Source organism: Quercus lobata, chromosome 4, assembly GCF_001633185.2.
Source record: "Quercus lobata isolate SW786 chromosome 4, ValleyOak3.0 Primary Assembly, whole genome shotgun sequence".
NCBI lineage: Eukaryota > Viridiplantae > Streptophyta > Magnoliopsida > Fagales > Fagaceae > Quercus > Quercus lobata.
Genome location: NC_044907.1, coordinates 40,601,390 through 40,673,478, shown reverse-complemented (window position 1 = coordinate 40,673,478; position 72,089 = coordinate 40,601,390). Strand labels below are relative to the sequence as shown.

General features: G+C 32.7%; 3 protein-coding genes, 1 long non-coding RNA gene and 1 pseudogene across 4 annotated transcripts; 1 reads left to right on the top strand and 4 right to left on the bottom strand.

The window, feature by feature from the left end:
• Nucleotides 1-12,987: 12,987 nt before the first annotated feature.
• LOC115986842 (uridylate kinase-like) lies at nt 12,988-14,470 on the bottom strand. Its single transcript, XM_031110178.1, has 3 exons — nt 13,704-14,470; nt 13,398-13,568; nt 12,988-13,311 (listed from the first exon to the last, which is right to left on the bottom strand). Exons 1-3 carry the CDS (start codon nt 13,972-13,974, stop codon nt 13,214-13,216), a joined length of 540 nt encoding a protein of 179 aa, XP_030966038.1. The 5' UTR covers nt 13,975-14,470; the 3' UTR covers nt 12,988-13,213.
• A 14,815-nt stretch (nt 14,471-29,285) lies between these two features.
• On the bottom strand, nt 29,286-29,776 carry LOC115986840. Its single transcript, XR_004090902.1, has 2 exons — nt 29,699-29,776; nt 29,286-29,436 (listed from the first exon to the last, which is right to left on the bottom strand). It is a non-coding gene; the product is annotated as an uncharacterized LOC115986840 (long non-coding RNA).
• Nucleotides 29,777-32,762: 2,986 nt separating this feature from the next.
• LOC115986839 lies at nt 32,763-35,017 on the top strand (annotated as a pseudogene).
• A 21,436-nt stretch (nt 35,018-56,453) lies between these two features.
• Nucleotides 56,454-60,938, bottom strand: LOC115986838. Its single transcript, XM_031110177.1, has 7 exons — nt 60,064-60,938; nt 58,834-58,966; nt 58,637-58,690; nt 58,430-58,521; nt 57,171-57,406; nt 56,864-57,034; nt 56,454-56,777 (listed from the first exon to the last, which is right to left on the bottom strand). The coding sequence occupies exons 1-7, from the start codon at nt 60,729-60,731 to the stop codon at nt 56,680-56,682; spliced, it is 1,452 nt and encodes a 483-aa protein (XP_030966037.1). The 5' UTR covers nt 60,732-60,938; the 3' UTR covers nt 56,454-56,679.
• A 3,853-nt stretch (nt 60,939-64,791) lies between these two features.
• Nucleotides 64,792-68,909, bottom strand: LOC115987741. Its single transcript, XM_031111333.1, has 2 exons — nt 68,440-68,909; nt 64,792-65,163 (listed from the first exon to the last, which is right to left on the bottom strand). Exons 1-2 carry the CDS (start codon nt 68,746-68,748, stop codon nt 65,032-65,034), a joined length of 441 nt encoding a protein of 146 aa, XP_030967193.1. The 5' UTR covers nt 68,749-68,909; the 3' UTR covers nt 64,792-65,031.
• Between the last annotated feature and the right edge of the window lie 3,180 nt (nt 68,910-72,089).

Below are 72,089 nucleotides of genomic sequence, written 5' to 3'. Positions count from 1 at the left end.
GTTCCTGTCTGATGTGGCACTTTTTCCACGTGGCATCTACATGAAAATCGAGTTTCTAAGACTCGATTTACATTTAAAACGAAAAAAAAAAAACCACAAGGGCAGAACCACAACAACGCGTTCATCAGAGAAGAAAGAAAGAAAAAAAAAAAAAAAACTAGAGAAGAATGGGTTCATCAGAGAAGAAAGAAAAAAAAAAAAAAAAACCCAGAAGGTGCGACCTGGTCGCGCGGTGCGACCTGGATCTGTCGCGCGCGGCCTGTGTCGCCGGCCTGGATCTGGCACGGCCTGGGTCGACTTGAGCTGATCTCCATTCCTTCTTCTTCTTGTTCTCTTTCTTTTTTTTTTTCTTTCTTTCTGCGTTTTTTTCCACTGTTTCTGCATTTTGGGTCATTAATATTTTATTTTTGGGTTGGAAATCAAGTCTTAGAGACTCGATTTCCATGTAGACCTCACCTGGACAAAGCGCCACATCAGACAAGAAAATCGAGCCTCAGAGGGTCGATTTAGGAGCCCAAAATCGAGTCTTTGAGGCTCGAGTTGCTAAAAATACATATAGTTTGTAAACCGAACCTACTAACTATATAGTTTGTTTTTAATGGGTAATTACCCATTTTCGCCCACTTATTATATAGGAAGAGGAAGTGCAAAACGAATAGGAAAAATATATCTAGAAGGAAGAAACAAAGAAAGTTCTGAGTCATAGTTAATTTAGGTCTCCTTTACATATAGTGGTTGTATAGCACCAAACAACTAATTTTTTTTTTTTTTAAAGAAATTTAATAAATTTTCTGTAATTTGGTGCTATAAAATCGAAAGAATTAAATTAAATTTAAAAATATAAATAAAAAAATGCTGATATGGAAAATTGTGGCGAGGTCAACCAAAAGTTAAAGGTTATATACATATATATATATATATATATATATATTATTATTATTTTTAAAGTAGCTAGAAGGTTCAAGGTTGTTGCTTATTATTTATTTATTTTCTATTAAGGTAAGGACAAAGTGTAGTTACAAAATTAGGCTACAATCTTACTCAATAAATTAAACATTACCATATATTTTAAAAATTTAACTGTTAAAATGACCTCCTTAATTTAAACAGCACAATTTTTTTTTCCTGCTGTGACAGAAGGTTGCTTATCATTATTTTCTACATATGATTATGAAGGCTTTTAAAAAAAAAAAAGGCCACCCCATTCGTGTGCACATTTCAATAATGCTTATTCAATAAAAAGTATAAGAAGTTCAAATCTAGGCACTAAATCTACGTATAAATTTAGCAGTTTGTTTGATATATATCTATATATATATATATATATATATTTTGCTGAATTAATACTTATTGCTCAACCTGAAAAAATGGAGAAATAAAAGAATTGAGCCAAATTCCATAAAAGCCTGCAAAATAGAAGAATGAATATTTGAGATGGAAACCGGCCTAGTCCAGTAGTATGTTTGATTAAGAAAATGCTGAAGTGAGGATTAAAATAAAAAAGTAGGAAGAATTGAAAACTGGATTAATTTATTAAAAAAAAAAAAAAAAAACTATTTTCATCATTTGAAAACAAAAAGCACAGGAGCCCATGTAAATAAGTTTGTTACCGACTTAAAAAATGGTGTGTGCAATTTGTCTTTTGGGTCCATTAGTCGATGCCAAGCCTTGGGGCGGTGCTAGATGCATTTTACTTTGAAAAAAAAATTATATAATATAATTTTTTTACCAGTTTAATTTACCAATAAAATTATTTTTATACGTCTTGACTTAAATTTTGAACACCCTAATCATAAACTAACTATACAATTTTTTTTTCTTGAATCACTAACGTTATAACAAAAGGTTATCTGAGATCACACCCCCTGCTCCAAAATAGGGTTTTGGTCATTAGCTCACACGATTTACGCTCCATTTGTTTCGATGGAAAACCTTGTGTAAAGATAGTTTTACATGTTTTCTAGTGTTTGGTAGCATAAAAAAAGATGAGTCAAAGGAAAATTATCTTTGGTCAACATAAAAAGTATGGCTTATTTTTAGAGATTGTTTTCCATTAAATTTTTTGGAAAACAACTATATCTCACAGCAAGTTAAATAAGGGAAGTTAGGAGGTTGTTTTTCAACTCATTTAAAGTTGCTACCAAACATTAGAAAATAAGATAGTTTTATAGAAAATACTTCTTGAAAAATGACTCGTTTTCTAGAAAACGTCATTGCTAAAACAAACAGAGCGTAGTGCCTCTCAAGAGATAGTGGAGGTCCTACTGATGTTATTATCCCTCCTAGGTTAAGAATTTACAATGGAATCACCACTTATTTAATTAGAAAAATAAGAAAACCAAAAATTAAAAAGTTCATCATTCTCATTGATGAATTGAAATTGTACATCTTTTTGATAATAACCGAAAATTACATCCCTTTGGTCTTAGATACAATCTGAAACAAAAATATTTTTGTTTCCTAGAAAAAGAAGATTATAAAGAAAAGCCTAATCTACTAACTATTGATTTAAGTTCAAAGGCTAGGTTACAGGATTGGGAAGGTATTTAGGCACCTAACTTGCCTGACGAAACCAATCTTCTAGAATGTGGTGGCCAACGATTGTATCACATTATTCAAGAGTTTATATCATCCAAATCACATCCTAATGAAACCAGTCTTCTAGACTGTGGTGGCCAATGATCATATCACATCATTCAAGAGCTAATATCATCCAAAACATGTGATTGCAAAGATATTGAAACAAGCAAGAGCATGATGAAAGTGGCGGCTCCACATGCATGCCAAAGTGGTCACAGGAGCACACTGACTTGCAAAAAAAATGTATATACACTTGCCAGAAAAACTTATATGCTAAACTAACCTATTGTGACCACCCTAATAAAAATGTTGAACACTTTGACTTGAAAATTACAAAAATCTGGGTTCAACAATAATAAGAATAATGCTATATTCACAATATTTTTCACAATAATTTCATAACAAATCTAATGTGGTAATATGTTAATGATTCTAATTTGGGCCCAATATTGATATTATTTTTTACCCACCAATAATAGCTTTTTGCACAAGACTTATTGTAAAACTTTTGTAGACGTATCATTATTCCAAAATTAATTCTGCCCCCCAAAGATAATTCTTGATCATTTTTTTTTTAAATCTTAAATAATAACAACAAAAATGGACCAAACAACAAGTGAACAAATTATTCAACAAAAAGCCTATTATAAAAGAAAAAGTTAAAAATTGCTGATTATTCAAATTTGTAACTTGTTCAACCTATTTAATAAAAACAATTCCTAATTTCATTTTTCCTTAAAATATGGTACTAAGAAAAATATTGTGGTTGTGAGTTCTCCTTGATGGTGACGAAAGTTATACTCCTTTTGGCTTTACAATCGCAAGAATTTTGCTCTCTATTATCATTTTAGACTCTCTCACTTAATTTATTACTCTCATCTCAGCATTATCAGTTCTTACTTTATCTATTATCAATCACTTTTTTTTTTCTTTTTCTCTTTGTTAGTAAAAAGATATTGTAATACTTCATGTATTTACGCCTTTTTTTTTGTGACGTTGATATAGTCAAGCTATTGCTCTATTAGATTTTGAATAATTTAAATTGTGTTAGTGATTACCCTAAAAAACATTCCTAGAGTCACCATTGCATGATGAAACCCTATTCTAGGCATGCATAGATTTGGTATTGAAAGACATGGTGAATATGTGTATAATGTGATAAACCCTAATCTAAAAGCATGTGAACATGTTATTGAAATTGAAAAACCCTAATTCATGCAAGGTTAAGAACAACCTAGATCTAACATGCTAACAAACAAGAAGATGTGAAAAATCTAGAAACTAACATGCTTGAATCTAAAAGCTAGGGCATAAAATAAAAGGAAGAGGTTTAGAAACTGTTAGGTTCTAAATGATTTGTTAGTTGGCAAACCGTGTACATAAACTTGTCTAGGTATAGATCTTTGTGTGTAAGAGTCATATTAGACGTTGCTCAAAGTACTGCAAGTCAAAATTCAAGAACATACAAGCTACATGTTTAGGAATTCAAAAGTTGACTGGCTCGATCAATTGAGAGAAAGCGCCGACCAATCAAGATGCAATTTTGCAGAATTTAAATAAAGCCAACGGCCCATTAAATGTTTAGGGTTTCAGTCCAAATTTACTTAGAATATAAGGAAAACCCCAAAGCACATTTTTCAAGTCTTGGAGAGCTACTCTTTTGAAATGTAAGAGGTTTTGTGTCTCTTACTCTTTCAAGCATCTACCAGAGATCATTCTTATTCCATAAGTATCGATGGAATGCAGCCCAAGTTTCAGATATCAAGTGTACTGAAGAGCAAAATCGGAACTTGAGGTTCATGTTGGAGCAAATCCATATCAAAGAAGTTTGAGGGTTTCAGAATTAGGTTTGATAATCATAGTTAAGTTTACTATGAATTAATATTCTTGACTGTAAACTTTTATTTGATAGTGGAATGTTCTTCTTTGGGATTGGTCCCTCTAGGTTTTTTACCTTGAAACTGGTTTGTTTCATTGGTTTTCTTGAGTCATCATATCTTGTGTTATTTAGATTTTCTGCTACATAATATGTTTGATTTATGTTTAACCTAACACTTGCATAATTGTCTTAATTATTAACTTGGCCATAAAATCAGGTTAAACATTGTTCGTTCAGGGGTCTAAAAATTAACAGAAACCTTACTTGCTTATACTAGCACTACTCTTGAGTACTCCAAGCTAGAAAGCTCCTCTAGGGGGGACTTGTGAGTAGGAAGTTGATAGCCTAAGACCAGGAGGTCCAAGACACCAAAGACACCTTCTTACTACTAGCTCTAGAGAGAGAGAGAGAGTGAGAGAGATATATCTTAGTTTGCCAGGAAGCTTTGAGAAATTCAGAAGTTTCTGAGATACTTTATATGTTTTTGAATTAATGGTGGAGGTAGGTATTTATAATAGATGTGGGGGAGCTAGGGATGAGTTTCTAGGCAATTTGGGACTTAGGAAAATTAGGTTTTTTAAAGAAAAAATGTGGGAATCATGGTCAAATTGTGTGGAGAGCAAGCCAAAATGAAAAGGGAAGAAAATCTAGGAGATTTGACCCAAGTACCGATTGGCACTTGGTCCTGGATCCTCTTGATCTTTTCTTTTTTAGTTTTGTCTGTTTCATTTTCAATTAGGATCTGATTTCTTCTAAATTTTGACTTCCTTTTCTGATTTCCTTGGTGGTCAAGGTTAGCAAATTGATTCCAAAAAAAGTCCAATTAATTAAGTAATTTTTTAATTAATCAATTTCTGTCTATTTTGTCGAGAATTAATAAATGTTATGACTTTGAATTAAATTAGATGTATGCAATCTTACCATATACCCTATCCTTAACCAATAGCATTGTGACATGTCATTAAATTCAATTTTGATTAAAAGTAGACCAATTAAAATTAAGAGATCACAAACACGTATGGTCGGGACCAAATTCATTTACTAATGTAAGTGCATTTTATAGTTAAAACTTGTATTCTTGATATCTTTTAATTCGATGATATGATTAATGCTCAAGAACTATCATTTTGATCATTATAACCTCAAGATTCCTTTCATGAAATGTATTTGGAGATCAAACTATAAAAGTTACAGTCCTACCTTTAGAGATATGAGATGGTGATGACATGCAATGCAATGGAAGTGAGTTTAAATGGGAGTTACAAAAGTGGGTGTTTATAGGGTTATTAAAGTTTCAACACATTATACTATACATGCACATATTCACACACATATCAAACACACGTTCACACACATATAAAATATAAATTTTAATAAAGAGAGAGAAACTCACAATTCACAAATACTCAATTTTCATTCTTAGAGTGGAGATATCAAGACAATCAGATAGAGAAGAGAGATTATACAAGATTCATGAGAGAGATTCAAGCATTTGATTTTAAGTAGATAGTTAGTGTATTATTTATGAATGGATGAGTGTGGTTGCATGAGTCAGTAATTAATACAATACAAGTGAGTTAAGTTTTGTTATTTAGTTTAAAATATTTTTATAAAAATAATGACAACTACATGAAAATAAAAATGTTATACAAATTTAACAAAGTAAAATGGTCATACCTACCCACATTGACGATAGATAATGACAACTAATAATCAACTATCATGTAATGACTTCAAAATATAAAAACTCACAGAAGAAAATTGTAAAACTTCATGTATTTGAGAGTGCTTTTATTTTTATTTTGGTGTCGATAACTCGATATGTTCAATTTTTTTTTTTTACTATTTTTTTTTTCAATTTAAGTTTCTTAATGACCCCCTAAAGAAAAACAATTCCTAGAACTACCACTGATCCTTACCCTAGTGTCGAATTGGGGTTTTTGTTATTCGAACCTTGATGGCAATGGCACCACACCAATGTCTTTTTAATCTAATCATTTTCTTATTGCAAACCAATTAGAGAAGGCTTTGGTGATATTTGGGTGGACGAGTAATCAACTGAAGAATTTGGTTTCTTTAGATGGAGCCGTTGGTGGGGAGCGGTAGCTATTAAGCTCTTCCTACGACAAAAGGTTATTGATCCACACTAATGGATCCCAATTGACCCCAAATACCTCCCAATCGTATGGAACAACAGATACAAGCTTTGACGGTGAGTGTTCAAGAACTAACGTGACTAAATTAAGAGCTCATGCAACAATTCTTACAACAATTGAAGACTCCTAATCCTTCTCTCCATGGGGAAATAGGAGAAATCATGGTCATTGTGAGCACACCACCATGTCACCCCCTTTGTCAGATGGGCCCCAGGTTTGCGCCTTCGCTCAATCATGCGCTCTTTGCACTTCTCTAGGGGGTACACCTTAGCTAGGTGGACTAAAGATAGAGAGTTTAAGAGTCGTCCCCTGGTTAGGTCTAGGAACCAATTGGGCCCCTTACAAAGAATCCTCTATATCCATATTCTAAGTTTGGAGTTAAGGAATAAGGATGAGAAAATGTTAGGCACCCAACTCTGCTTGACCCATAGGCTGGCCTCCACTTATTGTGTTCCATGTCCTAGTTTTATTAAGGAATCCTCTAATAGGTTACTCTAGTCAGGCATACACACATAGTTCTAATCTTGTTGCACCCACCATGATATCTTAACCTAGTATACATCACATCATATCATCAATTCATACATCACATCATATCCATCAGGGCAACAAGTGTATACATTTATGGCAACAAGCAAGATCATTAACATGCTCATTATCTCTTATTCACATTCATATCACATATTCAACAAGTTCATAATGTTCATCTTATTGTGCATATGCATGTTTGTGAGTTGTGTGTGTCGTACCACCTTTATGATTTGTCCCATGTAAATTCCTTCTCGAGAAAGCAAGATACTCGGCATTTAGTTTTCCTGAAAAGCGGTTTTAGACTTAAAGTCAGTGTGAGTTTGGGAGTATATAGAGCCTCTGAAAAAGAGACAGGGGAGTCGCCACTTGGTTATAGGTCTAGAACCAAAAAATGACTCTATGAAGGTTTACCTATCAAACTAGGTCTAGAGTTAGGGTACATGATAGGAAGAGGTTAGGCATCCAAAGCTTGTGTAGCCGTAGCTGGCCTTCATATATCGTTACTTAACTTGATTGGGTGAGAGCTATCTAAGAGGCTCAAGCAGGTGTGCATTCATGTCAACAGCCTAAGGAGCAGTTTGCATGTCATGTGAAGCAACCAGAAGAAAGCAAGAAGAGCATGTGAGAAGACAAGCATGTTATCATAATATCAACCTTGAATAAACAACATGTAAGCACGATGAACATCACATCATCAACATCCAAGTATGTGTATGTGTCTACCTGATCATGCATATGGATACCAACCAAGATTGAAAGCTTTGTTTCGGATGAGTGATTAAGTTTTATGAAGGAAAAACATTAATTGAAGTTGAGACTTTATTAACTCTTAAATGCATTTCCTTTATTAGACTTAGATGATCTTGATTCATCATTAATTGTCTTGCATGCTTTATAAATTGATTAAATTCAATTAATTAAAATTGGATTAACTTGACTTTCATGTTACTATCTAAGGTCAAATTAATTAACTTAATTATCTTAAGGCTTTAAAGACATTTTCATTCCTCTCTTCAATTAGGTTTTAATTGAATTTATTGGACTTTAACTCAATTACCTTTTGTTGAGGTACAATTTTTCAGGTCCTAATTTCACTAGCCCACTCACCAAAATACCCATACAAGCCCCATAAATTATTTTGGGCCCTCACAAATATCTCCCATATTACCCAATTTGGGCCCTCAGAAATATTTCCCACACATTATCCAATTTGGGCTCTCACAAATCTTCCCTATATTATTACCCAACTTGGGCCCACACAAATATTTCTCATACTATTACCAAAATTTGGCTACAAAATTATATAACCTCTATAAAAGCCCAAACTCATTTATCTTGTGGGCGAAACCCAAAAGGCCTAACAAAACTCCTTACTAAGCCTGTTGCTACACGGCATCCTAAAGCTCGTTGCTACACGACACTCTTATAAAGCCCGTTGCTACACTGCACTCTTAAAAGCCCCTTGCTACACGGCACTCTTACTAAGCCCATTGCAATACAACAATATTTTTACAAAAAGCCCAATATTATTAGGCAACTTTTACAAAAAGCCCAATATTATTTTGGCAACTTTTACAAAAAGCCCAATGCTATTTTGGCAACTTTTACAAAAAAAAAAAACCCAATGCTATTTTGGCAACTCTTACAAAAAGCCCAGTATTATTTTGACAACTTTTATCAAAAAACGTAAACCTATCGAGCAAACAATTATTCTATCAAAGCCCAAATATTATTTGGCAAAAGAATTATATTACACTCAAAGCCCAAAACTATTCTTTGGCAAAAGCATATTTTGATATACTAAATTCCCTAACTCATGGGAAACATAAATTACTTATGACATATTACCCATATTTCAAAACTATTTCTTCTACAAAATTTATGGGAACTATGCTTATTTTTTCTATAAGAAACTCTAACTACAAAAGCCCATATATATTGCAAACCCATGATAAAACTATTCATTTTGTAAGGATGAAAAAGCTCAAGAAGGCCAACAATAAGGCCCAGTCGAGACAGTTCAGCCCATATGCCAAATCCCAACAACTAAAGCTTACATGGGTAACTAAAAAGGTTAGACCAGCCACAAGTCAAGTTTCAGTACAACTAAACTAACAGTTGGAACCCACTGCAATCACCTTTAGCTTGTCAAACCAGCATAACCAGACTGACAACTAGGACCCACTACAATCACCTTCAGCTTGTCAAATCAGGTCAGAGGGACACATGTCAAGTTGAGCTTAACCCCTTCCTTGGCAAGCTGATTTTCATGATTACTGACAAGACATAAAGCTATGAAGGCTGAAGCTAGCCATGCTCTCTCTCTTCTCCAACACAATCGGCCAAGAACAAGGGGCTACCATAACTAGACCATAGAAGCTTCTAGAATCACTTATGAACAACTCACTACCTTGCCAAAAATGTATATTTTCTGGTTCATAAACCAAGCACATAAACCCAAATGGGGAAACTTATGTGGCGTTTGGTACGGGGTAATGTTTTAAGATTCCTAGGAATGTTTAAAAATTCTCATGTTTGGTTGCAAATCACACTAGGGAATCAGATGCCAGGAGAATCTGGATTCTTCCTTTAACCCCCTTTCAGTAGGAATGTGGATTTCCTTTAAAACAGGTGGGTATCCAGATTTCTAAGTTTAAAGGAAATTGTATTTTTTATAAATTGACAATTTTAACCATTTTTCCTTATCATTTAAGCAATTGAGATAAAATATAAAACAAATCATCAATATATTTTCCTTTGCCTTTATCTCTTCCCGCCAAAACAACATTGTCTCTTCCCGCCAAAACAATATAAACAGGATAGACAATTCTGTTGATATATTCACATTTTCTTCTTTTAGACTATAGTTTTAATGAATTTGTCATAATTTATAGTTTATATTTTGTTTTTCATTATTTATTTAGAGGAAGATTATTATTATTATTTTTTTAAGACTTATATTAGATTTACAAATCCAAGGATAGAATGGGAAAAATAAATGATTCAGTTAAGATTCCTAGGAATAAACCAAACATTATAATCTCACATTCCTAGGAATCTTATTAGATTCTCAATTAAACCAAACATAGGAATAGTTACATTTCTAGGCATCCAAATTGTAAGGCATCACATTCCTAGGAATCTGGATGTCAGAAGTAATGTGAATTCCCCGTACCAAATGCCACCTTAGGAAAATGTGGTTTGGAGGGCACCAAGGAGATCTCCAATAGAGTTTCCAGCAGAGAGCTCCAAGATTGACACTTGGCTTGGGTCGACACAATCTGCCCTTGGAACTCTAACACTAGCAGCAGACAACCAAGATCATTAGCCTAAACACATGCTCTAATCTCGTTGGCTAAGGACAATCAGCATTTAATGCTAAATCAAAGCCTCTAACTGCTATTACCCAAAACATCAAGAACACCTTAAAGCTGAACATACCATTCTTGGCCAAATCTTAGAAATGATTTTTTGAAGATTGAGACAAATTTTGGCTGAGATTATTTGCTAAACAGCCCCTTAAACTCAACTATAAATAGAGCCCTCCACCAATACCTCAAGGTACACTAATAGAGAAGAACAACTCTCTCATAAACTTCTCTATTTTCCTCTCCCTCTAATTTTCTTAAGCTCTTAGTGAGGTTTTGAGCTTCTGAGTTCTTAGTTTCAAAATTAGAAACTAAGCTCTCTAGCCTTTAGCCCACAAATATCACTCACACTTCTACTCATAAGTTCCCATCCATCCCCCAGCAGAAAGTCCTAGCAGCTTTGCTAAATACTCTCTCTCTCTCTCTCTCTCTCTCTCTCTCTCTCTCACTTCTCATGCTACCAAAATGACTCTCACTACTCACTATATATGCTATCTTCATGAGCATACCCTGGCATAATAATGATCTTGTTGCGCTAGCTGGAATCTCTCTCTCTCCCTTCATCTCACACTAAGCTTTCTCCATTACTTATTATAATGGACCCCGTGATGTTTGTTTATTCCTCTACTATTGAAGGCTATAATGTAATTGTTACTATAAAGTTTTTCCCTCATGATGTTATATTGGAGGATTTTCTCTCAATGGAACCTATGGATGATGATTTTGGAGATGTAGACAGTCTCCTTAATTTATGAAATAATTAACGGCTAGAGGTTTATTCTGTTTTGTCTTATTTTACTGCTAGAATATTTTACTACTGAAATATCTTACTACTGGAATATTTTACTGCTAGGCTATTTCTTCATTGCAGTGGGCTTTTTTGTTTGTGCTGACGTGTTTGCTGTAGGAAATGTTTTGGGCCATCCCATAATCCTTGCCAATCCTAACCTAGGCTAAAGCATAAAAAAATGCGAATTTTTCAAAAGTTTCACCGATAGCCTTTGGGCAATGCTTCAATCCCATTGTCAAGTTTCGGTTTAGGCCCCTAACCCAACTACAACCTCATTTGTAGGAGGGAAAACTTTTTCACTCCCAACACATTTTAAGTCTTGAAAGGATTTTATTTGATGAAGATATTTTTTTTTTTATCTGACTTTTTTTTAGTTGCCTTACAATATTAAAGTCAGAATTAAATACGGGATGAGAGAGAAAAGAGAAAGTATTTTAGGGTTTATGTTAAAAAGAGAAAGAAGAAAAAAAAGTCTTAAAGTATTTTAGGATTTATTACGTGTGTCAAACAAAAAAGGAAAAATAAAACAAGCCAGAAAATAAAAAAATAAAGACAAACAGAATTAATAAGGAAAGGAAAAAAAAATGGCATTAAAGACAAGATAAAATAGAAAATGAAAAGAAATCTGGAATCTGCTCAAGTTGGCGTCTGCCATGAGAAAGATGTATACGCATCATTCTATAGGTGTACGCACCTGGGCTTCAAACACCTAGCAGACGGAGAGGAGAGAGAGAACATTGAGAAAAAAGAGAGTGATAATGAGGAAGGACAAGAAAAATGAAGGGAAAGAAAAATACACAGAGAGGGATAAAAATAGGGGGTTTGCACTTTGCAAGCAGGGCGGCGTGGCCAATGTTCAATTGTTAAAGTAGAAGAAAACCAAAGAAAATAGACTAATTTTATTTAGAATATTTGATAATAATTTTTGGGAGGTAATTTTTTGCCAATTAATCAAGTTGGAACATATTTTATTTCAGTTAATTCCTTTAACGTGACACATAAGCATCCGACAACCACATCAACAAATCCTATGGAGCCAAATAACAGTACAGATGACATTGAAACGTCAAACGTGTTTAAAAAGAAGAATCTTTTTAAGAATTCTTGGTGAGATGTTTGAATCTTGTGTATCAGTGTATGGGACTAAATTGACACCAAATATTTGTTGAGGACCACAAAGGAACTGACCGTAAATGTTAATGAACAAAAGTAGATTTAATCATAAATTATAAAGAGGTGCTATGTTAACAACATTTTCTCAATATTTTCACAACAAATCATAGATAATTAGTTGTTATTAGTTCTAATTTAAATCTACCACTGAAATTACTTTTTTACCTCACCAATAACAATCCGTAGAACCTGCTACATAAAATTTATAAACAAAAACCTGTGCATTGCTCAGGTAACAAGCTAGAAAAATTCAATAAAGAGGAAGAATTGTGCTTTAAATTAGCATCAACAGCATTCAAGATCCAGCCTGATCCAACCTCCCCAGAATCTAAACCCACAAACTGGAGTAAAATCTGTAATAAAAACTTTACAACAATTGTTAACAAATCTTGCAGGGGTGCAGATACGAGGTTATTTCTATATTCTATACCAAATTCCCATTCATCTCGCCGCCGCGGGGGGGTGGGGGTGGGGGGGTGTTGAGAACTAATAAGTTATTATGAGAAAAACTGATGGAAAAATTTACAGGCAATGGTGTATTAGGAAAAGAGTAATACAAATGGAGGAAGTAAAAAGTATACTGTAAAACTACAAGGACAAAACTTTAGGGTATCACCATGAGGCCTAATCTGCTCCTAATTTTCTATTTAAATACTTCTAACAAGGACTAATGACACTTACAGATTAACTTATACTAGACTTTAAAAGAATCAGGTTAGATATGGCTCCAAATGCATTAACTAATACTTCCAGCCTGATCAATCAAAGTGCCAACTTGGTCTCCGCATAATGCTCTTGAGATATTCCCAGGCTCAAGCAGATTAAAAACCACAACTACAGAGAAAGTATATAAACCTTTTAGACAAAAGAGAAGGATAAAATATGGCATTGAAAATTTAGAAGAATGAAATAAGACCAACCAGGAATTCCATTCTCTTCACAGTATGTTATCGCCATCAGGTCCATAGAGGTTATGGTGCTAGAAATAGCATCACGATAGGAAATGTGATCAAGTATCACATTGCTGTTACCAGAATGAAAGTCATAGACACCATTTACACTGGTACCTTTAAGAACTGCATCTGCATTAACTGAGACCCAAAAAAAAAAAATACACAACATCACAATGTCCTCCAAGACAATGTTCCTCAATATATATATATAAAGATGGTGAACCAGAAATGTAGAGGAAAATATTGGTATGTTGGAAAAGGGTAGGGTCATACGCTCAGAAGCTCTCAGAGCTGCAGCTGTATCAGTAGTGAAGAGTGGATTTCCAGTGCCAGCACCAACACCACCAAATATGACAACTCTTCCTTTCTCAAGATGCCGGATGGCCCGTTGCCTGCTATAGGGTTCAGCGATCTCTGGCATAGCAAATGCACTTTGCACACGTGTCTGAACGCCCAGCTTCTCTAGAGCTGATTGGAGCAGTATAGAGTTCATAACTGTTGCCATCATACTGCAACAGATCAAAAATGGCCAAATGGTCAGCATGAAAGCAACAACTGAAGTTTAAGATTAGAACATAAATTACTTAATTCGTATACAGTGGAGTTTGAGAAAATTATATAGAAATAAAGAAGCAAATCAAGGAAATAGACCATCAGGAATTATAAAATTTGACATAACAAACATGTCTGTACTATGAGAGTACAATCAAGTTTTCCTTTTCAAACCTGTTTACATAGCAGCACCAAGGGCTGAGAACTGCCAAAATATCTATTTAGTACAAGAAAACCTAGTAACTTCACTACACCTAAATTTGCATCAAAGATCCTGACAAACTAGTAAAACAGCAAAAATCTGTAACAAAGGAAAAGAAACAGTATGGAAACCATGCTGACTTCTGAATCACTATGTTTCTCAGTCTCATTCTAGTTCTGCACACAGCATCAATAAAATGCAGCAAATAGAAGTGGCCGAATACATTGTAATTTAAAAGTAACAATGATACCATAGGGATAACGCCAATGTACTTCAATTTGGGCAATGAAATAAAACCAACAACATAATGACGACTGACGAGGACAGTAAAGATAAAACTTCAATTATTTTTTTCAGAAAATAAATCATTAACAAAAGAGTATGCCCAAGTACATGGGACACGTACAAGAACTGCTCTTACAAATTACAATCTAGAATTGAAAGGGTCAATCAATTCTTAAATAGAAGTGGAATATACACTGGCCAGAATAGTCATCCAATCATACAAAGATCTCAAAAACAATGATTAACTGAATTCCAAAGGAACTCAGCACCATCATATATAGAGCTTAAATCATATATATTAATGTACTGAAAATTATAATCAAGCCTCTGTTACTTTGTTCCTAATGCATAGGAATTAGTCTATAAAACCAGTTTTTGTGTTGAATCCAATAGAGCCCAAAAAAAGAAGAGAAGAGTATAGGAATAAAAATAAAAAGAGGAGAGTTGCTATTAGAGACTAGAGGGGAAAAAAAACCGACAGATGGGAGCTACGAGGGTAAGAAAAGAACAGAGAGAGTTGCTCTGCGTAAGAAAGGAGTAGAAAAAAAGAAGAAAGACAAAAACAAAAAAGAAAAGAGAGAAAAGAGGTCCGAAGAATGAGTAGTAATTGTAAAAAAGAGAGCTTTTTAAATTAAAATTACACGTAGGAAATATGAATAAAATAATGTTATAAAATTAAAAAGTTGAAATAAAACCTCAACAGGGTACTGTTGGGCAACTATGGTAGTGGCTGGAAGGTCATGTACTTATATATTATTTTATTATTTTATTTGTGGGTCTAAAAAATTGAAGTCTGATGTGCTTTTTATTAAATATTAGTGGTTGCCAACTCAAACCCCACTAATCTATATATCTATATATATTACTAAAAACTGAAGCGTGACATTTATTGCTGCTGAGTTTCTGTTACGTCACCTCATCATTACATCATTCGTCACATAATTATTATTTATTATTTATTATTTATTTCTATTTTTTTTTACAAAAAATATATATAAAAATATATTATTGACTTTATATATTCATCTTTGTCGATTTTAACATCTATATATATATATTTTTTTTTATTTCCAATTTTCCTATAACTTTTTTTACATTCATTTATTTTTTAAATATTTACACTTTTTTCTTCCCTTACCTTTTCATCTCCCCCACTACCCTCTACTTTAATATTGTTATTAATCTTTCCCTTCATCTTCTTTTATTTGTCTCTTACTATAAATTTGTCACTCTTTTCCATTTTTTGCATAGTTTTCTCTTACAAAAAGGTTCTCTCTCTCTCTCTCTCTCTCTCTCTCTCTCAATGTTTTGGTGGATTTTTATTTTTTACTGCATCTCCACTTTAGGTTGATAAATTTTTGTGTATTTAAGAACTCTAATTTAGGTTGATACAATTTAATTTTGTGTTTTACTTAAAATTTTAATATGCTGGAGAGATCTTGCAACCTCATTGTTCATATCTTGCCTCAGAGCCAACTAGATAATGCATGTATAGTTGAAAGGAGATTAAACTCACTTTTGTTTGTCCTTAAAATTGTATGAGTTCTGTTGATCTTCTCTAGAGAATTATTTGTTTGAGAATTGCCTTGAAGTGCCTATTAATTTTGAAATTCCTCTATAAGCTTTATTACAGATAATTTGATTAAGGATCTGTCTTTTTCTCTTCAATTTCCATGTGGGTATTGTCACAGGTAAATGCTACAGCAGAGGTTATTTATGACCTTGTGGACCCAACTGCCAATTTGATTTTTGGAGCAGTGATAGATCCTTCACTTAGTGGTCAAGTAAGTTATTGTTTATCCTAACATAAGCAGGGTAAACTTCTATTCGCCTGGACATATCCGCAACAGTCTACACCCGTCATCTGAATGTGCCATTAATATTAGATGCAATATTTAAGGGAAAAAAAAGACTATCATGTTTAGGTAATTTAGCATATGGTGGTATTGGTATTGCTTTGCAATGTCATTTTGTAAATCAAATCAAATGCTTTATTTTGTTTCTTTTTATTATCATCCTCTTAGTATAAATTTGTCATTCACTCTTCTATTCTTTACATAATTTTTCTCACAAAAAAATGGTTATTTCCCACTCTTTCTCCCTCAATTTTTTGGTGGATTTTTATTTTTATTTTTCTTGCATCTCTATTTTAGCTTGATAAAGTTTTGTATTCTTTAGAACTCTATTTTGGTTGATGGGATTTAGTTTTGTGTTTTAAGTTTTTTTTTTTTTTTTAATGACTTTGATTGTTAAATATTATCATATTGCATTATAAATAATTAAAATAGTATATAAGAATGTACTATTATTATATTACATAGAATTATTTGGATAAGTTAGTGTTTATTGTTATGTATTTTTTTTTCTCATATCATTTTATTTAACATTTAAATTCAGCCACATCCCCCATATATATCATTAAATTATTTATATTTCCACTCCTTTTTTATTTTAAAATTTTTAAAATATAATTTTTGCCTAAATTAAATAAATAAAATTGTCCACATTAAGTGGAGTAATGCTAGGGAAACACTCATTCTCACACCCAATGCATCAAAGGAAGAATGAAATACAAAACAAATCAAGTTAGAAACACTAAATAAAAAAAAAAAAAAAAACTAATAATGCATATTTAATGTCATAGAATCATCATCAAATTTTGGAAAACGATAGGTTGCCAATGGAGAGAGAGAGAGAGAGAGAGAGAGAGTATAGAAAAAAAACCAATATAGAAGTAATAAAGAGTAGATAAAGATATATAAAAAAAAAAAAACCAAATGTCAATTAGTAATCGTTGATTGGAAAACAAAGAGGTTGTAAGGAGAAGTAAAAAATAAAATAGAGATTACCATGTAGAGAACATTAAAAACTTTACAGTGTAGTAACATAAACCATTAAATTCACTTAAAAAATTAAATCAACAATCAACAATTAAATACAATCATAGCACTAAATTTTAATTTAAAACTAATCAAACTCTAATTTTGGAAACCATATTAATCATAACTAAAATATATATATATATATATATATTATATCATACACTATTACTTTTGAAAATCTAATGAACAATGCTACCTCTCATTTATCGTTTTTGTTATGCTAATCATCAGTTAGTAAATATATGATAATGGTAAGAAGCGTTACAAATGAGATCACTAAAAAAAAAAAAAAAAAAAATTTAATTAGCCACTATCATGGAGTAGTAGTCTATAACTTTATGCATCCAAAAAAGTGGAATATATAGAGTTTTCTTAAAGGTTTGTGTAAAGATTCACTATATGTGTGTGTGTGTGTATAAAGGTAAAAAAAGGTATATTTAAGGTTTTTATTAACTTAAAAACTAATGAAAAACCAATGGTTAATAACTAGAATTATAGTATTAATAAAAAATTTATTGAGACGATCCTAAAAAAATTCGCATGCTCAATGCGCGGGTATGCGACTAGTGTTACTAAAAGACAGAATTGAGTTATAAATTAAAAAAAAAGCCAGTCATCTTTTTAACGAAACCAAGTCCTCTACACTAGAAAGAAAACAAAACGACAGTTTGAAAACAAAGGTGACGGAGGCTCTCGCCTAACGCCTGGAAAAACTGTTCAAGGCGAGCGACTAGTTAACAGAGGCGCTCGCCTTAGTGACCTTGAGGCGCTTTTACGCCACCTTGCCTCAACTGTAGGCACTCGCCTGAAACGCCTTTGACTACATTGACTACAGCTATGCATCGGTTTTTAGCTTTTATTTCCGAGCGAAGCCTTATTGATTTGCCTTTGGTTTGGGGGAAATTCACTTGGTCTAACTCTAGAGAGGTTGTTTCAAGATCTAGATTGGACAGGTTTCTATTGTCAGCAAATTGGGAGGAGAAATTTCCATCTGTTTGTCAACGCCGACTATCTAGGCTGCTATCGAATCATTTTCCTATCTTTCTTGAGGGTGGGAATTTACATGGAGGCAAAAAACCTTTTAGGTTTGAAAACATGTGGTTAAAGGATGAGGGCTTTTTGGAAAGGGTGAGCTCATGGTGGGAGTCCTATCATTTCCAAGGAACTCCTAGTTTTTCTTTGGCTAACAAATTGAAGATGTTGAAATTGGATTTGAAGAGATGGAATGTGGAGGAGTCTGATAATATAGGTCTTAGGGTGCAGAATTTGTGGAAGGATTTTAATGTGTTGGAAGTTATCGAGGATGATCGTGTTCTCATAGTGGAGGAAAGGAGGAAAAGGAACAAATTCGTGGAGAGTTAGAAAAAACAACTTTGTTGGAAGAAATCTGTTGGAGGCAGAAATCTAAGGCTCTTTTTCTTAAAGAGGGAGATAGGAATACAAATTTTTTTTCATCGCATTGCAAATTCTCATAGAAGATGCAATGCTATCGATAGGCTTATGGTGGATGGAGAGTTATCTAAGGATCAGGGGATCATTGAAGGGTGCATTACTCATTTCTATAGGCTGTTATACTCAGAGAATGAGGTTCACAGACCTCTTTTGGATGAGGTTATTTTTTTCTAGAATTTCTGAGGAAGATGCCACTTGGTTGGACAGGCCTTTTGATGAGGAGGAAGAATTTGGAGTGGTCTATGATTTCAATGGTGATAAAACGCCAGGTCAGGATGGTTTTACAATGGCATTTTTTCAGTCATGTTGGAGCATGGTGAAAACAGATATTATGAATGTGTTTCATATTTTTCATGCCCACGCTGTCTTTGAAAAGAGCCTTAATGCTACTTTTCTTGCTCTCATTCCTAAGAAATTTGATGCTGTGGATGTTAAAGACTTTCGGCCTTTTAGTTTGGTAGGAGGGGTGTACAAGATTATCGCCAAGGTGTTAGCCAATCGAATGCGAAAGGTGGTTCACAGTATTATTTCAGAATCTCAGAATGCCTTTTTGAAAGGCCGACAAATTTTAGATTCTGTCCTTATTGCTTCTGAGTGTTTAGATAGTCGATTGAAGGTAGGGGTTCCAGGGGTGTTGTGCAAACTGGATATCGAGAAAGTGTACGACCATGTGAATTGCGAGTTTCTCATGTTTTTGTTACAGTAGTATGGTTTTTCTGAAAAGTGGAGAAGGTGGATCAGGTGTTGTATATCAACTGTTAAATCTTCCATTTTGATCAATGGTTGCCCATCTGACTTTTTTGGGAGTTCTAGAGGACTTCAGCAAGGTGGTCTTTTATCCCCAAATCTCTTTGATATTTTAATGGAAGCCTTGAGCCATATGTTGGTTGTAGCTACTACAGCAGGTCAGTTTTCGGGCTTCACAGTTAGGAATGCAATTGGTTCCTTGATGACGGTGTCTCATTTATTGTTCGCGGATGATACTCTTGTTTTTTGTGATGCTGACAGCACTCATATAACAGCTCTGCGTGGGATTCTTTCTAGATTCGAGGAGATGTTAGGGCTAAAAATTAATTTAGGAAAGTCTGAATTGGTTCTAGTTAGGGATGTGCCTAATCTACATGAGTTAGTGGAGATTTTGGGTTGTAGGGAGTCTGCTCTTTCGCTAAAATATTTAGGTCTTCTGTTGGGTGCTACTTTTAAAGATAAGTCGATTTGGAATCCTATTTTGGAGAAGATGGAGCGAAGGCTAGCTGGTTGGAAGAGATTGTATTTATCTAAGAGGGGTAAGGTTACCCTTATTAAGAGTACTCTCTCTAGCTTACCTACGTATTTCCTTTCTCTTCTTCCGATTCCAGTTAAGGTGGCTAAGAGGATGGAGAAATTACAAAAAGATTTTCTTTGGACTGGTATTGGAGACGATCATAAAATTCATCTAGTAAATTGGTCTAAGGTTTGTAAGCCAGTGAAGAATGAAGTGTTAGGCATTCGGTGTTTGAGAAGGTTTAATTCTGCCTTATTAGCCAAATGGTTGTGGCGTTATGGTTTGGAGAACGATGCCCTTTGGAGAAGGGTCATTGGGGCGAAGTATGGGAATGAGTGGGGTGGTTGGTGTACAAAATCTGTGTCTAGGGCATTTGGTGTTTGTTTGTGGAAGTTCATTAGAAGTGGCTGGTTGAAGTTTTCCAAGTTCCTTCGATATGATGTGGGTGATGGTACTAGTGTGAAGTTTTGGGATGATGCGTGGTTTAGGGATCGTCCTCTTAAGGAGGCGTTTCCAGATTTATATAATATTAGGAGGACAAGGGATGCTTCGATCTCTGAGGTTATGTGCTATGCTAATGGGAGAATTTCTTAGGATATTCAGTTTTGATGTTTAGTGAACGATCAAGAGTCACAATCTTTGGATTCGTTTATGATTTTGATCTATTCCACTAAGGTGCGGGGTGTTGGTTCTGACAAACTTTGTTGGAAGCCAGCCAGCAGTTGAGGTTTCAAGGTGAGTGGGTATTATCATTCCCTATCCCCTTCTTCTGTCTGAGGCTTGTGGATGTTTATGGTCATATTTGGCTGGTTTGCGTGCTTCAGAGGGAAGCTCTCATGTGCATTACAACTTCTTTTATGATCCGGTAAAACATGCTGATGCACTATTACCACCAGCAGCTGCCTTAGCCCCAACTCTCTGGCCCCAATTTCATCTCCGTTGGGCTTGTCCTTCAGAAGCTCAAGCTGGGGAGCTTGAAGCTCAATTTAAGAAAATGGCTGTAAAATTCTCTGAACTGCAGAAGGTAACAATAGTACTTCTGTCTCTGGCTGCTAAAAATTTCCCCAATGAGCTATTCCTTCCCCCCTTCCCCCCTCCTTTGTGTATTGGTGGCTTTCCCCTATTGATCATGAGCAATTTTGAGCATCAGCTTTACCTTCAAGAGTCTTTGTTAAAGATAGCAACAGTAGTAGTCAGGTTAGGTGTGGGTGTTTCGGGTCAGGACAAAGTATGTTTTACTCTAAGATGGGGCTATAGATGAATTGGAGTTGTCTGATAATATTCTTGTTCACCTATCATGTTTGCAGAAGCCAATCATGTATAATTGGCATGTTTTTCTTTTCTGCTTTCAAATGTTCCCTACCTCAACCCCACCCCCTCCCCCTCCCCACACGAAAAAAGAAAAAAAAAAGGATGTGGTTTTTCTACTTTTTTTAATGTTCATATTGAACTGTAATTGATGTGTTAACAGGCGAAAGAGGTGGCAGAAAGGAAAGCTAAAGAGATTACAACTGCTATGGAATCATTAAGTGCAGAGTTACGAAATGAGAAGCAGCTCAGCAGCTTGGCTATGAACCAGGCGAAGAGAGCCATCAAGGAAAATGAGGCCATAAAGAGAGCAGTACAGTCTCTGGGGTACAATGTTCACTTCTCAACCACTGGTGATTGTACTGTTGGCATTGAAAGCAACCCAACAGAAATTCCACAGAAATTCATTAATTCTTCTTCAAAAAGAGATGGTACTTTGCAGAATGATGAGAAATCAGATCTCTCTGTTTCTATTACGGTAATGGCTGACAATGATATTCCCCACAATCCAATTGATCGAGTATGTGAAACTTTATGTCCATTACGCACTCGAGATGGAGTCTGCAGGTGGCTAGATGCTGGTTGTGCGCAGCTTAGTAGCCAATTTGTTGGACTAAAGGCAAATTTTGATGCATTTGACCAGCTTTCTATTTACGATAGTTATTTTCAACCAGAAAAATAATTATGGATTTGGAGCCAAGCATGCAATCCAGCCAGCACCAAAATTTTGTTGCAGTGCTTCTCCTCTGGGGAAGGATTCGAGTAGATTTATATTTAAAGCTTTATCAGAACAGATACAAGATTCTTTCTAAGCTCACCATCAAAGGCAATGGATGTACCAAAATGGACCCTCACATTTTGGATGGGTCCCAGGACCGTTTGTACAGAGTGACTACAGACTATAGAGTTTAGCTGAGGACCGGCTTCATATAGACAATGTAGAAACCCAAAAGGCAAGCTTGAAATTATACATGCTAGAGCTAATGCATATTAGAGTGGTCCAAATCTTTGTAGGTTTTGTCAAGGTATTGTCTGGTTAGTTTAGTTTTAGTGTCATTCATTTCTTGAATAAGATTAGTTTTTGTACAGTTTTCTAGTTATTTACTGTAACATTTTTTTATTTTATGGGTAATTTATATGCCAGAAGTGTAATCTAATAAATTTTGTTACTAGTGGAAGAATTTCCCTTTCATGAATCCATATCTTGTCATTCTGTGTGCTTTTTGGTGACACTCCTGTACTATAGTTACAACATTAGGTGTGGGGAATTTGAACCCTAATTCTCTCATACTAAAAGAGAGAATGTTATGCTATTAAGTTACAAGACTCTTAGTGGTTTTCTAGAACAATCTAACCATAGCAAGACCATTTTTGGCATGAACTGTAGTGTGCAAATGAGACGGATTTAAGTCTTTATTCCCCGAACTCTTTCAGGTTGGTGCTGATATGAATTGGCTCGTATCCTTATGGAGTTGGCAGCTTCTGAGAGCAACTTTTCTTCAAGGGCTTCCAGGTCGAAGTGATTCAAAGCCATGCTCCTCACGGACTTGTGGATGTGAGAAACGTTATAATAGTATCCTCTTGTTTATAGAGCTTGGCAAATGTGTCCAAATAAAATGATTCAAACAATTTACCATGTTTTTAAAATATGAATGCTTCATATATTGTTTGCCTTGCTTCTAAGATGTTTCTTCTTGCATACAGCGCCTTATAACACTCAGCTTAGCCTTTATAGGGAAAAATATTTTTGACCTTTGGTACTAGGAATAGTAAAGGGTGGTTGTGCATTATTCTCGATCTTTGTTTTGCTAGAAAACCGAGGTTAAACACTTGCAAGCCTCAAAAGCCGTGTCTTGATGGACCTCTCTCATGTGATATGAGTAATCTTTTCACAAATGCTTGAATTCGGCCCCAAATGGGTACGACCTGACTTAAGCAGACCATATCATACTACTTTGTTTAAGGAGTTAGTTTATCGATTTAATTCATATCACACTATTTTTCTTAAGGATTTATTTGATTTACACCCAATAAATTTGGTGAATTGTTATTTTAGTCCATTAAATTTAAATATTACCATTTTAGTCTGTTAATAACTTAAACAATCTTACCATTTTGGGTTTGTCTAATTTTTAATACTTTTTTTTAAATTGAAATATTCTTTTGTTTCAATAAGAAATTAGTACATTACCACTAAGTAAAAAGTAGAAATTAAAATCTAATCTCTCGTCATTCTATTTTTAAGGGTCCGTTTGGATACAACTTATTTTTATTGAAACTGAAAACTAAAAGCTGAAAACTGAAAACACTGTAGCAAAATAATTTTTAAATGTGTGAATAGTACCGTGAGACTCATTTTTAATATTTTTTAGTGTGTAAACAATGTTGTGAATAGTGATAAATAGTGCATGAACAGTGATTCTTGTCTCCTAAAAAAGCTGAAACGCGTGAGAAAAAAAAAAAGAAGAGAAAAACGCAAACGCAATAATTCTTATCCAAACCACACCTAAGGTGCGGTTTGGTTTGGACTAAAAATGGCGTTTGCGTTTTGTCTGCGTTTTCCTTTTTTTTTTTTTTTTTTTTCCTTCAGCCACAATTGTTGACCAAGTCAGCAGTGAACAGTGTATCCGTGCACTATTTATGGACCCACAAATTCCACTTTTCAGCAACTTTTTCATTAAAAATAGGTCACACGATATTATTCACACATTTAAAAATTATTTTGCTACAGTATTTTCAGTTTCAGTTTTCAGTTTCAGCAAAAATAAACTCAATCCAAACAAATCCTAAGTGTAACGCGCTTCCCAAACGTACGTTTTGTGTTTATGATGTTTTTATTTTTTTTTTAGCTGAAAAATTTGACTTTTTTCTTGAACAATGTGCACTATTTATGAATCTACAAATTTCATCTTTTAATAATTTTTTTATTAAAAATATATTCTACGATACTATTTACATATTTAAAAATTATTTAATTATAATTTTTTTAGTATTTAATTATATTAAAAAAAGGTTAAGTCACAACTTTCAAATTTACCGTGTTTGTTTCTCTTTATGATGACCTGGGAATCTGGGACGGTGTGTCCGTTTTTGAAAGAAAAAGCTCAGCCACAACTTTAAAGTGTTGTACAGCACTCTAGCCTTGAGGAGAGTGGGTCCTATTCGGCATTTATTGATGTGGTGCGTGTACCAATGAAACACAAGTGTGAAGTTGTGCCCTATAATTGAGATTTTAATATAGATTAATTATTGTTGCATATAATTAGTTACACACCGTCTTGAATATATTTTGTGAAGTTGTATTTTAAAAATATAATTTTAATTATAATTGTAAAATTATAAAATTGTATTTTCAAAATATAATTTTATAATTTATGCTTAGCAATATATATAAAATATAAATAAAAATATTTTTAATAATTTTTTAATTATCGAGTCCTGTCGCACCTGTATCCACTCTTTTTAAAAATTATCGAGTCTCACACCTGCACCTACATCCACACCCGAGTCTCAAAACGTACCTGTACTTTATAGCCTACATACTACAATAATGTACCTACCTTTTAACAATGTATATTATATGATTATTGTAATAACCATATATTTTTACATAACTTTTCATTGTTTGATTTGGGTGAATTTTGGGTTTAGTTGACTAGAATGTGGTATTTATTTAGCGTTTATGTGAATGCTCTTACTGTTGCTTTGAAATGAAGTTATATATTAGTGTGGGTGAAGGAAATGAGAGTCATACAAAAATTAGTTGTCAAAGTGCCTAGCAACTCACTAATGGGCTGGCCAACTTGAAAGCCAGTTGCCAACCACCCTGCCATAACTAAAATTCAAATCTCCCATATGTTGCTCACGTGCCATCTGGCAGCTTGGTATAGTCACCAACCAATCACCAGAACTGCTGTCTTGAGCAAAACTTTATCATCTTGCGACTAAACCAAGTACAATAAATCCTCACATAAATACAGATATATACTTGAAAGAATTACAAGTAAAAAATTGACACGAATAAAGCCAAACATGAAAAATAACAACTTAACATGCTCTTACTATTGAAATGGCATCAGCCCTTGCAATTGAAATATATTCATTGAAAATTGTAAGTCAAAAGATCATGAAAGATGCCATTCTCTCAAAAAAATTATCATTAACTGTGCGAATAAATCTTTATTGAGCCTGCTTCTTTAGCTCATGATGTAATCCTAAGACTTCAACATTAAAAGTCTGTAATCATCTTAGTATCTCACATGAATTAAGTGTAAGCTTAATCATGTATTTATAAACTCTTGGACACCCTTCCCTTGCAAGCCGATTTTCAAAGGTGAGTCCTATTCATATATTCCTAACAAAGTCTTCAAAATTTTCAACCCAAAAAAAAAAAAAAAAAAAAAAAAAAACCTCTTTATATATCTTTTGCTATTTTTGACCACTAAATTTGAATCACATTATTTTAGTAGGTAAACCTTAACTACTTTGTCACTTTTTGTCATTATTAGCGTTGGTTGCACGCACAAGGCACGTACTGCCCCAGTAGTGAGAAAATTAATATAAATTTTGTATGTGAAATCATGAATTTTGGCTCATCTAATTTGATTATATTAAAAAAGAAGTTTAAGAATACAACAAAATATTACAATATTTTCACAATATCTTCATTTTTAGAATCCGAATAGATATTTTTTTATTTTATTTGAGAGAAATGCTACATTCATAACATTTTTAGAACAAATTCTAAATGACAAGTTATTATTGGTTTTAAACTGATAACATTGTTATTGTTATCCTCAAAACATTTATTTTCAGTTGTGGTTGGTCAGTCTCATATTTTATTATTTTATTTTGACTTGTAAGAAATTGATACTCCAATATTTGTAAAAATATTGTGATATTTGTTGTGTTGGTCTAACAATATATATATCAGCTTACATAAATATTTAAAAGGAAAAAAAACCACAAACCGGTTACTGGGGAAAAAAAAAACTTTAGGCACAGTAGGAATTAATGTTAAAATGTTGTGGACTTAGCATTTTTTTTTATTTGATCTATAAGAAACTGAGATCTCAACAATTGTGAAAATATTGTAATAATAATAAGTGTTGTAATATTTTCTCAAAACGTTTATTTCAATTGTGGTTAGTCATAGTTTCATATTTTATTATTTTATTTCGACTTGTAAGAAATTGACACATCAATAATTGTGAAAATATTGTGAAATTTTTTGTGTCAGTATAACAATATATATACCAGCTTACATAAATATTTCAAAAAAAAAAAAAAAACACAGACCAATTATTGGAGTAAAAAAAAAAACTTTAGGCATGGTAGCTACAGTGCTAGTTGAATGAACCAAAAGCACTGTAGCTCCAGTGCTATCAATCAATAATAGCTTACCTATGATTTATTATGAAATTAATGTTAAAATGTTGTGGATTTAGCATTTTTTTATTTGATATATAAGAAATTGAGATTTCAACAATTGTGAAAATATTGTGATAACAATAAGTGTTGTAAATTTTTTTTAAAATATTTATTTTGAGTTGTGGTTGGCTACAGCCTCATATGTTATTATTTTATTTCGACTTGTAAGAAATTGACACGTCAATAATTGTGAAATTTGTTGTGTCAATATAACAATATAAATGTCAACTTACATCAATATTTAAAAGAAAAAAAAACACAAACCGATTACTAAAAAAAAATGACTAACTAAACCAAAGCATTGTTGTAGCTACAATGCTGCATAGTGCAAAAGCACTAGATGTACAGTGCCAAGACATTGTGCACACATTCATGCTTTTATTATAAATATTTATTTTTAGTTGTGGTTGGTCATAGTCTCATATTTTATTATTTTATTTTGATTTGTAAGAAATTGACACGTCAATAATTGTGAAAATATTGTAAAATTTGTTGTGTCAGTATAACAATATATCTACCAGCTTACATAAATATTTAAAAGAAAAAAAAAAAAACACAAACAGATTACTAAAAAAAAAAAATTAGGCACTCTAGCTACCGTGCCATTTGGTACTGTAGCTATATTGAAAAATACTGTACTAACAAGTGTCACAACATTTTTACAAAATATTTATTTTCGGTTGTGATTGGTCACAGTTTCATATTTTATTATTTTATTTTGACTTATAAGAAATTGACACCTCAATAATTGTAAAAATATGGTGAAATTTGTTGTGTCAGTATAACAATATATATATATATATATATATATAAATACATATGGAAGACTAAAAAAAATGCAACTACTGTAGCTACAGTGCCGCTTGGCACTGTAGCTACTGCGCAAAACTTAAACAAAAGGGTAAAAAAAAAAAAAAGAGGACTCACGAAACTACTGTTGCAGCTACAGTGCTATACAGTGAAATACGTTGGGTGCACAGTATCAAAGCACTGTAGTGGACGTTGGTGCTTTTTATATATAAGAAAAATATTTATTTTGAGTTGTGGTTGGCTACAGCCTCATATGTTATTATTTTATTTCGACTTGTAAGAAATTGACACGTTAATAATTGTGAAATTTGTTGTGTCAATATAACAATATAAATGTCAACTTACATCAATATTTAAAAGAAAAAAAAAAAACACAAACCGATTACTAAAAAAAAATGACTAACTAAACCAAAGCATTGTTGTAGCTACAATGCTGCACAGTGCAAAAGCACTAGATGTACAGTGCCAAGACATTGTGCACACATTCATGCTTTTATTATAAACATTTATTTTTAGTTGTGGTTGGTCACAGTCTCATATTTTATTATTTTATTTTGATTTGTAAGAAATTGACACATCAATAATTGTGAAAATATTGTAAAATTTGTTGTGTCAGTATAACAATATATCTACCAGCTTACATAAATATTTAAAAGAAAAAAAAAACACAAACAGATTACTAAAAAAAAAAAAATAGGCGCTCTAGCTACCGTGCCATTTGGTACTGTAGCTATATTGAAAAATACTGTACTAACAAGTGTTACAACATTTTCACAAAATGTTTATTTTCGGTTGTGATTGATCACAGTTTCATATTTTATTATTTTATTTTGACTTATAAGAAATTGACACCTCAATAATTGTAAAAATATTGTGAAATTTGTTGTGTCAGTATAACAATATATATATATATATAAATACATATGGAAGACTAAAAAAAAATGCAACTACTGTAGCTACAGTGCCGCTTGGCACTGTAGCTACTGCGCAAAACTTAAACAAAAGGGTAATAAAAAAAAAAAAAGAGGACTCACGAAACTACTGTTGCAGCTACAGTGCTATACAGTGAAATACGTTAGGTGCACAGTATCAAAGCACTGTAGTGGACATTGGTGCTTTTTATATATAAGATATCTGTTGCTATTTGAAATATAGCTTTAAACCTCCTTAGAGCATCCACATCCGGATCTCATATCCCATCTTATTTTACTATCCTAAAAAGCTACTTTATCATTTATACCATACCATTTTTCAATACATCCAACATCCCAACTTTTATTTTCCTATTCTATTCATTAAAATAATATTTTTACATAATAAAATAATATATCCTAAAACCCAAATAAAAACAAAAACCCAATCCCCAAATAACCTCTGCAACCACCACCACCACGAAGAACATACCAAACTGTTGTTTTCTTGAAACCCCAGAAACACCAGCCACAAACTCATGGCCACCGAAACCCAGAAACCCATAGATTAACAAAATTAAAATCAAAATCAAACCCATAGATTAACCCAGAACTCCAAACCCGCCGATCCACCACGATCCTCAGCCCCAGAGCCACCACGACCCGCCACGATCCACACCGATTCAAAAAAATCGGACTCCATTTCCAAATCAATCAAGCCAACACACACACACACACAAATGATTCACAGAAATTGGGTTCATTCCCTCAAATCTAAATCAATCAACTTTCACATTAATTCACACAAATTTTCGTTTATATCAAGAATTTCCCCCAACACCCAAACCAAAACAGAAACAAAAAAACCCACAATATTTTTGTCTCACACACCAAACAGTCAAAAGCAAACCTTGCAACCCACGGTCAAAAAACAGTCAACACCACCACCACCACCCTCTCCGCCCATCAACACCACCAAAAAAAAAAAAAACCAGCAGCCCACTGTCAAAAACCAGACCCACCACCGCCGAAGCTCGAAGGAAGCGGATTTGCCGCTGGGAAGCTTGAAGGAAGTTGATTTTGTTGACCCACGCGAAGAAGGAAAAATGAAAGAGAGAGAGAGTTGCCGGAGAAGGAAAATAGCAGAGACCCACCCACAGTCAAAAGCAAACCTTGCAACCCACGGTCAAAAAACAGTCAACACCACCACCACCACCCTCTCCGCCCATCAACACCACCAAAAAAAAAAAAAAAACCCAACAACCCACTGTCAAAAACCAGACCCACCACCGCCGAAGCTTGAAGGAAGCGGATTCACAGCTGGGAAGCTTAAAGGATAGCGGACACCCACCCACCACCGATCTAGAAACCCACTGCCGATCTAGAGACCCACCACCGATCTAGAAAACCAACGCCGATCTAGAGAGTTGCCGGAGAGAGTGAAGATATTGAGAAGAATCAGAGAGCAGAAAGAAAGAGAGAGAAAGCAGAGAGAGAAAAGAAAGAGAAAAAATGAGAGAGGAGAGAGAAATTGCCGGGTTAAAATGAGAGAGGAGAGAGAATTGAGAGGATTAAAAAAATATTTTTTTATGCAATTCAGCTACAGTACCATCTTACATTTGAGATGGTACTGTAGCTATATCTCAAAATAAATTTGGCCTTATAGCATTTGGCCTTCCCATTGTTGAGCAGTTTTGGGGCTTAAATGCCAAATGTTACTAACATTTGGCATATACATGCCCCACTGCTGATGCTCTTAAACACTGCCATTTCACATTTGTAACGTTAAAAAATAAATACAACTTAAAATGGAATCGTTTTAAGAAAATTAATGGATTAAAATAGCAATACACGGGAAGACTTCTTTTCAAACAGCTTAATGCTATTTTTCAGCCAAGCAACATTAAACGAAAAGACTAAAATTAAATTATAAGATTATCTCCAGTACTTTTTTAAATGGTTTTTCCTGAGAAACTAAAGAGGGTTGGAGTGGGCTAAGGCCCTCTTAACTATTTGAATTTTCCATTAGAACTTAGAAGTACTTAGAATTGGCAAAAAAAAAAAAAAAAAAATTAACTAAATTTTTTTTCAATGGCCCCCCTCAACTTTCAGAAATTTTCCCTCTTAAAATTAAAAATCCCTCAAATTTTTTAATTAATCAAATAAAAATAAACCAATTTAAAAATAAAGAAACTAATTTTGGTATTAATTTTTTTTTTTCAAAAAAAACCAAAATCTGGCTCATTATTGAGGCCGTTTGGAGAGAAGAAATAAAAAAATCCCATTTCTCCTTTAAAATCTTTTTCCAAATTACCAAAAAAAAAAAAAAAAAAAACAAATCTGTCTACTATCTTACAATTATTGTGTGTGTGCCCCCTATCGCAGTGCCAGTTATCCTGCTGTGAGTCCGCCTCTCTAGGCTGTGCTCGAGTCTAAGATATGAAGCACGGGTGCGTTTCGAGACTCGAGTGCGGGTGCGGGACTTAACAATTTTTGAAAAATGTGGGTGCGGGTGCAGCAAGACTCGGCAATTAATAAATTATTAAAAATATTTTTATTTATATTTTATATATATTACTAAGCATAAATTATAAAATTATATTTTAAAATTACAATTTTATGATTTTACAATTATAATTGAAATTATATTTTTAAAATACAACTTCACAAAATATATGCAAGACTATGTGTAACTAATTATGTACAAAATAATTAATCTATATTAAAATCTCAATTATAGGGCACAACTTCACACTTGTGTTTCATTGGTACACTAAACTAAATAAAGCCATAGTGCTTCTACAGTTCTTTCCCACACACCACATCAATGAATGCCGAGTAGGACCCACTCTCCTCAAAAAGTCGTTCCCACTCTCCTCAAAATGCACACCTCCACTCCACATCAGTGACATCACTCTCCTCTCCTCTTTTCCAAAAAAAAAAAAAAAAATCTTCACTCTTTTTTCTATTACATTAGAAGAGATATGGTACCGTCAACTGTCTTCCATCGGTGGTGGCGGCGAGACTAAGAATTTATCCATCCTCGTCCTCAACTGTCTGAGTGTGTGATTGAGTGGCTGAATGTCTCACAGGGGAGACGGATAGCAGAGACAAAGAGGGAGGCAGAGAGCACAGAGATGAGTGAGAGAGAGCTGAAGTTTGAAGTGAAGATTGAAGAACGAAGCATTTGAAGTGAGGGAGGCTGAGTGTCTCACAGTGGGTCGGTAGGGTTTGTTATTAAGTTCAAACGGTGCGTTTTGCACTTTTTTTTTTTAATTTCGGTGTTTCAACGGTTTCGTCGGATACGACCCGAGTCAGCGCAAATCAACCCGATTCAGCGCGCATTGGCGCGAGTCGGCACACGTCGTGAAACAAAAAAAAAAAAAAAAAAAAAAAAAAAAAAAAAAAAAAAAGCTGGACACGGCACTGACGTGCATGTAGCGGCGTCCCTCACGTGTCGCCGCATCGGGTCATGTCCGACGCAGGTGCGGCGGGCGTTTTGCTGTATCCGTGCATCCCAATTTGTAGGTGTTATATATTGTGATCCACTTTTGTTATCTAATGTACTTAGTGTAGGGGTTAAGGTGCATTAAATTCATTTTTTAATATATTTTTCAAAAACTAAAATTAATTTGTACACAAATACTCAAAAAAGCACACATAATCATAATGAATTTGTGCATGCAAGTCAATGAATCATTAACAAGAGTATTTTCTTTAAAAAAAAATATGCATTACAACTCATAATTAAGCATTTACTAATCTTTAACTTGTGCTTTTAGGTCACTTGTTAACAAAATCGTGATCAAGATACAATTCTTAGGAATTGTATTGTATTTTCTTCTTTAAAAAAGGTTTTATTAATAGAACACTTATAATATAGTTCTTTAGAAATTGTGTTCCTAATTAAATATCAAGAGTTTTGTAACTTAACTTGTTAGCACCTTCCAGTATTTCTTATAGAGGTATTTAAGGTTCAAATCTCTTTACCCAAAAATTGATGTATCAAAAAAACTAAAAATATCTCTGATTAAATTTACTAATGTGATTGTATTGATCAATGCTACATAAAAGGTGTTATCTTTTTCTAAGAATAATTAAATCGAGCTATGCAAGAGTCTAGGAAACATAAGGTACATTATTTAAAAAATCATACCTAACTATATGTTCCTGTCTTATGTATTTCTCTATATAAATAAGAGCAAGGCAAGCCATTATCAACACAAACATAGACAAAGAGAGTATAAGCCACGGACTTGTCATTGCTTCTTCTCAAGGTCATGATCACAATTGCGCTGCTTGGCTTTTTTAGAAAGTTAATACAGATTTGTGATGCTCTAATATTGAAGCCGGAAAGGCTTAGGTCAAAACTACGAAAGCAAGGGATCAGAGGCCCTCCACCCTCGTTTTTGCTCGGAAACATTAATGACATGAAAAAGATGAAATCCACGGCCTCAAAGACTCAACCAGGAGAGCAAGCATTAACCCACAATTGCTCTTCCGCAGTTTTTCCATTCTTAGACCTATGGAGAAAACAATATGGTAATTAAGAACATCAATCTTAGTACATGATTTTTTAAGTTTCAATTCTCATATAATTGAAGTATCAGAAAGGTTTTTCATTTATTTATCTTTTAACTGCTTTTGTTATTCTAATTCTGACAGGTTTTACGTTCATGTTCTCACTTGGCAACATACAAATATTGCACATGAACCATCCTGATGTGGTAAAGGAAATAAGCATATGCACTTCCTTAGACTTGGGAAAGCCTTCCTATCAACACAAAGAGCGAGGTCCTCTACTTGGGCCATGGGATTCTGACTTCAATTGGAGCAACATAGGCTCACCAAAGGAAAATCCTTGCTCCAGAACTATACATGGAAAAGGTCAAGGTATGCTTCAAATCAAATATATATCTTTTTAGTACGAGAATCAACCTTTCCAAACGCAATAATTATAAAAAAAAAAAAGAAAAAAAAAAAGATAAGATTTTCTATCAATTATCTCTCTAAACAAACCTCCCACAAACTTTTAACGACATATGTTCAATCAAGATATAAGTTTTGATCATACCTATTTTCTTAATAATAGTCCTATTCCCAGATTCTGATTAGTAAAAATGCATATAGTGATTGGATACTGGTGCAATTTGTAGGATATGATGAGCTTAATGGTGGAGTCCTCAATTACACTAGTGAACTCATGGACTAATCTGATTGAGAGTGAGGGTGGAGTTGCAGATGTTCACGTTGATGAATATATGAGAAGCTTTTCTGAAGACGTGATCTCAAGAGCTTGTTTTGGCAGCAATTACTCTAAAGGGGAAGAGATATTTTCAAAGCTTAATGAACTTCAAGAGCTCCTGTCTGAAAGTTTTTTCCAGTGGCATTCCAGTACTAGGGTTTGATTTTTTTTTTTTGTCCCTACATAAAGCATTTTATATATCATTATAATTACCTTCGTTTGTGGGTGCCACAATTTTCAGACATCTTCCAACAAAGAGCAAAAGAGAAACATGGAGGCTAGAAAAAGAGCTCCACTCTTTGATTATGAAGGTAGTGAAGGAAAGAAAGGAGGGAGCATCAGAGAATGATTTGCTGCAAATGATAATTGAAGGTGCAGCCAATACTGATTTTGGTCAAGATGAGACTGATCGCTTCATTGTTGACAATTGCAAGAACATATACTTAGCTGGGTATGAGACAACTGCAGTGTGTGCAACATGGACCTTGATGCTGTTGGCCTCAAATCCAGAGTGGCAACAATTTGTGCTGAAGTCCTTGAAATTTGTGCTGACCAGATGCCTGACGCAGACATGGTTCGTAAGATGAAGAAAGTAAGTATATATATTGATTTCTGTGAGTAATGTAAAAGACACAATTTTCACAATTTTTTATTTTTTTTCACATCGTTAGTTGAACTACAAGAAAGTAAGTATATATGTATATATATACACACACAGTTGGCAAGATGAACTTTAGTGTCTCCATTAGGAAATACTAGGAGATGTTAAGATCCACGCAACATTTTGTCAAACTACTCACCAATCTTTGCTTGGTTTAATGAATTTGACAGTTGACTATGGTAATTTACGAATCACTGCGACTTTACCCTCCAGTGCCAGTGGTGTCAAGGGAGGCATTTCAAGACATGAAATTTGGAGACTAAAGGTGTAATTTTGTAGACCTTGATGGTAGCCTTACAACAAGACCCTGATATTTGGGGACCCGATGCCAACATCTTCAAGCCCGAAAGGTTTGCCAATGGTGTCAGTGGTGCATGCAAGCTTCCTTACGTGTACATGCCATTTGGAGTTGGACCTCGCATCTGTGCGGGGCAACACTTTGCCATGGCAGAGCTCAAAATTCTTCTAGCTTTGATTGTGTCCAACTTCTCCTTTTCCTTGTCACCCAAATACAGGCACTCCCCGGCAATGAGGTTGCTTATAGAGCCTGAGCATGGTGTCAATCTTCTTATTAAGAAGCTCTAAGCTATGAGCCAACTATCATACTATAGTTGGTATTGCAGAAAGTTTTCTTATTTAATGATGAAGTTATTAATTAGGTCAGTTCTTAATAATCTGTGTTAAAACTTGGTTTATGACAAGGGCAATGCATAGTGGAAGCACATGCAGGGGATTATGCATGACCAGCTGTTCTAGGCACGAGTCTTACGACCTAGTATCTTGGCCAGACACATTTCTTTTTCTTAAGTTGAAGTGAAATGTAATAATTGATGTATAATAAACATGATATAAGTGACATGTTTAGAAGGATATCAATCATAATTTTTTTTTTTTTTCCGAGAGTTTCAATATATCAATTTGTCGAACCGTAAGCTGTGTCATTCCACCTCAAAACCAATTGGTGATAAGGAAGACACACTCAAATCTTTTATGGCATTTAGCATCATGCCACGCAGACCTGTTTTTAGAGTGGTTGTAGAGAGTCAAATTGTGATCCTCCCAACAATCCCTCCCTTACAATGACACTCCCGTGACTCGAACTCATGACCTTGGCTCTGATACCATTTGTCGGACCATGAGCTGTGTTATTCCACCTCAAAACCAATTGATGATGAGGAAGATACACTTAAATCTTTTATGGTATTCGACATCATGTCACACAGACCTCTTTTTACCGTGGTTGTAGGGAGTCAAATTGTGGTTCCCTCAACACAATCATAATTTGTACTTGGATAACTTGTGAAAAAAGTTGATATTATGTGTATGTATATTGTATAGTTTGTGTAAAAATATTTGTTTATTTTAATATAAATTTTTTTTTCTATTTTACATAACAATTTTTCAAAATTATCTGCATCAAATTATTTATTCAAGAATTTAATTTATTAAAATATCATTTTTTAAAGTGCCTGCTAGATGATTTTGTAAACGTCGATTCTTTAATACATGTTACGTGCTACTACGTACTGAAATTAATTGCACTTAGAATCTTTTGGAAGCTATCAAATTCAATGAACTTAAAGGCTTACATTATGTAAAGCCTTGAAATTTTTGCACTTGGTGGTGGCATATATGTTATTAACAGGTCTCTTTTATGTGGAAATAGTTCTCTTAACCATGACAATGAGGCCTGAACGAGAACATTATACATAAAGAAAAATGTTAAATGTATAAATTATTTTACAAAATATTAATATGGTGAATGGTTATTAGTAAATAAAAAAATAATATTAGTGGTATGCCCTAAATCACTACGCTTCTTTATTGTGATTGCATGTGATATATATCAGTTAAATAATAGGAATCATTCTTTTTTTTACTTTGGATGTGTAGTCATTAATTGTTACTCTTTAATCTGGTTTGAAGTTTTTTTTATTATTTATTTTTTGCTTATACTCCAATCCCCTACCTTGAATTCCGGTTCTGTCCATGATACAAACAATATTATTTTTCTCTAGTAAAATTAAATTCAACTCTTACTTAGGAAATATAATTTATTCCACAAAACAAATATACCTAATCTTTGTCGTGTACATTTTTTTTTTCTTTTGAGAAACAAACACACACATATAAGAGAAAGAGGATAAGATTCTAATCCAAAAACACACAACATACTCCATTAGAAAACCTTGAATATTTAAGAAGGATGAGACAAACTATACTATGCATAATAACTTTTTTTTTATTGTTGAGAAACACATACAAAGGAGAAGGGATGTGGTTATAACACAAAAACACACTATAAACTCTACTCAAAAGCCATGAATTTTTTAATGAAAGTGAAAATAAGTTATATTGTACACAACACATTCACTTTATTCAAATTTGATTTGATCGATTATTTATTATGGTTAAAGAGAAATTACTTAAAGAAACTAGTTAGCCAAAACAAGCATAGTAGAGACTGAATAAATTTTTTTGCTCTAAATTAGAATTCTATTCTAACCTAATCTAAGTGTATATGTATGTAAAGCTCTTTTTTTGGAGACTTGAACCCCAACCATTATCCCCCACACCACACAAACACTTATACTCGTAGAGTAACTATCATACCAAGGGTGCACGATGGTAGTAGAGACTAAATGCTAATAGTGCAGACCAAAAGTAGCAATTAAAGCTTAGTAAACAAGAGTGCAGAAGACCCAAAATTTTGGTAATATAAAAGAATGATTTATGCACTAATAAAAAGAGAGTCACCTTTGCAAATGTTGCTTTGAAATTGAAGGTTGCTTATTAATTACTATTACTAGTATGTAACTCGTGCTTATGCATGGGAATAATGAATTGTAGTAGTATTATTAATGTTGGCTTAGGTTATAAAACAAATAGGATATTAGTTTGACCTGAACATTTGGAGGTACTAAAATAGTATTTTCTTGCAATTTTCATGATATTGGTTATGCCTAGTTTCTCATCACACTACTATTATGTATATAATTTAGAATAGAAATTCACTATTGGATACTACATATATAATATTAATTCATAATTACTATTCGTGAAATTCTACTAAATACAACACAAAATAAAAAAAATAAATTGGTCTAATGGTATCTCTTAAATTGCATGGGGATATGTGCATGAGATAGTTCAACTCAATTAAAATTTGTTACATTCAAGATCCTGGCATACAAAATATCTGAATAGAAATAGAATAAAAAAAATATGCTTATTAGTTCAGAGAAAAAATAATAACAAAAATCTAAACAATTTAATTTGTATGAAATGCAAACAAAAGCAAAATTCAATTTTGAATCTAATAATTTTCTCTAAGCATTGGTTGTGTGTGTGTGTGTGTGAGAGAGAGAGAGAGAGAGAGAGAGATTAGGTTTTTTATGGTTTGTTTAAAATTAAACTCTAATTGAATTCTAATTTTTACACTAAATTAACTAACTTGGTACAAAAATTTAAAAATTTCGATTAGATGGGACACGTAGCACAAAATTAAACTCTAATTGAATTCCAATTTGAAATCTAATTGGATTTTCTCTCTGTTTTGCATGTGTGTGTGTGTGTGTGTGTGACACATGGTGCAAAATTATATTCTAATTGAATTTCAATTTGAAATCTAATTAGATTTTCTCTCAATTTTGCCTATATATTTTGTGCCACATGTCTCTCTCTCTCTCTCTCTCTCAAACACACACACACATATATAATTTTGAAGTGGAAGGTTCAAGATTGCTTATTATTTTATTAAAAAAAAAAAAAGGTTGCTTAAGAATGATTTATGCACTAATGAGATGTCACCTTCGTACATATTACTTTGAAACTAATGGTTGCTTATTATTAATTACTAGTCGCTAACCCGTGCAGTGTACGGGATAGTTAAATAAAAATTAAAAGTATTTATTTTGCTTAAAGATCTATGACTTGACTTTAAAAAATGTATAACTTGAAAATGAATGAAAATAAGTAATTTTTTTGTTCAATATAATGGTTTAGAAAAATTCGTTTTCTTTCATATCATTGGTTCTACATAACACATCCTGGCATGGGCTATTCTATGTTGATGACTTCACACAATACTCAACTGCAATTAAACTATCCACCACTAATCTAATCTATGTTATCTTGATAGTAGATCTACAAATTGCATTTTCATATCCTTCATCATTTAGAAGGTAACTGAAGTAATGATTGTATGTAATGTATAAATTTTATCCTTTTAATGTTTTGGAAATTGTTTGAAATAGAATTTTAAACTTCTTAAAACTTAGTAAATAGAGTTTCTATTTTACCTAAAAGTGAACTATCACAATTAATGAGAATTTAACCATTTTTTGCAAAGAGAAGATAATTATAGGCCCAATTTTTATTTTATAGCATAGGATGTTACAGTTAGATCCGTACCATGTGTAGTATGTTAGCCCATTATGATAGTTCCAAATAATATACTAATACCTATCTATATGAGTTTTCTTTTTAATGATGCCATAAAGGATGGAGTTTAATAGAAGTCATTTAAGATCCAATGTATCCAATAATTTTTTTTTTTTAAATGTAATTTCAAAAGTCTTTTGATTGTAAATTTTTTTAATCATAAAATACACTCTATCTAAACTCTAAAGGAAAGCATTCAGAATTATCACATCATTGATACCATATCATGATAGTTGCAAATAGTAATATTATAATTCATGATTAATAGATGAACAATGAAACTGTGAATTAACTATTTAACAATTCAAATACCAAGTTTAAATTACAACAACACATATACAGAAGCCTCCAAATATTGGAACATATTTCTTCTGCCATTTTCATTATTCAATCAAAACTAAAGTTTCAAATATAATTCCAATTCAATTAAACCCAATACATACATACACATTAATGTAAAGAATTCCAAATATAAAAACAACAATCTCTAAAAGCCTCTGCCTAATATAGTCACTATTTATTTATTTTATTTTTTTCAGATTGTGTGTTCTTTAGTTCTTTTTCCCTTTATGTTTCATCAAACTTTTTCTAATTGACCAAAATATCTCTCATATATGTTAACATTAAACCTAATAAGAAAACTTTACATACCTTTTATTTTGAAGGCACTCCAAGAACCAAAATCAATGCAAGAGACTGTAATATAATTCCAACCAAAAAAAAAAACTATTTAAAATATGATATTGGAATGAAAAGCCAAGTGGAAATTGTAACAAATAATCCCTAAAAAAAAACTATTTATAATATAATATAATATAATATAGGGTTATGGATTCCTAATCAAATTTGGCTATATAAATTTTTTTTTTTAATGGATGAATATGTTGGTAGAGTCCATTTGATATAAAATTTAAATCCTATTGAAATTAAAAATGATATATATTTGTTGAGTCTCGTTTGATATAATTATAGAGTTTAAATCCTATTGAAATTATAATTTTTAATCAACGTTAATATATAAAAAATGAAAAAAAGAAGAGAAAGAAAACGTGATTGATAGATATAAAGAAATATGATAGTTTTTTTTTTAAATGTCATCAACGTAAAAATTATCAAATTAATGGAGATATATTCCGTTTTTTGGGATAAATTTATATTAATGACGTTATTATATAGTTTGTTAGGATTATCTAAAAATTCCCTTGATTCAGTTTTTAGGCAAGAAGACATGGATGGAAAATAGCCTTACAATTGGACACAAGAGGGACTGCTGGTAATGGTGAGCAAAAGAGCCATGATTTTCGTTTCACTTGTTTGGACAGAAAAGAAGCATCGTTCTGATGCAAATTGTTGTTTACAATAATATGTTCCTGAATTGATCCCACTACAACAGCTATGGGCTCCAGATCAGAGCCACCTATAGTCTGAAGCATTAAAATGGTTCCTCTCCTTTTTGGATAAATAATAATGTAAACTTCAGCTCAACATAAATCTGAATTCAGGTAGCCTTTGAAATGCAAGCAGCTCTTCAAGACAGAAGAAGATGAAAAGAAAACATTCCCGATTATGAATCATCATCATATTCCTCGGCGCCCTCTTCAGCAATAGGCTCAAGCTTTGGTAAATTGGAAGGCTTTTTCTGAGGGTAAATAATGGGAGCAGGGGCTACCTTAACCCAAGAATTCAAGTTTATGATCTCCTTAGCCATTGAAGGTTGATATAAAGAGAAACAAATTCTGTAAATCAATTTTGTAGATGATTTTTTTCTCTACCTTGTATCTAAAGAAAGATGAGACGGATAGGATTTCCTTAGAATCGTTCTAGGAGGCTTCGAATAACACAAAACACAAGAAATCGACTGCGATGAATATAAACTTGGGAGCACTTATTATGTAAGAGGAAGTGTAAAACAAATAGGAAAAATATAAATAAATTGAATTCAAACAAATTAAAAAATATAAATAAAAATGTTGATATGGAAAATTGTGAAGAGGTCAATTAAAAGTTAAAGGCTTTGGTTTTATATATATATACTAGTATTATGCTCATACGTCGCACGGTTTTAGTTACAAACTTTTAGTATAAATTTATTGAGAAATAATAAATCAATAACCACTTGAATCTAGATTATATAAATTATTGTTCTTAAAAGTATCAAGCAATAACACAACATATTTATATGAAAAAATTCCTAAATTTAATAATTAAAAGCTCATGGAAACTTAACCAAAGGTATTTCATTTGCCAAAAAATAAACATAATTCTCTTCTAACTTATTAGTTGTCTTATAATGACATTTCTGCATCACACAAATATAATATTACTAACAAAAAAATAAAAATGAGAAATAGTAAAGTAAAAATTTTACCATTCAAGAAAATTAATTTAATCTAATAATGCACATATAAGCATAACTCAAATACAACCTAGAAATAAATAATAATAAAAAAAAGAAGAAGATGAAACCCTTGTTGTAGGAGGAAATACAAAATTTGATAATTCTTAAATAATAAATAGATAAAGCCTATGAGAGACAGGGAAAAAAAAAAAAGATGAGTACAAATAATTCATAAATGCAAAACCAAACAAAAGAAGAAGAAAAAAACAAAACATATTTTTGTAGGATAAAAAGGAATATTATTATAGAGATAGAAGGATAAATCTCCATACCTTTAAATTTAACTCAAATAATAATTGATGCGAACAAATCATGAAGGTGAAATATTTATAGAGGTTTATATAGTAGATTTCATGGATTTAAAATTACCTTTTAATGACTCATAAGCAAAACCATAAAAAAATAAAATAAAAAATAAAAAAAACACACACACACACACAAACTAACAAAGAAGAGAAGCATACTTGTAATAATATGGATGGTGGCCTTGATAAAGCATTCTACTACAAGCAAAACCAACTCAAATAATAACTCATGCCGGACAGATCATAAATGTAATATATGTATATAGGCTTATATATGAATTTCATGGATTTAAAATTGACTTTATGACTCATAAACAGAACCATAGAAAACAAAAAACAAAAAACAAAAAAAGAGAAGAAACATACATTTAATAGTGTGGATGGTGGCTTTGCAAACAAAACATACTTTCTACTACAAACAAAACAAACTCAAATAATAATTGATGTATGACAATTCATAAAGGTGAAATATTTATAGAGGTTTGTATAATTGATTTCATGGATTTAAAATTGCATTTATGACTCATAAGCAAAACCATAGAAATAAAAATAAAGAATAGAAACATACTTGTAATTTTGTGGTTTTAATAAAGTATTCTATAGTTTGCTGCAAACAAAAAGAAGGATACAAACTTATTATTAATAATGGGGAGAGAAAAATTGATGAGACCAATAAGTAGTGTTTCTATCTCCAAAAAATTTAAAAAGAATAAAGAAGAGAGAGAGAGAGAGAGAGAGAGAGAGAGAGAGAGAGAAAGAAAGAAGCCATAAATGAAAATGTTGTGCATATAAATATATAAGAATACACTAAAAAAAACGTATATATCAATTTTCAATTTTGAAGATGTTAGATTTCTAATCAATTTAGGAATTATAAGAGAAATAGAATTATTAGAAAAAAGATATATGTATTAAAAAAATTATCACAATTAACATTTAAAAAAAAAAACATAAAACACTAAAACTCATCACTTAGGATGCATGTTTATTTAAAAAACTTGGAAGTTAGGACTTGGGAGAGTTCTATTAGACATAGAATTCAAATTATATTGAAGTTAAATTATAAGAGAAATTATTAGATGATTTGGAATTAAAGAAACACCTATCCTATGTGAAATTCTAATCAATTATATATTGTTAAGAAGTGTTTCTATCCAAAAAAAATAGCATGTATTTTTTTCTAAAATTATTTTTTATCTATAATTTTAAATTTTAAATTTTAAATAAAAAACTAATGGTTATACAATCCTAATCTAAGTAAATTAGTTATCTTATCCATGTTTCAAAGGTTTTTTTTTTTATACATGTCTTATCATTTTAAATATATAAAAAAAAAAAAATCTGCAATATTGATTAGACGTTTATTAGTAATATATAACCTTTTTTTATATAAAATTTTTCTTTTTATAATACACTACACTTTAAAAAAAAAAAAAAAAGATTACATGAATAAGATGAAGAATTTGGATTGTAATCAAATTAAAAATTTTATCAACTTAGAAATTATAAGAGTATCTATAATTTTAAATTTTAAATAAAATACTAATGGTTACACGATTCTAATCTAAGTAAATTAGTTATCTTATCCATATTTCTAAGGGTTTTTTTTTTTTTTACGTGTCTTATCATTTTAAATCTAAAAAAAAAAATCTGCAATATCGATTAGACTCTTATTAGTAATATATAACTTTTTTTATATAAAATTTTTCTTTTTACTTGTAGTGTAGTAATTAAAAAAGAAAAGAAAATTGTTGCTTTTTTTTTTTTTTTATAATACACTACACTTAAAAAATAAGGATTACATGGATAAGATGAAAGTTTTGGATTGTAATCTAATTAAGATTTTCATCAACTTAGAAATTATAGGAGAAGAAAAATTATATATATTTTTTTAAAACCTAAAAATCTAAAAAAATTTCTACAATATGGTGAAGTCACTTGGTGCAACCACGGCGTCTAAACCCAACTTTTATTATATAATATATATATATATTTATATATATATTTATATATATATATATATATATATATATAATTTTGAAGTAGAAGGTTCAAGGTTGCTGCTTATTATTTATTTATTTTCTATTAAGGTAAGAACAAAGTCTAGTTATAAAATTAGGCTACAATCTTACTCAATAAATTAAACATTACTATATATTTTAAAAATCTAACCGCTGAAACAACCTCCTTAACATAAACAGTACAATTTTTTTTTCCACTTTTACTCCGGTGTAAACCACGGAAGGTTGCTTATCATTATTTCCTACATATGATTATGAAGGCTTTTTTTTTTTAAAAAGGCCACCCCATTCGTGTGCACATTTCAGTAATGCTTATTCAATAAAAAGTATAAGAAGTTCAAATCTATGCACTAAATCTACGTATAAATTTAGCAGTTTTTTTTTTTTTTGGCTGAATTAATACTTATTGCTCAACCCGAAAAAATGGAGAAATAAAAAAACTGAGCCAAATTCCATCCCTATTCAAGCCTGAAAAATAGAAGAGTGTATATTTGAGATGAAAACCGGTCCAGTCCAGTAGTATGTTTGATTAAGAAAATGCTGAAGTGAGGATTAAAAAAAAAAGTAGGAAGAATTGAAAACTGGATTAATTTTAAAAAAAAAAAAAAAAAAAAAAACTATTTTCATCACTTGAAAACAAAAGGCACAGGAGCCCATGTAAATAAGTTTGTTACCGTCTTAAAAAATGGTGTGTGCAATTTGTCTTTTGGGTCCATTAGTCGATGCCAAGCCTTGGGGCGGTGCTAGATGCATTTTACTTTGAAAAAAAAAATTATATAATATAATTTTTTTTACCAGTTTAATTTACCAATAAAATCATTTTTATACGTCTTGACTTAAATTTTGAACACCCTAATCACAAACTAACTATACAATTATTTTTTTTCTTGAATTACTAACTTTATAACAAAAGGTTATCTGAGTTCACATCCCCTGCTCCAAACTAGGGTTTTGGTCATTAGCTCACACAATTTAGTGCCTCTCAAGAGATAGTGGAGGTTCTACTGATGTTATTATCTCTCCTAGGTTAAGAGTTTTACAACAGAGTCGCCACTTATTTAATTAGAAAAATAAGAAAACCAAAAATTAAAAAGTTCATCATTCTCATTGATGAATTGAAATTGTACATCTCTTTGATAATAACCGAAAATTACATCCCTTTGGTCTTAGATACAATCTGAAACAAAAATACAAAATTTTATTTCCTAAAAAAATAAGATTATAAGGAAAATCCTAATGTACTAACTATTGATCTAAGTTTGAAGGCTATATTACAAGATTGGGAATGTATTTAATTAGGCACCTAACCTGCCTGACGAAACCAATCTTCTAGAATGTGGTGGCCAATGATCGTATCACATCATTCAAGAGTTTATATCATCCAAATCACATCCTGATGAAACCAGTCTTCTAGACTGTGGTGGCCAATGATTATATCACATCATTCAAGAGCTAATATCATTCAAAACATGTGATTGCAAAGATATTGAAACAAGCAAGAGCATGATGACAGTGGCGGCTCCACATGCTTGCCAAGGTGGTCACAGGACCACACTGGCTTGCAAAAAAATGTATATATACACCTGCCAAAAAAACTTATATGCTAAAGTAACCTATTGTGACCACCTTAAGAAAAATATTGAACACCTTGACTTAAGAATTACAAAAATATGGGTTCAACAATAATAAGAGTAATGTTATATTCACAACATTTTTCACAATAATTTTATAACAAATCCAATGTGGTAATATGTTAATAATTCTAATTTGGGCCCAATATTGATATTATTTTTTACCCACCAATAATAGTTTTTTGCACAAAACTTATTGTAAAACTTTTGTAGACGTAGCATTATTCCAAAATTAATTTTGCCCCCCAAAGATAATTCTTGATCCCTTTTTTAAAAAATCTTAAATAACAACAATAAATATTATCCTAAATAACAACAAATATGAACCAAACAACAAGAAGTGAACAAATTATTCAACCAAAAGCCTATTATAAAACAAAAAGTTAAAAATTGCTAATTATTCAAATTTGTAACTCGTTCAACCTATTTAATAAAAAAAATTCCTAATTTCATTTTTCCTTAAAAAATGGTACTAAGAAAAATATTGTGGTTGTGAGTTCTCCTTGATGGTGACGAAAGTTATGTTGGAAAATCTGGTTTTGTACACAATACAAAACACACAGTGGAAGCAATAATCACGAATCTACTTCATTCATGGAAGATAACATGTAACCTTGAATTCTAGAATAAAGAATAAAAAGCGTACCTTGATGCAGTAAAATTCAAAACCAAAACTTGAGAATACCTTTAATCTTCATCTCAATTCCACATGGTGCCCAAGATGTGTGGTCTCTCAATTAGTCTTTTGTACATAGATTCTCAAAGAAAAATCCTTCTTTTCTCTCTTTGCAGAGAAAAACTGCTTTCTTTTCTTTTTATCATACGTACGTACAAACTACATTAGTAGTTCCTTTATTTAATAACTCTTATTAAATAAAAACTGATTATTAGCCTTTCGGGCCTATCCAATTGGGTTTTAGTTTGTAACTTGAGATAATACCAAAGGGAACAAATAAGACTCTAGCTCCAATGGACCTTAGGCTTTTCTGTCAACTCTTGATAAGTCCAAAGTTACCATTAATTATATTCAATATCCACTATAAGAATATAATTGCACTCTAGGCCTTATTAATAAACTATATCTCAAGACTTTATTATACATACAGCCCCTTCATTAAATATTCGTAGTAATACAAAGTTATGAATATTAACTGCCACTTTGAAAATTACTACATCTTAATCCTTGAGTACCCGGTTTAATCCTTTATGTTATTCATCATATATTTATGAAATCCAATTTCATAAATATATACTTTAGTAACTCCTTACTAAAGTAATTGGGCCCAACACTCTGAATAACCAAACCCATTAAACTTATCTCAAGGGAATATTTTATATCTCCGTTAAGAGATTATGAATTCCATCTTAAGAATATATGTTCCATCAATACTAAATGCGGCTGCCCAACATATTGAGATTTTGACTGTAACTAATAGATCTCACTCCTGAAATATCAAAGCAACCTACACCTTATGATCAAGTCCATTATTCTCTCAGGATTTAGAGTTGATGTAAATAGAAGTCGTGAGATTTATTATTCATTTGACAGTCGTTAGGAGAATAATAAATCTCACAGCGGTCCAGTTCAATATGTCTTAACTCTTAAAACATATCAACATATCAACTAGAAGTTTCCACTTCCATGATCAAGACAAATCATCTTAGTTGATATGTTATAGTCTTCGCAGATAAAATGCCTAATTTCATCATCGACTACAAACTAAAATTCTGAGTTTACAAAGAACTTGTGATTTATATCTTTTGTGATTTTTCACATAAATCACATACTATGCATCTCATGGACTAAGATAATGTCCCATTAGTTTATTAATAAATAGTTTCATATAATTAAACAATTTAATTATTTATGACATGCCAATAAATTGGATTTTAGAACATAAACCCCAACAAGTTATACTCTTTTTGGCTTTACAATCGCAAAATTTTTTCTCTCTATTATCATTTTAGACTCTCTCACTTAATTTTTTACTCTCATCTCAGCATTATCGGTTTCCACTTTATCTATTATCAATCATTTTTTTTTTCTTTTTCTCTTTGTTAGTAAAAAGAAATTGTGATGTTTCATGTATTTACACCTTTTTTGTGATGTTGATATAGTCAAGCTATCGCTTTATTAGATTTTGAATAATTTAAATTGTGTTAGTGATTACCCTAAAAAACATTCCTAGAGCCACCACTGCATGATGAATCCCTATTCTAGGCATGCATAGATTTGGTATTGAAAGACAGTGAATATGTGTATAATGTGATAAACACTAATCTAAAAGCATGTGAACATGTTATTGAAATTGAAAACTCTAATCTAAGAGCTTAAGGGCATGTTATTGAAATTGAAAAACCCTAATTCATGCAAGGTTAAGAACAACCTAGATCTAACATGTTAACGAACAAGAAGATGTGAAAAATCTAGAAACTAACATGCTTGAATCTAAAAGCTAGGGCATAAAATAAAAGAAAGAGGTTTGGAAACTGTTAGGTTCTAAATGATTTGTTAGTTGGCAAACCGTGTACATAAACTTGTCTAGGTATAAATCTTAATGTCTATGAGTCATATTAGACATTGCTCTAAGTACTACAAGTTAGAATCCAAGAACATATAAGCTGCAAGTTTAGGAATTCAAAAGCTGACTAGCTCGATCAATTGAGAGAAAGCTCTCGACCGATCGAGATTCAATTCTATAGAATTTAAATAAAGCCCAACAGCCCATTAAAAGTTTAGGGTTTTAGTCCAAATTTACTTGGAATATAAGGAAAACCCTAAAGCACATTTTTCAAGTCTTGGAGAGCTACTCTTTTGAAATCTGAGAGGTTTTATGTCTCTTACTCTTTCAAGCATCTACCAGAGATCATTCTTATCCTATAAGTACCAGTGGAATAAAGTTGCAGCCCAAGTTTCAAATATCAAGTGTACTGAAGAGCAAAATGAGAACTGGAGGTTCATGTTGGAGCAGATCCATATTAAAGAAGTTTAAGGGTTTCAAAGTTAAGTTTGATAATCATAGTTAAGTTTACTATGAATTAAATATTCTTGACTGTAAAATTTATTTGATAGTAGAATGTTCTTCTTTGGGATTGGTCCCCCTAGGTTTTTTACCTTGAAACTGGTTTGTTTCATTGATTTTCCTGAGACATCATATCTTGTGTTATTTAGATTTTCCGCTGCATAATATGTTTGATTAATGTTTAACCTAAGGCTTGCATAATTGACTTAATTATTAACTTGGCCATAAAATCAAGTTAAACATTGTTTGTTCAAGGGTCTAAAAACTAACAAAAACCTTACCTGCTTATACCAGCACTACTCCTGAGTACTCCAAGCTAGAAAGCTCCTTTAGGGGGGACTTAGACACCTTCTTACTACGAGAGAGAGAGAGAGAGAGAGAGAGAGAGAGAGAGAGAGAGAGAGAGAGAGAGAGAGAGAGAGAGAGAGAGAGAGAGAGAGAGAGAGAGAGAGAGAGAGAGAGAGAGAGAGAGAGAGAGATCTTAGTTTGCCAAGAAGCTCTAAGAAATTTAGAAGTTTCTGAGATACTTTATATGTTTTTGAACTAATGGTGGAGGTGGGTATTAATAATAGACATGGGGGAGCTAGGGATGAGTTTCTAGGCAATTTGGGACTTAGTAAATTTAGGTTTTTTAAAGAAAAAATGTAGGAATCATGGTTAAATTGAGTGGGGAGCAAGCCAAAATGAAAAGGGAAGAAAATCTAGGAGATTTGACCCAAGTGCCAATTGGCACTTGGTCTTGGATCCTCTTGATCTTTTCTTTTTTCATTTTTTCTGTTTCTGTTTTCAATTAGGATCTGATTTCTTCTGAATTTTGACTTTCTTTTTTGATTTCCTTGGTGGTCAAGGTTAGCAAACTGATTCCAAAAAAAGTCCAATTAATTAAGTAATTGTTTAATTAATCAATTTCTGTCTATTCTGTCGGGAATTAATAAATGTTATGACTTTGACTTAAATTAGATGTATGCAATCCTACCCTAAACCCTATCCTTAACCAATAGCATTATGACATGTCATTAAATTCAATTTTGATTAAAAATAGACCAATTAAAATTAAGAGATCACAATCATGTATGGTCGGGACCAGATTCATGTACTGATGTAAGTGCATTTTACTATTAAAACTTGTATTCTTGATATCTTTTAATTTGATGATATGATTAATGCTCATGAAATATCGTTTTGATCATTATAACCTCAAGATTCCTTTCATGAAATGTATTTGCTGATCAAACGGTGAAAGTTACAGTCCTACCTTTAAAGACATGAGATGGTGATGACATGCAATGCAGTGGAAGTGAGTTTAAATGGGAATTGCAAAAGTGGGTGTTTATAGGATTATTAAAGTTTCATTACATTATACTATACATGCACATATTCACACAATTCACACAAATAACATTATAACAAAGAAAAAAAAATAACACACATATCAAACACCCGTTCACACACATATAAAACATAAATTTTAATAAAGAGAGAGAAACTCACAATTCACAAATACTCAATTTTCTTAGAGTGGAGATATCAACATAGTTAGATAGAGAAGAGAGATGATATGAGATTCATGAGAGAGATTCAAGCATTTGATTAGTTATGCAAATAGTTAGTGTATTATTTATGAATGGATAAGTGTGGTTGCGTGAGTCAATATACAAGTGAGTTAAGTTTTGCTATTTAGTTTAAAATATTTTTATAAAAATAATGACAACTGCATAAAAATAAAAATTTTATACAAATTTAACAAAATAAAATGGTCATTCCTACCCACTTTGACAATATATAATAACAACTAATAATCAATTATCATGTAATGATTTCAAAATATAAAAACTCACAGAAGAAAATTGTAAAACTTCATGTATTTGAGAGTGCTTTTATTTTTATTTTGGTGTCGATAACTCGATATATTCAAGTTTTTTTTTTTTAACTACTTTTTTTTTTTTCAATTTAAGTTTCTTAATGACCCCCTGAAGAAAAAAAATTCCTAGAATCACCACTGATCCTTACTCTAGTGTCGAATTAGGGTTTTTGTTATTCGAACCTTGATGGCAACGACACCACACCGATGTCTTTTTTATCTAATCATTTTCTTATTGCAAACCAATTAGAGAAGGCTTTGTTGATATTTAGGTGGACGAGTAATCAACTAAAGAATTTGGTTTCTTTAGATGGAGCCGTCGGTAGGGAGCGTTAGCTATTAAGTTCTTCCTATGAAAAAAAGGTTACTCATCCACACTAATAGATCCCAATTGACCCCAAATACCTCCCAATCCTATGGAACAATAGATACAAGCTTTGACGGTGAGTGTTCAAGAACTAACGTGACAAAATTAAGAGCACATGCAACAATTCTTACCACAATGAAGGCTCCTAATCCTTCTCCCCATGGAGAAATAGGAGAAATCATGGTCATTGTGAGCACACCACCATGTCACCCCCTTTGTCAGGGGGGCCCCAGGTTTGCGTCTTCGCTCAATCATGTGCTCTTTGCACTTAAGGGGTACACCTTAGCTAAGTGGACCAAAGATAGAGAGTTTAAGAGTCGTCCCCTGGTTAGGTCCAGGAACCAATTGGGCCCCTTGCAGAGAGTCCTGTATATCCATATTCTAAGTATGGAGTTAAGGAATAAGGATGAGAAAATGTTAGGCACCCAATTCTGCTTGACCTATAGACTGGCCTTCACTTATTGTGTTCCATGTCCTAGTTTTATTAAGGAATCCTTTAATAGGTTACTCTAGTCAAGCATACACACAGTTCTAATCTTATTGCACCCACCATGATATCTTAACCTAGTATACATCACATCATATCATCAATTCATACATCACATCATATCCATCATGGCAACAATTGTATACATTTATGGCAGTAAGCAAGATCATCAACATGCTCACTATCTCATATTCACATTCATATCACATATTCAACAAGTTCATAATGTTCGTCTTATTGTGCATATGCATGTTTGTGAGTTTTGTGTGTCGTACCACCTTTATGATGCGTCCCATGTAAATTCCTTCTCGGGAAAGCAATATACTCTATACCCGATTTTCCTTAAAGCAGTTTTAGACTTAAAGTCAATGTGAGTTTGGGAGTGTGTAAAGCCTCTGAAAAAGAGATAGGGGAGTCTAGGAACCAAAAAATGACTCTATGAAGTTTACCTATCAAACTAGGTTTAGAGTTAGGGTACATGATGGGAAGAGGTTAGGCATCTAAAGCCTGCCTAGCCATAGCTGGCCTTCATATATTGTTACTTAACTTGATTGAGTGAGCGCTATCAAAGAGGCTCAAGCGGGTACATTCATGTCAATAGCCTAAGAAGCAGTCTACATATCATGTGAAACAACCAGAAGAAAGCAAGAAGAGCATGTGAGAAGACCAGCATGTTATTATGGCACCAACCTTGAACAAACTACATGTAAGCACGATGAACATCACATCATCAACATCCAAGTATGTGTATGTGTCTACCTGATCATGCATGTGGATACCAACCAAGATTGAAAGCTTTGTTTCGGATGAGTGACTAAGTTTTATGAAGGAAAAACATTAATTGAAGATGAGACTTTATTAACTCTTAAATGTATTTCCTTTATTAGACTTAGATGATCTTGACTCATCATTAATTGTCTTGCATGCTTTATAAATTGATTAGATTCAATTAATTAAAATTGAATTAACTTGACTTTCATGTTACCATTTAAGTTCGAATTAATTACCTTAATTGTCTTAATGCTTTTAAGACATTTTCATTCCTCACTTCAATTAGGTTTTAATTGAATTTATTGGACTTTAACTCCGTTACCTTTTGTTGAGGTATAATTTTTCAGGTTCTAATTTCATTGGGTCACTTACCAAAATACTCATACAAGCCCCATAAATTATTTTGGGCCCTCACACATATTTCCCATATTACCCAATTTGGGTCCTCACAAATATTTCTCACATATTACCCAACTTGGGCTCTCACAAATATTTCTCATATTATTACCCAACTTGGACCCACACAAATACTTCTCATACTATTAACCCAATTTGGCCACAAAATTATATCATCTCTATAAAAATCCAAACTCATTTATCTTGTGGGCGAAACCCAAAAGGCCCAACAAAACTCCTTACTAAGCCCGTTGCTACATGGCATCTTAAAGTCTGTTGCTACATGGCACCCTAAAGCTCGTTGCTACACGGCACCCTAAAACATTGCACTCTTACAAAGCCAGTTGCTACATGGCACTCTTACTAAGCCTGTTGCTACACAGCAATATTTTTACAAAAATACCAAATATTATGTGGAAACTGTTACAAAAAGCCCAATGCTATATTGGTAACTTTTACAAAACGTCCAATGCTATTTTAGCAACTTTTACAAAAAGCCTAATACTATTTTGGCAACATTTTACAAGAAACCCAATGTTATTTTGGCAACTTTTACAAAAAGCTCAATATTATTTTAGCAACTTTTACAACAACCAAAAAAAAAAAAAAAAAACCCATTGCTATTTTGGCAACTCTTACAAAAACCCCAATACGATTTTAACAACTTTTATCAAAAAACCTAAACCTATTGGGCAAACAATTATTCTATCAAAACTCAGATATTATTTGGCAAAAGAATTATATTATGTTCAAAGCCCAAAACTATTATTTGGCAAAAACATATTTTGATATACTAAATTCCCTAACTCATGGGAAACATAAATTACTTATGACATATTACCCATATTTCAAAACTATTTCTTCTACAAAATTTTTGGGAACTATGCTTATTTTTTTCATAAGAAACTCTAACTACAAAAGCCCATGTATATTGCAAACCCATGGTAAAATTATTCATTTTGTAGGGATAAACAAGCCCAAGAAGGCCAACAACAAAGCCCAGCCGAGACAGTCCAACCCATGTGCCAAATCCTAGCAACTAAAGCTTACATGGGTAAGTAAAATGGCTAGCCCAGCCATAAGTCAAGTTTCAGCACAACTAGACTAACAGCTAGGACCCACTGCAATCATGTTCAACTTGTCAAATCAGCACAACCAGATTGACAACTGGGACCCACTGCAATAACCTTCAGCTTGTCAAATCAGGTCAGAGGGACACATGTCAAGATGAGCATAAACCCTTCCTTAGCAAGCTGATTTTCATGATTACTAACAAGACATAAAGCTATGAAGGCTGAAGCCAGCCATGCTCTCTCTCTTCTCCAACACAATCGGCCAAGGAACAAGAGGCTACCATAACTAAACCATGGAAGTGTCTAGAATCACTTATGAATAGCTCATTATCTTGCCAAAAATGTATATTTTCTGGTTTATGAACCAAGCACATGAACCCAAATGAGGAAACTTAGGGATCGAAATGTGGTATAGAGGGCACCAAGGAGATCTCTAGGAGAGTTTCCAACAGAGGGCTTCAAGATTGATACTTGACTTAGGGTGACATAATCTGCCCTTGAAACTCTAACACTAGCAATAGACAACCAAGATCATTAGCCTAAACACATGCTCTAATCTCATTGGCTAAGGACAATCAGTATTTAATGCTAAATCAAAGCCTCTAGCTGCTTTTACCCAAAACAGGAAGAACACCTTAAAGCTAAACATACCATTCTTGGCCAAATCTTAGGAATGATTTTTTGAAGATTGAGACAAATTTTGGCTGAGATTATTTGCTAAACAGCTCGTTAAACTCAACTATAAATAGAGCCCTTCACCAACACCTCAAGGTATACCAATAGAGGAACAACTCTCTCATAAACTTCTCTAATTTCCTCTCCTTCTAATTTTCTTAAGCTCTTAGTGAGGTTCTGAGCTTCTGAGTTCTTAGTTTCAAAATTAGTAACTAAGCTCTTCAGCCTCTAGCTCACAAATACCAATTACGCCTCTACTCATAAGCTCTCATCCATCCCCCAGTAGAAAGTTCCAGCAGCTTTGCTAAATACTCTTTCTCTCACTACTCATGCTACTAAAATGACTCTCACTACTCACTACATATATAATCTTCATGAGCATACCCTGGCATAATAATGATCTTACTGCACTAGTTCTCTCTCTCTCTCTTTCTCTCTCTCTCTCTCACACACTAAGCTTTCTCCATTACTTGTTATAATGGACCCCGTGGTGTTTGTTTATTCCTTTACTATTGAAGGCTATAATGTAATTATTACTATAGAGTTTTTCCCTCATGTTGTTATATTGGAGGACTTTCTCTCAATGGAACCAATGAATGATGATTTTGGAAATGTAGACAATTTCCTTAATTTATGAAATAACTAACGACTGGAGCTTTATTCTATTTTGTCTTATTTTACTACTGGAATATATTTCCACTAGAATATTTTACTGTTGGAATATTTTACTACTAGAGTATTTTACTGCTGGCCTATTTCTTTATTGCAGTGGGCTTTTCTATTTGTGCTGATGTGTCTACTATAGGAAATGTTTTAGGCCATCCCGTAATCCTTGCTAGTTTTAACCTAAAGCCAAATCATAAAAAAAAAAAATAATAAATAAATAAAAAGGCGAATTTCTCAAAAGTTTTACTGATAGCATTTAGGCCGTGTTTCAAGCTCATTGTCGAGTTTCGATTTAGGCCCCCAACCCAACTAGAACCTCATTTGTTGGAGGGAAAACTTTTTCGCCCCCAACACCTTTTAAGTCTCGAAAGGATTTTATTTGATGAAGATTTTTTTTTTTTAATTATTTACCTTTGACATTTCTAGTTGCCTTACAATATTAAAGTCAGAATTAAATAAGGGATGAGAGAGAAGCGAGAAAGTATTTTAGGGTTTATGTTAAAAAAGGAAAGAAGGAAAAAAAGTCAAGTATTTTAGGTTTTATTACATGTGTCAAACAAAAAAGGAAATAAAATAAAACAAGGCAGAAAATAAAAAAATAAAGACAAACAGAATTAATAAGGAAAGAAAAAAAAATTGGCATCAAGGACAAGATAAAACAGAAAATGAAAAGAAATATGGAATCTGCTCAAGTTGGCGTATGCCATGAGAAAGATGCATATGCATCATTCTATAGGTGTACGCACCTGGGCTTCAAACACCTAGCAAATAGAGAGGAGAGAGAGAACATTGAGAAAAAGAGAGTGATAATGAGGAAGGACAAGAAAAATGAAGGGAAAGAAAAGTATACAGAGAGGGATAAAAATAGGGGGTTTGCACTTTGCAAGGAGGGCGGAGTGGCCAATGTTCAATTGTTTTTTTTTTTTTTTTTTTATACAAGATAGAATTTTTACTCTAGCCTAATCTAAGTGTATATGTGTTTGAAACTCCCTCCTGGAGACTTGAACCCCGACCCTTACCCCCCACACCTCACAAACACTTATACTTATGAAGTGACCATCGCACCAAGGGTGTGCGGTAGTGGCCAATGTTCAATTGTTAAAGTAGAAGAAAACCAAAGAAAATAGACTAATTTTATTTAGAATATTTTATAATAATTTTTGGGAGGTAATTTTTTGCCAATTAATCAAGTTGGAACATATTTTATTTCAGTCAATTCCTTTAATGTGACACATAAGCATCCGACAACCACATCAACAAATCCGATGGAGCCAAATAACAGTACAGAGACGACATTGAAACGTCAAACGTGTTTAAAAAGATGAAACTTTTTAAGAATTGTTGGTAAAATGTTTGAATCTTGTGTATGATATAGGACTAAATTGACACCAAATATTCGTTTAAGGACCACAAAGAAACTGACCCTAATATTTAATGAACAAAAGTAGATTTAATCATAAATTATAAAGAGGTGCTATGTTAACAATATTTTTACAACTCATAGGTGATTAGTTTTTATTAGTTCTAATTTAAACCTACCATTGAAATTACTTTTTTACGTTACCAATAACAACCCATACAACCTGCCACATAAAATTTATAAACAAAAACCTGTGCATTGCTCAGGTAACAAGCTAGAAAAATTCAATAAAGAGGAAGAACTGTGCTTTAAATTAGCATCAACAGCATTCAAGATCCAGCCTGATCCAACCTCCCCAGAATCTAAACCCACAAACTGGAGTAAAATCTGTAATAAAAACTTTACAACAATTGTTAACAAATCTTGCAGGGGTGCAGATACGAGGTTATTTCTATATTCTATACCAAATTCCCATTCATCTCGCCGCCGCGGGGGGGTGGGGGTGGGGGGGTGTTGAGAACTAATAAGTTATTATGAGAAAAACTGATGGAAAAATTTACAGGCAATGGTGTATTAGGAAAAGAGTAATACAAATGGAGGAAGTAAAAAGTATACTGTAAAACTACAAGGACAAAACTTTAGGGTATCACCATGAGGCCTAATCTGCTCCTAATTTTCTATTTAAATACTTCTAACAAGGACTAATGACACTTACAGATTAACTTATACTAGACTTTAAAAGAATCAGGTTAGATATGGCTCCAAATGCATTAACTAATACTTCCAGCCTGATCAATCAAAGTGCCAACTTGGTCTCCGCATAATGCTCTTGAGATATTCCCAGGCTCAAGCAGATTAAAAACCACAACTACAGAGAAAGTATATAAACCTTTTAGACAAAAGAGAAGGATAAAATATGGCATTGAAAATTTAGAAGAATGAAATAAGACCAACCAGGAATTCCATTCTCTTCACAGTATGTTATCGCCATCAGGTCCATAGAGGTTATGGTGCTAGAAATAGCATCACGATAGGAAATGTGATCAAGTATCACATTGCTGTTACCAGAATGAAAGTCATAGACACCATTTACACTGGTACCTTTAAGAACTGCATCTGCATTAACTGAGACCCAAAAAAAAAAAAATACACAACATCACAATGTCCTCCAAGACAATGTTCCTCAATATATATATATAAAGATGGTGAACCAGAAATGTAGAGGAAAATATTGGTATGTTGGAAAAGGGTAGGGTCATACGCTCAGAAGCTCTCAGAGCTGCAGCTGTATCAGTAGTGAAGAGTGGATTTCCAGTGCCAGCACCAACACCACCAAATATGACAACTCTTCCTTTCTCAAGATGCCGGATGGCCCGTTGCCTGCTATAGGGTTCAGCAATCTCTGGCATAGCAAATGCACTTTGCACACGTGTCTGAATGCCCAGCTTCTCTAGTGCTGATTGGAGCAGTATAGAGTTCATAACTGTTGCCATCATACTGCAACAGATCAAAAATGGCCAAATGGTCAGCATGAAAGCAACAACTGAAGTTTAAGATGAGAACATAAATTACTTAATCCGTATACAGTGGAGTTTGATAAAAATATATGGAAATAAAGAAGCAAACGAAGGAAATAGACCATCAGGAATTATAAAATTTGACATAACAAACATGTCTGTACTATGAGAGTACAATCAAGTTTTCCTTTTCAAACCAGTTTACATATCAGCAAAAAGGGCTGAGAACTGCCAAAATATCTATTTAGTACAAGATAACCAAGTAACTTCACTACACCTAAATTTGCATCAAAGATCCTCACAAACTAGTAAAACAGCAAAAATCTCTAACAAAGGAAAAGAAACAGTACGAAAACAATTCTAACTATGCTGACTTCTGAATCACTATGTTTCTCAGTCTCATTCTAGTTCTGCACACAGCATCAACAAAATGCAGCAAATAGAAGTGGCCGAATACATTGTAGTTTAAAAGAAACAATGATAACATAGGGATAAAACCAATGTACTTCAATTTGAGCAATAAAATAAAACCAACAACATAACGACGAGGACAGTAAAGATAAAACTTCAATTATTTTTCTCAGAAAACAAATCACTAACATGCTCAAGTACATGGGACACATACAAGATGTCAAGAACTGCTCTTACAAATTACAATCTAGAATTCAAAGGGTCAATGAATTCTTAAATAGAAGTGGAATAGACACTGGCTAGAATAGTCATCCAATCATACAAAGATCTCAAAAACAATGATTAACTGAATTCCAAAGGAACTCAGCACCATTATAAGTCAGACATTCCCTTCTCTCCAAATCATCCACATTAGGAACAGTAGAACAGCATTACAAAATTTACTGCTCTTATGAATTCCTCCAAAAACAGAGCTGACTAGCTATTGCTGATTGACCTTTTAAACATCAATAAAGTGATAATATTAAACCACAGCCTGGTGCAGAAGTTTTACTGCAAGATAGAAGTTGTAATGTCGGTTAAAGGCCATTACCCAATTTGGTAAGCTGTAGGTCTATCTAAGCCAGTAGCAGATACCCATGTGTCTCCGCAAAAGAAATTACGACCTCCAACAACAATTGCCACCTATAAAATAATTTGAATCACAAAAAGAACAAAATTAACATTGAAAGCACAAAATTTAAGACATATGTTAAAAATGAAAAATGAAAAGAAAAAAAATTAGGGAAGTTTGGTATACCTCCACCCCAATGCGGCAAGCAGATGCAACTTCCTTAGCAACCTGCATCGCCACCTAATGACAGAAGAAAGCAGTTCAGGTTGAATTTTTCATTCAAAAACTAGTAGTAGGATGAAGTAATTCATTTGTTCAAAATTTCCAAAAGTCATAACAAATCCAATTGCAAATCAATGATAACATGTAGAGAGAACGTGCACCTTGGGGTCAATACTCTGGCAGTTCCCAGCTAATGCAGTACCACTGATTTTAAACACTACTCTATGCCATTTTAAATTTGATATCGGTTTGGATTTCAGATTGTTTGTCAAGGCAGCATTGCTCGACATATATCTGTCCATAAAAATATCAGACATTTGATTAGATGAATATGAAAGTCTTCTATGCCATGACATGCTATGAACTGACTAACTTGGCAATAAAAATGTTTGGTCTAAACATCTACTATGCATGCTGCACCTCCCCCTTAGCAAGACAAACGGTCTATCAGCTGATTCAGCTGTACCCCTAAAAACTTCATTTTATCAACACAATTTAAAAACAACCCAATTAATCATAAATTCTCATAAATGTCACACTCATCATCTACCATAATAGTATTAACTTATAACATATAAGCTCAACCAGAATGTCTGCAGTAGAATAAAGATACACAGTCAAGCAACATTCCTCATATCTCACATCCCTTCCGGGATAATCCAAGAAGTCATTCTCATCAACAACACAAAATTTCAGTCACAATGCACATGCCACCACAAAAATTTCACCTTTGAAAATTTTACAAAACTAAAATGGTTTTAGATTTGCCAATGTGCTCATCCTCAAACTATGTCATGAATTCAACAAAATATTATTATACATAACAAGCACTTAAAAAAAAAAAGAAAACACTCCCCAAAACTAAATCCGTAACCAATTTAATCCAAAACTCGATAAATTAACAAAAAAAAAAAAATTAAACAACAACAATGACAAAGAACAAAAATTAGAATATTTTACATAACTCAAATGCTAATAAAAAACTCATTACCAATGAGCTCACCCTCAAACTACATCATGAATTCAAGAGTCGCTCCTTGCATGTGTAAACATAACAATAAAAAATAAAAATAAAAAAAATGTATGCTTAAATACATTGTCAGTCCCCCAAAGTTTAGCACATGGATGATTTTAGTCTCTGAAGTTTAAAGAGATCGCTTTTAAAACTAATCATTTTAAATTTAGGAAGCACAAACACAGACACGGGTATTGATATGTGTACAAAACATTAACACAAGCAATTTCCGAAAAATTATAACATGACACGCGCAGTTATAACACTGGTATGACAAGATACTCCGGAAAAATTATAGTGATTAAAATCGCTAATGACTTAAATTTAAGAACAAAAAATAAATAAATTTTGGTTAAAAACTTGAAATTAAAAAAACCTCTTAGATTGGCGAGGCGATCTAGCGTGAGAAATGGACCGGTCCTCGTCGGAACAGCCGCCTTTGTTGGCGGTTCCGGAATTTCCGACGATAGCCTCAATCTTCTTGAACCAATGCCAATGCGAGTGCGTGGTGGTGGTACTACCCGTAGCAGCGCTCATTCTCTGCAGCTCCACCTTGTACCTTTTCTTCAAATTGTCGATCTTGTTCTTACACTGCTCCACACTCTTGTACGTCGCCTTGCTCTTATCACCGCCGCCGCAGACGCCGCCGCCGCAGCGATCGGTCACAGCCTCCGCCACCTCCTCCCAATCCCTCCCGCGAAGGTTCCCGCGGTTCAGCTCGTTGTACTTCTCCGTGTACGCCTCCAGCAGACACGCGATCGCCGTGTCCGACCACTCCTCGCGGTCCTTCCGGTACGACTCGTTCTCCGACTCGCCCGAGTTGCTGCATTTGTGCTTCTTGTAGTAGTTGTAAGGAGAGGCGGTCCGCTTCGGCGGAGTCGGGGCTCCGGGCGGCCCGCCGGGTCTGTTGCTCGGGTCGGATTCGGCGTCGTTGAACGGGGCTTCGGTGGAGTAGTACGCGGCGGCGTCGTGGCGCGTGTGCGCGTGGGGGTTGGGAGAAGAGGAAGAAGAGTCGATGAGAGGAAAGTCATCGGAAGAGGCCATAGATAGAGGAGGAGGCGGTTAGGGTTTGGGGAAAAGGAGTGACGGCAGCGTTTAGACGGTTCTGAAAGGTGTTAGAGGGATGTGCCGTCACGTCATGTAACGGTTCCGTCTAACTTCTTCTTCTTGTTGTGCGTTGTTGTTGTTGTTGTTGTTTGGTTTTGACACTTTTTGCATCTCTTCAAATTCTCCATTGTATAATGAAAGGAAAAAAAAAAATTATTATTCCATGTTTTATGGTACAACAATTATATAAGGAAATAAAAAAATTCTTAAAATTTAATTAAGTGTCTCATGATTTTTAATAAGAATTTTATAATTTTTTGGATTTTAGAAAAGAAAATGTGGGAGGATAACATAGAAACATAAAGTTTTTATTTTTTGGATATTTAAAAATGAAAAATGGTTATCTATTGAGAAAGGTAGCATAGGGAATATCCAAAGATTATAATTATGTTCTATAAATAAATAAATAAAAAGTGAAATGAAAATAATGTCTATTTTAATTTAAACTAATCGTATATGAGAGTAGAAAATTAATTATAATGAAAAAATTGTGAAAAAGCGGTGGTTTTGGGGTGGGGGGGTAAATATAATGAAATTAATAAAAATTGAAGTTTCACATAAAACAAAAGGTTTAAATTGAAGTGAAACAATAACTACACGGTATTGTTTTGTTTAAACATTTTTCGCTAATAATGTCAATGTGTGCAATGAAGAAAATATTCAATCCTCTTGTTAGATCATTCACATGGTCTTCTCCCACCAATAAAACAAAATAAGTTTTAATTACTATGTGATCTCCTTGAATTCTAAATATGACTGTCATCTTGTAGGACTGAATAAATTCTAAATGAGCTTGTGGTTTGATTTTTTTTTTAGTACAAAGTTTAATTTCACTTAATTTGAAACCACTCTTACTCTGATATTTAAAATATAATTAGTATTACTCTTGTGCAATGCATGGCTTGATGAAAATTCATATTTAAGCTCAAAAATTTTGAAATAATTAAAAATAAATTATTAAATAAATAGTAATAATAAATTATAAAATAGGTAAATAATTTTAATAAAAAGAATTATTTTAAGTTTTGATTGTTTAGAGTTTAGACCTTATCGGTGTTTATTCATTTTTATTTTTTACAATTCTCTTCGTGTTTTGTATTAATTTCTTAATATGAGATATAGAATGAGTTTGATCATTTCTATTTGAGTTATGTTTAATCTATGCCCTAGCCAGTACAAACAATAATAAACAAAATAGTTCTTTAATACCGATTTTTTCCTAGTGATAGTCTAATTGGAAAAATCAACACACTCACAAATTAAATATAATAACCTAAACTAAAAATCAAAACATTCACAAAAGAGTTCAAAAATTGAGAATATAAAAAAACAAAATAAAAAACTTACATAAGAGAACTGAGAACTTAAAGGGATGTTCATTGTTTTCTTCTTTATAGTAAACTTAATATGGCATAATATCCTACATATAAATTTAGAAGTAAAGAATAATAAGTAAGATGAATTTATTAGATTAAAACATAAGTATAAATTGCTTTAAAAAAAATAAATAAATAAATAAAAACAAGAACATGAGGTGTATTGTGTGGAGTTTAATACCGATTTTTTCCTAGTGATAGTCTAATTGGAAAAATCAACACACTCACAAATTAAATATAATAACCTAAACTAAAAATCAAAACATTCACAAAAGAGTTCAAAAATTGAGAATATAAAAAAACAAAATAAAAAACTTACATAAGAGAACTGAGAACTTAAAGGGATGTTCATTGTTTTCTTCTTTATAGTAAACTTAATATGGCATAATATCCTACATATAAATTTAGAAGTAAAGAATAATAAGTAAGATGAATTTATTAGATTAAAACATAAGTATAAATTGCTTTAAAATAAATAAATAAATAAATAAAAACAAGAACATGAGGTGTATTGTGTGGAGTTTAATTACAAGGATGGCTCATTGATTAAGAGGGATTGTATCGTTGGTGAATTTATATAAGTTCTAAAAATTTTGATAATAGACTTTTAATTGGAGTAGAATTTAAATTTATAAAACTTAGATGATAAATCTTTATCTAAATTAAATTATTGTTAAATTTTATCCCTTAGTCAAGAGCTTTGTAGCTTAAATTCTGATAAAATATTAATTTAATAAGATGCAACTTGAGGAAGAAAAACAAAAACATGGGTCGTGTCATGTGTGGGAGTTAAGTTTAAAAATTTTTGATAATAGACTTTTAGTTTGAATAAAAATTTAAATTTATTTTAAATTATTGTTAAATCATGCAACTTGAGAAAAAGTAGAATTTAAATTTATAAAACTTAGGTGATAAATCTTTATCTAAATTAAATTATTGTTAAATTTTATCCCTTAGTCAAGAGCTTTATAGCTTAATATCCTAATAAAATATTAATTTAATAAGATGCAACTTAAGGAAAAAAAATGTGGGTTGTGTCATGTGTGGGATTTAAGTTTAGAAATTTTTTATAATAGGCTTTTAGTTTGAATAAAAATTTTAATTTATTTTAAATTATTGTTAAATCATGCAACTTGAGGGGAAAAAAAAAAACTAGAGTTGTGTGAGATTTAAGTTAAAAAAATTTTGATAATAGACTTTTATTTTGAATAGTATTTAAATTTATTTTAAATTATTGTTAAATCTTACCCCTTAGTCAAAACATGAGTTGTTTTCTTTTTATAAAGAAAACATAAGTTGTTGTATGGGATTTAAGTTTAGAAATTTTTTATAATAGACTTTTAGTTCGAATAAGATTTAAATTTGTTGAAATTTAAATGATAAAGTTTTACCTAAATCAAACAGTTGTTAAATATTATCTCTTAATTGAGGAAATACATCATAACAAAAAATATATAATTAATTTACTAATTAGTGAAGGTAAAAGTAGCTACTTGATACAACCACGACTTTTAATTTCAAGCTTGTTTTTATTGTCAGTTTTTCAAAAACCTCTTTTTTTTCCTCTCTTCTAAATATAACCCTTAGTTTATTTATAATTTTTTTTAATAAATTATTTATAAAAAAAAAAAAGGTTTTCTTTGTCATGGTTGGACTTAAGAACCCTTCAGGCATAGCATTTCACTTGGCAAGATCCCATCACAAATGTCGGAATGCCCATTGGTGGAATTGCAATTAAATGAGTTTTTCCTTTCTTCTACAATTGGTTCACCCTCAAAAGTAATTCAAAACCAAATTCTTCGCCCACAAGAGCATTAGACAAGATTACTAAACCACAACACCTTTGCCATATAATCTTTTGCCTTTTTCTAAGAGTGGATTCCTACATAGAAACATCTGTGGCTCTCATTACCTTGTTTGAGCTAGTCATGCAATTATATATTGCATCAAGGAAGGGGAAAGTCTCAAAACAGGATTTGCGTATTCATCACCATTCAACAGGTCACAGAATAATAGTTGAATGCTTTTCATGTCAAATATAAGCTTGAGTGATTCAAATCCCCTGTTATACTTCTAGTTTAATTCTCAGCATCTACAGCTGCATGCTACTCCTACATAACAGTATCTTGCGTTCTATGCTATTACCACAATCCTCAAACTTTGTACTTTCACCCGAAAGTGTTACTGTGCAATTGGCATGTCTAGAGCTCTGGCCTCTGAGCTGCATTATACAGAAGTTTGGTAAGAAGAAAGAATTTGGGTTTGCAGTAGGTAGAAAATTGGATGAGGCATGAATCCTAATATATTGCCTTCATCTACCAACTGAACACACTCACAAGGCCATAACCCTTTTTTTCCAGTCACATGGCAGGATACATTGATAGTTAAATGGTCTGCCGAAAATCAGTTGTATGGATTGCAACCATTGCCATGTAAATGGACAACACAAGGATCAACTGAACTCAAGTTCGTATTTTATAATTAAACATCAGAAGCAATTGGAGAGCTTGAAACCCAATGAGAGTGATAATAATTATCTGCCTGATATACTGCATCACCTGATTCACCCTTAATAAAAAAAACATTCATTTCTTTATAAGTGTAATAAAAAACATTCATGAGGCGAAAACTCTATTTTTAACCCGATACTGGCCTTATGAGGATATTGTTTACAACCAAATGACATGAAAATGCAATAAGGATAGAACAAGTACGTGATTTGAGAAGCAAACCAGAAAGGCAATTAGAGAACTTGAATCCCTGTATGAATTAAAAGCAATTATCTGCTAGTTCAGTGGCCAACTAATTTTTACATTCACAGTAAAAGAACCCCAAATATTAGAAACACTATTCCAATATTTTCACACATTATCATCATCATCAGCATTTGAAGATGCATCATTATCATCATCATCAGGACCCTTTTGGGCCTTCCTCTCCTGCCATCTTCCCCATATCCACTTCAATACAATGAATCCTCCCAGAGCATAAACCTACCAGTATACAAAGTATATTCATTATTATATATAAATAAAGGAGGTGGAGTAGGGGAATTACAACTGCAGTTGAGTGGAAACTTAAGTTTACAATCATTCTTGTGTTTATGGTCTGAGAACACACAAAAAGACTGTTACAAAGTGCAATAAACGAAATACACCCAAATTAGGTCATTTCAATGCAGTGCCAAAATTTAACGAAACCTAATTAGGGTAAAACTAGGTAGCTGAGCCTTCAAGGTATTGAGACAACCAACATTAGACCACCAAAGAAAATCTGATAGTTAGCTTTGATTGAACAGAAAAGAAAGGTGAATATCTCATTGGAAATTGTTATTTCCATTACTAAACACTTGACTGATAGTGGACAGGACTTGAGTAAAACTATTTAATAGTTTTCAGTAAAAGTGTTGACTGATTGTGGACAGGACTTAAGTAAAACTGTTGAAGGCTTTGCAGGACATGAAAGTTGATAGGAATGATCATTCCTATCAACCAGACCTGGAGAAGACATGAATAAGTTGGAGAGAGAAGATGCTCCATCAACTATGGTGGATGGCATTCGGTTAATGAGGAAGCATGCAGTTAGAACAACATCGCTCCAAAACTGTTTGGGTACATTCATATGAAACAAAAAGTCTCAGGAAATATCAAGGAGATGTCTAAATTCACTCAGCAACACCAATTTGTTGTGGTAAGTGAGGACAAGTGGTATGGTGCACAATGCCTTTTTCAGATAAATAAGTAGCTAAGAAATGATGTTTCTTAGACATTTTTTGGCATTGTCAGAATGCACAGTTTTGGATATTTTTGGCCAAATTAGGTTCTGATTTCTTTGCGAAAAATTTGAAAATTTGACATTTACTTGGAACGATTTCACATTAAAATAGCAAACACTCAAGTCATTCCGGAGTAATCATCAACAAAAGTAACAGCATATTGAAATCTATTTGATGAAACATGGAAATGACCTCATATATTGAAATGGACTAACTCAAATGGATTAGGAACTAAAACAACAGAACTAGAGGGGAATGACACACTATTGTGTTTACTGATTTGACATAATTCATGGGATAAAGAAGAAATGTGACTAAGAGTCTAGACTTGAATCTTCAATATGGCCAGAGATGAGTGACCAAGTTGACAATGCCACTCCATGAAAGATAAGGAAGACTAAAGGACTCATGAAGGAGAGATAGGTGCAAAATTCAAATAGTTGCGAGCACCAAACTTATGTCCCACACCAATCATCAGTTTAAGCTGCAGATCTTGAAAGATACTTCTGGAGGGGCAAAAACTAACACAACACTTAAGGTTTTTCGTTGGTTACACTACTAATGGACAACTAATTAAAGGGAAACCAGGAATGATTAAAACAGATAACACATAAGGCGAGTGGTTTTAGAGCCCTGAACTTTGGTTAAGGAACCGTTAGGTAATGTAACACTCTAAGGTGATGTAACAATATGATAACCAAAAAGATTAGTGAACGCACCAATCATATGCTCAATGGCACCAGAATTGATGACCCATAGATAAGAGGTAGAGAGAAAAGATAGTGGGGGTGCAATGCCTGACTAAGCTAGAGTGGTGGTGTAGTAAGAAGCTACCCACTTTTGATGCAAATCATGCCTGTCCTTGGATATAGAGATCAATTCTACTATTGGGTATAGTGGACGATCTTGATGCTAGAGGAGACTCATCCTGATAGAATTCCTAATTGGCAAACCCAAGGATATGCCATGGAGATCCCAAACGTAATCTATGGTATGATTGTTGCCCTCACAATGCATACACTTTTTATGTTCTTGGTTTCTAGTGCAGTTGCGATTCCCCTAGAGTTGCATCCACCATGCACATTATGATCACCCTGACTACTACAACATCTTAGTGATACATTAGAACTGCCACAAGAGGCGATAAGTACAGAGCTCTCACTAGAACCAGTGTTTGTGTCCAAATTATTAAAGCATTGGGGAATAAACCTCATGTAAAGAGGGAAGGTCAGGAGTTACACAAGATCTAGGCACAAACTGGCTCATACTCAGATTTCAGACCACTGAGAAATCGCACTACATCCAAATGCTGGCGTTGTTTTTCCATATAGTGTAGATCAGTTGAGAGTGGTTGATACAAGTTTCTCTCCTCAAGTACCCCCAAGACCTAATAATAATATTCTGCCAAGTTCGGACTGCCTTGCTCAAGATTGAAATACTACTTACAAACATTATTCAAACCTAGAATAAATATGCTGCAAGTGCTCCCAAATGGCCTTCGCAGATCAGAGGTGCATCAAAGTGACTCCTATATTGGGATTGATAATAGAGAGCATGAGTGACAAGATCAGATTGTTTTCTAGATCCCAAAGGCTTGTTGAGGTAGCAGTAGTATGAAGGGTAGTTTACCCATCTAAGCTTGTCGTATCACTAACACATGCAGAGGATGATGGTTTGTCATACAAGAGATGGTTAAATAATTCCTTTCCTCTTAAGAATATTTCAATTGAGCCAGTCCAACAAATGTAGTTGTAGGCTTGTAGCCAATAAGCTTAAATCATATCATGGGAGAACTCATAGTAGATGGGGAGGAGATAAGCTCATGTCTAGTATTCACTGCGCAAGGAAAACAAATAAGTTCAAGCACAAAAGATGAACAACTTAGAAACTCACTGAGTAGCTGAATAACGGTTGAAACAGCTGAAGCTGACTAAAAATGGTACTGAATCAGCCTAGCCAACATGTGCTCTATTTTGGCCAAAATATGCTTACTCTCTCTCTCACACACACGACGTGTGAAAATTCTACTCAACCCAAATATCATATCCTAAACTTCATCCTTATCTAGTTTGGGGAAAAAGAAAAAACTATGGTCCCTTTGCCTATGCCTTGAATTGAATCAACTTTGCTGATATAGTTTCTCTGCATTTTGCAACTTTTCCAGACACACAAATAGTGACAAAACAAGATTAAAAAAAAAGGCCCATCTCAACTCACAAAGACAAAGTGTAGACTCAAATCATCCAAACACAATTATCACAACCCCAATTTCAAAATCTTACTACAACTTTATCGTGCCATAATCAACTCAACCTGAAAAACACCATCATCCAATGACCAAACAACACAAATTCCAAGTTATCACATTCAAACTCTCTCTCTATCTCATTTTCCTCCACATTCCCAACAACCAAACACAATTTACCACAACACACAAAAAGAACAAGGAATTTAAACAAAAATATAAATAAATAAATAAATAAATAAAGCAAACCTGCCACAGGATAAAAGGATTGGAAGTCTTAGTAGAAGGCTCTTCAACTTCAACAGCCAAAGGGGGTGGAATCAACGGTTTCCTCTCTGCAAAGTTCACAACATCAGGTTTCTTAGTCGAGTCTTCTTTACCTTCATCGTCACCAACCACTATTTCACCTTTCACTTCCTCTTTCACAACAGCCTCTACCTTCGGTCCTCCATGCTTCAGAAATGGGATTTCAAGCTTAAACTTTGGGAACAACGAGAACAGGTTCTGGGGTCCTTTTGGGTCTTCTTTACTGGTAGAGATTTCAGTGTTTTCAGCCATTTTTGAGGTTGAGAGAAAATGGGTTGTGCTTCGAATGTGGGTATTTTGTTTCTAGCGGCGGAAAAAACAGAGTGAGATATTTGAGAGTAAAGGTGGGGCTCTGTTCTGGTTTTAGGCCCCAACGTTTTGTTTTGGGTTTTCTTTTCTTGAAGCTAGCGAGTCTTGTCTGGAAGGTTATAGGTACAAGAAGCCACTAGTGTGAGCTAAAGATTTGACACGTCATGAGCAGATAAATAAATAAATAAATAAATAAAAACATATATTTTTTAATTTACTTAATAATTAAAAAATAAATTGCAAGTTTTTGGCAAAACTTTTATTTTAGGTTTTTTTTTTGAGGGAAACTTTAATTTTAAACTAAAATGCAAATTGCACCTTCTATGTTTAACTAATATTCCTTTTAGTAATGTAACTTTACTTTTAATTAATTGAGTACTCTAAATTTTAAATATATTAAATTTTGACATTTTGTCCAATTCCGTTAAAATTGCCATCAAGTGTACAATTAACAAATGAAAAAAAAAAAAAAACCTAATGAAAAATTATTATTATTATTATTTTAAATTATCACATGAAAAAAAGAAATAAAATATTTTTGTCAATTTTATAGATTTTTTTTTTTTCATGTGAGAAAAATATTTTTTTTAATGAAAGTGGATGGAATGCTAGAATTTAAAATTTAGAGGATTTAATTTAATTAAAGTTTTTTTTTTTTTTTTTTTGGGAGAGAGAGTTTTAACCTATAACATCAATTTTTGATGATAACTCTTTATCATCAGACTAAAATATCAATCAAATTTTGATGTAGGCGGAAATTGAGGCTCAGATCTCTTATTCAACTATTAGAGACTTTATCAGTTAAACAAAAGTAAAATTAAAATATTGAAATGAATTTGAGTTAAACGTAGAGGGAGTATTTTGCATTTTACCCTTTATTTTTTTGAACATGAAGAAAAATAATTTTTAATAATGCTAGAAACATGACAAATTTTACAACTACTTAAATGATAAATTATTATCAATTTGACATCTCCTGAAATCATCCATGACAACACTTTTTGGATATCATACACTATCCACATTCCACAACTTACCGTTTTCAATCGTTGTGAATTTATTATAATTTTAGATTTACCTTTTTTTGAGGGAAGAATTGATATTAGACACACCAATCACAACCTACCATTTCAAATTTTCAACCATAACACACACACACACACACACACACACACACACACACACATATATATATATATATATCATACACTAAGCACAAACTGTGTGTAGTTTTAAACTTACCTTTATGAAAAAAATGATAACAAAAGTTATAGGTAAATCTTAATCAATTTTCATAACTACTAAGGCAATGAATTCTTAATCAATTTACGTGAAAATCAATAAAAACTTACAACTTTAACAAGTTATTATGAAAATGACTGTTGGTAAGATCACTCAAGCTTATCATGTACTTTAAAAAACAAATTTTAAAACATAATTTTTACTTATCAAAAGAGAAAAAGAATCATTTAATTTTTCATATTGTATGGTATTGGTAGGTCAACAAGTAAATTTATTACCAAATCAACGTATTATAAATATAAATACTATTCTAAACGAAGATGATTTGTTTTATGGTCAATACCTAATTTTACCAAATTAAACATATTCTTATTATCTTATCTAAAACTTAATTTCTTAGATTAAGAAATATAGTTGGTTAATTTTAAATTATGTGAATATATGACATTAGGCAATAGGTACACCTTTAATATTATTATTAAGAAATGAAAATTGGTTTTAAATTATGTGAATATATCAACAATTGTCTTGGGATGTAGCCTAGTTTTCACAGCAATAAAAGTTTCTATGTTACTTTTATAAAAACAAATGTCCTCAAGCATATGAATATATGATTAATACAAAATAAAACCTTACTGGAGAGCACAACTCTTGTGAACAAGACCACCCACCACTTTGTTTGCTTTCTTATATCCATGCTTCTTGCTCTTGGAAGGACTAGTACAACGAGTCATCAAGGTCATGACTCGTTAGGAATCTATTAGTTTGTGATTAAATTATTAGTCCTAGGTGAGAGTCACAGGCACCTCAAATTTTTATTTTTAATTTGTGATTAGTCCTATGTGAGGTTCGAACCATTCCTCATAATTGGTCTACATCTTTGATGAGTGAATATTGTATAACATCCAAAGAGGTTCTTTCATCAAATGACATGCTCAACTTTCAAGAAAATTATACTTTATCACCCTAAACTTTACCTCATATTACACTTTACATTCTAAATTTTTTGAATGCACATTTTGCATCCTAAACTATGACCCATTGTTACACTTTCCACCCTGACATTAAATTTGAAGTTAATTTTGATGGAAATTCAAAGTTTATGCTGCAAAGTGTAATAAAGAGTACAATTTAGGATGATAAAATGTAATTTATCTTTTATTTTTAAAAGATTAAGAAGAGAGGCAATTAGATCTTTTCAAATGGTGCTATATTTTTCCATCTAAGTTAACGATAAACTTGACGTCAGGTGCAAAGTGTAAAAATGTCATAGTTTAGGGTGCAAAACATGCATTCGAAACAAGAAAGGAAGTCCAAGGCTCTCGATAGATAGTTATCTATCGAGGATTTGTCAAGAAGCTGTCAAGTTAGATAAAAAGCAGTTTTTCAAAGAGAGGAAAAACACACAGAAATGAATGCAAACAAGTAAGCTACTCAACCAATAATCCAAACAATATTTTAAACTTTCGAAAACATCACTTAACAAGAAAAATGCAAAGCATTCATGATCCAAAACACACACACATACTAAACAAGTCTAACCAATTTTATATTTCAAAAACAAGTCAAGACAATTTAGTGAGCACACATTTGCACATGTATCCCTTTTGATGGCCAAATCACATTATACCTGCACATGTATTAAAAGTAGTAAAGAATATGCACGTTGTATGTGAAAACATCGGAAGAGTGCATAAATGTCTCAAGTTATGATGATTTGAGATATGAGAAAATCAATTTTAACTCACACACTCACACACAATCATAATTGCTTGATGGAGACTATCACCTTTGAGATACATTCTATAACTCCCAAATCTCCTAGAAACATGCTTGCAACCATATTTAAAAGCATTTTGATTCTTTTTGCTTTTTTTTTTTTTGGCATATATTTCTTTTTGAGCGTATCATGCATGAGCAAATAAGAAAGAGAATAAATACTCAATTATGTTAAGCTTTAAACATCACAATTTTGCTATGCCGAAGCATATAGATGTTATTCATGATTGGCAGGCTTTAGTGGTGAGATGATTATTTATGCT

What these genes read in the sequence shown, in the direction of transcription:
- LOC115986842 (XM_031110178.1), bottom strand. Translation starts at nt 13,974, where the DNA reads ATGCTGACCATTTGGCCATTTTTGATCTGTTGCAGTATGATGGCAACA. An exon ending in AGCTCTGAGAGCTTCTGAGC is followed by an intron (nt 13,569 to 13,703) that starts GTATGACCCTAC and finishes TTTGGGTCTCAG; the next exon opens with TTAATGCAGATGCAGTTCTT. An exon ending in TGAAGAGAATGGAATTCCTG is followed by an intron (nt 13,312 to 13,397) that starts GTTGGTCTTATT and finishes CTTTCTCTGTAG; the next exon opens with TTGTGGTTTTTAATCTGCTT.
- LOC115986838 (XM_031110177.1), bottom strand. Translation starts at nt 60,731, where the DNA reads ATGGCCTCTTCCGATGACTTTCCTCTCATCGACTCTTCTTCCTCTTCT. An exon ending in TCGCCTCGCCAATCTAAGAG is followed by an intron (nt 58,967 to 60,063) that starts GTTTTTTTAATT and finishes TTTTATGGACAG; the next exon opens with ATATATGTCGAGCAATGCTG. An exon ending in AGCTCTGAGAGCTTCTGAGC is followed by an intron (nt 57,035 to 57,170) that starts GTATGACCCTAC and finishes TTTGGGTCTCAG; the next exon opens with TTAATGCAGATGCAGTTCTT.
- LOC115987741 (XM_031111333.1), bottom strand. Translation starts at nt 68,748, where the DNA reads ATGGCTGAAAACACTGAAATCTCTACCAGTAAAGAAGACCCAAAAGGA. An exon ending in ATCCTTTTATCCTGTGGCAG is followed by an intron (nt 65,164 to 68,439) that starts GTTTGCTTTATT and finishes GTATACTGGTAG; the next exon opens with GTTTATGCTCTGGGAGGATT.